Source organism: Pogona vitticeps, chromosome 6, assembly GCF_051106095.1.
Source record: "Pogona vitticeps strain Pit_001003342236 chromosome 6, PviZW2.1, whole genome shotgun sequence".
NCBI classification, from domain to species: Eukaryota; Metazoa; Chordata; class Lepidosauria; order Squamata; family Agamidae; genus Pogona; species Pogona vitticeps.
The window spans coordinates 67213871-67285772 of record NC_135788.1 but is presented as its reverse complement, the minus strand read 5'-3'; the positions used below and the strand labels follow the sequence as shown (position 1 = coordinate 67285772).

Below are 71902 nucleotides of genomic sequence, written 5' to 3'. Positions count from 1 at the left end.
CGTCGGGATGGGGATAAGAGAATCGGCCGAGAGCCATTCAGCCAGGAAGGGTTAAGCTGCCTGAGTGCTTCAGAGTAAGCGAGTTCTGGTTTTTAACATAAGCTCGCACGAAGAACTTCGATTTAAATTGGAGGACAAGATTTCCATCCAGCCTTTGTGGGACTTGCTGCTTCGGAAGAACCAGGCTTAGGATCGCTCCATGGACATATATTGGCTTCTTGGCGCTCAGCGAACCTTTGCGAGGAGACCTGAGGCAAGGCAACTGGACCGGGAGCGACAGAGAGCCGTCCGTGTCCAGTGGAAGTATCTGCGAACAGGCCCGCCTGTCTCTATAGGAAAGCTGAGTTTTCCCGCCGCCCAGTGAGCACCCCGTACCCAGGGACTGCGGGGATCAATTCACATCCCAGAGAAAGCAAATCTTCCTCTGGATGCAAATCGCCCTAATCCTTCGAAAGGAGCAAATTGCTTTCGAATCCGAGAAGTGCTCTTCACCGGGCCATTTTCGACACGCTGAATAATATGGGATCGCATCTGTTTTAACAGATGCTAAGGATACGTGACGGACGATGACTCTGGAGACCAAGGTTCAAATCCATGTTCAGCCATGGAAACTCACTGGGGGTGTGGCACTGGTAAAGCCACTCCTTAAATATCTCACTTTCGTTGAAAGCCCTACTAGGGTCTCTATAAATCGGTTCCAATTGACGGCACATAACTAACGAAGGATGCTAACCAAACAAATCGATGCTGGGACGACAAGGGCGTGGATCGGTGGCAAACGATTGTAAATAGAAAGTGACTGCACAAAGAGGCTGCAGGCTTCCCTGGTAGGTTCCCTATCCCTTTCTGAGTTTTCCCAAAACATAATTCTTTTTCCAGTCCTGCTAGGCGGGCCATGCCAATAATAGCTCAATCCTATGCATCTCTCTTCAGGCGTAAAGCAATGGGGCTTCATAACAAATGACCGCATATCGGATTGCAACCCGCCTTTATCTGAAGAAATACAACATTTAGCTTTTAAGGAAGATTTAATTCCCTTACAAGTTTTGTTTTACACGTTGATTTCGAAAAGTCAATTGTAAAATGATAGGTTTCCTTTGAACGTCACCGGCCATTTTTCCAGAAGTTTTCTGAAAGAAAGGTAAGCTTCGAGTGGGATCCGAAACCAGATCGGTGGAAGATATCCCTTTCCTCAAACGGCTTTTACCCGCAAATAAATGTGCTATCATAAAGGGGTGTTAACATGAGATTTCTAATGCGTTTTAAAAAGTTTTATCCCTCCTTACACTAAATAACGTTAATTCCTTGTGTGGTCAATCTAATGTCTGCTCCCACATAGACACAAGAACAAGATGTAAAAACCCCATCCTAAAACCGATGGGAACCAGAATACTCTGGTCCTGTACACGCTTGTTTAAAAGTTAGACACACTGAACTTCACAGGACTTCTTTCAGATATAATATACAGTAGTTTATGCTGTTACGTATATCGCAAAATCGCCTTATATAGTCTTCTGTTTTCAGTGAACAGAAGAAACGGCTGCAACGTCCGTGGTTGTTCGAAAGCGTCGTTAAAACGGACCGAAGGAACTCCCAAGCGTGGGTGGAACGCCGGAAGCGCCAGATTTACAGGCGCCCGAAATCAACTAGAATTAGGGGCTCCTATTTCGAGGGGCCTCTAAACAGCCACGTTTGCGTACAAATTCAACAGCTATTTGGTTATATACATTTTGTTTGCGCATGTGTATCTATAGGTTCTGGATACTGCGCCAAACACTGTACGTATAAGAGGCTCCTCAGCACTACTAAAAACTGTGCCCTTCTGATAAGGTGTGGCCATCTGTATCCATAGCTATAGCTGTGTAGTGTGTGCATATGTTGTGTGTGTATATGTATCAAATCTGTTGGAATGATATACAATTTTTGGTAACTCTATCGAGCCTCCTAATTGGACGTAGCACCCCGCCCTGATACTGAGCTCCTTACAACCCGGCTCGCTCACAAGTCCTCAGTTTTACCCAGGGGATTAACGAAAATTATAACTCGTTCAGGAATCCATTGCTTTTCGAAGAAAAGGGGAAAGCATCCCTCCAGATTCTCCCCCACCTCCGCCGCCCCTCTAAACCCAGTCCTTGCCCTTCCCGAATCGCGCGCCTTGGAATGTATCTGGAAAATGTGAGCTATTTTTTCTTGTCTTGGGAACTGGTGTGTGGTAGCTGCGGAATTTCCCGTTTACCGCTCCGATCCACTTCACCAGTTAAGCCGCACTGCATTTAAACGCATTAATGACTGAGCTTCTTCAGAATTCAGTCGGTTCAGCTCTTAACTTTGCCCAGTGGTTGATAAGCCCTGCTGGATTCAATGGGACTGACTTTGGAGTCCGCCTCTACAGGTTTGCCCCGTTTAAATCTGTTAACTGGGAGAGAAGTCGCACCGAGCTCAGCACGACTCAAGGCCAAGAAACGAAGCGCGGCTAGGAAGCTGGGATCCCTCCCTTTATGAGATGTTTGCGGCGACAGATACTGCTAATCATGACGAAGAGATCGCACGTGAGGAGCGAGCGAGCACAGGCAGCATTCATTCCCTATTAGCTTAGTCTCTCAGGATCGCAGCCTAGTTGAGCCAAGTGGGGGAGAGGATGAGGGCTCCGTTGAACATGTGCGGAGTGCCGATTACTGATCTCTCAGCAAACCGCGCCTTATTTCTCCCGCCGATCAACACGAGGCTGGCAGGCACCTCGCTTCTGTGGCGTTAGCCTCCCTTCTGGGGGGACCTCGCCGCCCCTTCTCTTCCTGCCTCCAGCAGAGAACTGGCCACCCACCGTGTTTACGGACCGTCAACCGAGGAGCGTCGCGATGAACGGCCCAGGCGCCGGAGGGCGCGGAGAGAGGCAAGGGATGGGGGGACGCTGGGCCACCTCCCCCCCTCCCGGTCCAGCCTTTGTGGATCTCGCCTTCCGAAGCGGCAGCGCTCCCATCCTAACCTCACATCCGCGAGGGTTTGCATCTAGGAAACACGGGGGTGTTTCCAAATCCTGCCCATAGAAACGCGTCGGTTCTTGGGGGGGGGGGGGAGACTGACCGACAAGTGGGGGGGGATGGCTGCTGACTCGGAAGGGGGTGCCTCTGAGTGAGCGAAGTTAGGGCGATTCAGGGGAAATGTTTCGCCCAGGGAAACTCAGGGCGAGTGGGTGGGCACCGGTAAAACCCTGCCTGAACTGTCTACCGCCACATGCCTCGGGATCCCTGCTAGGGCTGCCGTGCGTCTGAATCCACTTGCGGGCACAAGACATAACGGGCGCGCGAGCGCAGGCGAGTTAGAAGACGGGCCGCTTTGATGTTCCCGCGGGTGACGGTCACGTGGCCCTGGGGCGCCCGCCGGCCCGGCCTTTCTGGAGGGCTCGCGCGAAGTCCGTCTCTTCCGCTTCTTTCCCGCTGTTGCTGCTGCGCAGACTCGGAAGCCGAACCAATCCGGGAGCGCTTTCACCCCTTCCTCCGCCCAAGACCAGACACGCCCGGCTCCCCCGGTCGGGGAGGGGGAGGGGGGGAGGGAGAGGAGGGCACCTCCTCCGGCCTGCCTTTCGCTCTCGACGGGCGCTTCAGCCCTCGGAACGAGTCGACCAGGCAGAAGGGCTAGGCAGCGCCACAGTAGTTGCCGGATTGGGGCAGAATGGCTCAAGGAGGTTAAGCAGGTTGGTCAGATGCGAGGGATGGCAGAGCACCTCCTGCACCTTGAATGGCTCTGTCAGGAGCAGGAGTTTCAGCGGGTGGAGTTCCTGCGAGCTGCAAGCGGCAGCGTTTCTCCTCGACTGCGGAGAGCCTCCATTACGGACTCTCGAAAGGTCCCGTCATCAACAGACCTGCCCAGGTCCTGTAAACTTTAGGCTGTGGCATCCTTTAGTAGTGAGTCCACCCAGCTCACGACAGTACTTAGTTTTCCCACTGATTTCTTTTCTAAACAGTTACGATTTTGGATCCAACCCACCACTCCCTATATCTCTTCTTATCTATACTGTACTTTTCTCAACTCCAGCCCTCCCCAGCAGTGTGTGTGTGTGTGTGTGTGTGTGTCGGTGGGTGGGTGGGTGGGTGGGTGGGTGAAAAAGAAATGTCATTGCCTAAACATTATTAAGATCATGTTTATTACTCCGCCGTATTATTTATTCCCTCTGAGTTGCTTTGTGTCTGGCACTGCCTGTTATCTAGGAAAGTCAAAAAACGGGGTTAGCCTGAATCAATCCTTCTTTTTAGACCTTCCTTTTACTGTATTATCTGAATGTTCAGCTTAGGCACTTGAAAAACAATACATTTCTAAAAGCAGATTCCAATTACAGGTCTCATTTCTAAAGGCTTCAAATCAGTTGTGTTTATATAAAATAACAAGAACCCTGCCTATTTTAACCACCCCTTATACCCACCGAAGCTTCTAGTGCAGTTCTCAAAGTTCTGGAAAACAAAAGAAACCATGGGATCGAAGAGAAGAAAGAAATTTCGAGGCTGAATAATACCTTTATGTTTTGTACTGTAAAGTCATATATCTTGTAGGGACTCTAATAGGGTTGTCACAGTATGTGAGATATTTGTGGTTGTTATGTGCCATCAACTTGCCTCTGATTCGTGGTGACTCTATGATTGACTGGTCTCCAAAAGTTCCTGTCTTCAACTGCCCTGCTCAGATCTTCTAAATTCAAGCCCATGGCTTCCTTTGGAGAGCAAATCCATCTTATATTTGCACTTCCTCTTTTCCTGCTGCCTTCCACCTTCCCCAGCATTATTGTTTTTTCCAGAAAATCCTGCCTTCTCATGATGTGCCAAAAGTAGGACAGCCTCAGCATCAACCTTTTTTTGTCTCCAGAGATAGTTCAGGCTATCTAGAACCCACTTGTTCAACTTTCTGCCAGTCCATCCTCTCATCCAGCACCAGATTTCAAACAAATCATTGTTTTCTTCTGTCAGCTTTCTTTACTGTCCAACTTTCACACCTGCACATGGTGATTGGAAGTACAAGAGTGTGGATGATCTTGGCCTTGGTCTCCAGTGACACATCCTTAAACTTTTTTATTTTTTCTAATTCATTGCTACCCTTCCATGTCTTCTGATTTCTTGACTATAGTCTCTATTTGGATTTATGACTGAACCAAGATGTACAACATCTCTGACTATTTCAGATATTTCAGATATTTGTTTCAACATTGTGATATACACACCAGAGAGTCTCCATGTGGAGGGGAGAGAAGGGGGATTCGTAAGTACATCTCTTCTGTCCATTACACCACACTGCCTCTAATGTTTTTATTATAGGATTGTCAAAAAGTTTCAAACAAGTGAAACTAAGTGATCTTTTAAGTGGCACCATTGCATTCTGACACAGGAGCACAATCCTTCCAGTGCTGCACACTGAAATCTATAACAATAAAATAGCATGTTCAGGAGGGAACCTAGATTTTTTATTTTTGATGATATCTATGATAAATATGTCCCACTCTGGCTGGTTTTGTGGGAGATTTTCTTCGCTCTTCTCAACTAGGAAATGCCTTTGGGATTGCAGCCACAGCCTTAAAATCAGGACATGCACAAAAGGTTAGCATTTAGGTTTTGAGAAAGAATGTCCTTAGAATGTTTTTAGAAAGAATGAAACATCCCCTGGCCACAAATCCCCCAGAGCAACCAGGCCAGAACATAAAAGTATTTAAATCCAATCCATACATCAGCTGGGAAGAGTTAGGATCCAGGCAAAAGTCCTAAGGAAAAGATTAGAGAATGAGTCTAATGAAACTTAACTTCTGGGTTAATACACAAAGGGATCAGTGCTCCTATGTGTGTCTATTCAGAAATTATCCCCACTGAGTTCAAGAAGACTTACTTCCAGGAAAATGTAAATTGACTTGCAGTCTGGGAGTTCTTAGTTTATGAGAGTTTGGGAAAGCAGCTTTTCTGGACTGTAATTCCCAGAATTACCCACTGGCCATATTGACTAGGTACTCTAAGAGCAGAAGAAGGAGGGGAACCCATTTCTGCCTATTGTTCCCAAAAATAATTTGAGAACTGTAGGGTTAGTTTTGTGGATGGGGAGGGGAAGAAGGATCAGCTCCTTCACTGGGCAGAGTGAGGCTTTTGCCTCAAGTAGCAGAGGCTGAGAAGCAGCAGCAATTTGTTCAGAAAAGAACAGTGATCCACATAGCTGGCCCTGTGGATCCCTTAATGATTTGGCTATCTTCAATAACACTTGCCTTAAAGAAAAATTCAGCTGCCAGCCAGGTTCTGCACCTATTTTATTTCCATCAAGCAAACAAATTTTCAGTTCCCAACTGACTTAAATTGACAAGTGGATGAGCAGCTGAAATTGATTGTGGAGACCCTCCTTCTTCCACAAGGACCCTTGAAACCATTACCTCATTTGTTTTAGGTAATCTTCCTTTTTTAGGGATCCTTTTTCCCCCAGCACCCCAGAACTCTGAGGAATTGGGGGTACCTTTCCTTCTGCTTTTTACGCTGCTGTTGCCCTCTCCCCTGTGAAGAGAATAAAGAACATGGTGGAGATACCAACCCAATAAACCCAGACAACAAAATCTACAGGCCACCATTTACCCAGTGCTGAGCACTTTCAGTGTTTAAATGTTTCAAGAGCGCATTTTACCCCAGGTGTTCCTCTTTATCTTTTACATATACCTCTATTTCTATCTTTCTATCTTTCTATCTTTCTATCTTTCTATCTGTCTGTCTGTCTGTCTGTCTGTCTGTCTGTCTGTCTGTCTGTCTGTCTATCTATCTATCTATCTATCTATCTATCTATCTATCTATCTATCTATCTATCTATCTATCTATCTATCTATCTATCTATCTATCTATCTATCTATCTATCTATCTATCTAACCTTCCCCAGATCTGAAGGAGCAGGTGAGATGCAGCCAATCTCTTCCTTCCCTTCACAATTCTCTTCCTTCCAAGAGAAGGCAGCTCACCTTGGCCCAACAGGTTCAAGGTCAAATATGGGGCATTTGCCCACAGCCCTTGCTTTTTCTGCAGGAGCCCAGGAGGGCTCCCTCCATGGCTTGCAAGTGCCCTGGAGTGTCAAATCCCAGGCCAGGGGAACAGACAGTTCTCTGGCAACCCTGATTTCCACGGACAGAAGAAAGTCTCCCTCATCAGCAGGACACACTCTCAACCTGCATGCCTTTTCCTTCTTGTATTTCTGCCCCCGAATGCATATTACATCGAAACAAAACCCCATTGCATCAGTTCTTCAGTGCTACACATGACTAGAAATTGTCACATCCCCTAAAGCACTGGAGCTTAGATATTTTTACTTTTTTGGGAGGGGGAAGTAATTCCCAGAATTCTCTAGTCCCCATGCCGGCTGAAAGATTCTGGGACTTGTAGCCCTCAACATACAGGTATCCCAAGCTCTGGCAGGCGATGAGTGCCAAAAAAAATATAAAAAATAAAAAATAAAAAAATAAAAAAAGAGGCCCAGAGGGAGAATTAGGAGTGTGGCAGTAGCCACCGCAGGATTACCACAGATACCAAAGAGTTTGTCTTAAAAAAATAAAATAAAACCTAGAGGAGGTAAAATTCCGGCCACGCCCAAATAGACCAGTTGGGCTTCGGCCGGCTCAGTTGCTGAGAATGTTGGGTGTCAGTGGGAAAACGAGGGAGGGGAAAGGAAAGGGGAGGAAGGGAGGAGGGAATGGCCGGGAAGGGGTGGTGGAAGCTCTCAACGGGAGAACTGGACGGTTGATAAGCCCTCAGGTTCTGCCACATTCGGTTTCACATTTCGGGTCCCAGTTTCTGTACTGAGGGATCCTCTGGTCTGGAGGCATCCCGGGCAGTCCCAATCCACGCTGAGCGGAAAGACTGGGGTCTCGGTGGGGCTGCGGAAAGGCAAGCGCGGCCAAGGCTTCACCACAGCTGACCGAGCCAGTGGATCTGCAGCTGGACTTTTGCGGACATTTCGAGCGATCCACCAGGAAGTTCTCCGGCACCATCTCCGCTGCGAACGAGGAAACGGGCCCTTTTCAGAAGTCTTTTTGCGAAGACTATGGGACGGGCGCAGGAGAGACTCCCTCGCCTTGCCTCCTGCCTTCCCAGGGACTCTTGCCAGTCCCAGCCCTCCGATCCCCCACTCTGGCCTCGCCGTCCTGCAAGTCCCGCGCCCTCGACGACCCTCTCTCCCATTTTGCCACCCGCTTGCCTTCAAGGTCACCTCTATCTTGCTGCGCAAAGCGAGGCGTTTGTAAGCCCATTAGGCTTCCACCCGATGCAAATCCGAGGGTGGGAAGAGACAGAGAAGGGGGGAAAGAAGGCTGGATTAAGACCCGAGGGTTGACAATTAGATTATAGTCTTATTGCCAGCGGATAATGTGCTAAAAGCTTTCGCGCTCCGCGTAACTCTTTCCTGAAAATTAGTCACACTTTTGCCGGCGAGTGCGCGCTCCCTCAGGCAGGGCAGAGGAAGGTGAGGGAGGGACGCCTCGGTCCCTCTCGGCCACAGCCCGGATCTCGACGGAAGGGCAAAAGCGAGCCCGCGCGAAACGCGGAGAGGGCGGGGGGAGGCTGGACGTCTTGCCTGGAACACGAGGATGTGGGTGCAAAGCGGGGGGGGGGGTATGTGTCCTACAGAACTATCAGAGCCCAGTTCCTCCTCATCCCCCCTTCTTGTGCGAAACAGTGACCGTAGGGAGTGGAGGTGCAGGACTGCAATCCTAAAGATGGACTCGTTGGAGACCTTGACAGTTGTTTCTGAATAACTAAGCATAGGGTACCGCTGTGATAGTGACAGGAACCACACAATTCCAGTTCTCTCTTATCACTGGCCATGTTGGGTAGGAGGAACTGAAGTCCAGAACATCTAAGAGGGCAAAGGTACCCCCTCCATATACAGGGCTATTCAAAAGTAAGTCCTGTGGAGTTTACTCTTAGGTGCACAGCACTGCATTCCCAAGTAGATGAGGCTGAAGCTGCTTTCAGTCTACATACTCATCCTGGAATTTTTCGCACCCACTCATTGAAGTGTATTATTACTCCAAAGAATCCCCTGGGATGGACATTTTGGAGCCTTACAATGCTGCTGTTCGACTTTTATCATCTCCGTATGCAGTGCATAGTTGGCTAAATAGTTCAGTGCTAGCTGTGGAGCCAGAGATTAAGAGTTCAGTTCCCACTATGCATCTCAGAAGAGCCAGCCTGTGTGGCCTTTGGCAAGCTGCACAGCCCCAGGTTGTCCCCAGAAAGAGTGAAAGACTCAAAATATCTACTTCAAATGTGCATCCATCTTTGTCTATCATCCCAATCCTCTCAGACTAAAATCAAGGAAAGTTTTTTCCAGAACATCTGTGGCTCTCGAAGGAGCAGCAAAGAATGCCAGGACTATAGCATGGAAAGAAAGAACTACCGATTTCTTAAAATGGATGGAACACCAAGAAAGTCTAGCTCCCAGTCACATGGACAACTGGGTCACTTGGAAGTCACTTAATAGGCTAGTGAGTGGAGTTGGCATAGTCAGCATGAACCTATGAACATGGGGTTTTTGCACTGCTAACAATCATTTGTGAGTGTGGAAAAGAACTTCACTCCTATGTCATGCACTCCATGCCCCACAGCACGTACTATGGAAGACTTGATGTCTCCTGCCCTATATGCTCTTGACGTTGGCCATAATTGGGCAAAAACTATGAGATATATTTGCATTGTGGTGCTTCTGACACAAACAAAGAAGAGTATACATATAGACATTAAACAGCTATCAATGTCTAATTTCACTTCATTTTCCCTTGAACTGCTGGTATTGACACTAAAAAAGATACACAGACATGTCTGTACAATTTGTTTCCACAGCTATGAAGAAAATGTATTGAATATACAGCCAGGGCACAATTCAACCAAAGCAAAATACTGTACTTTCAACATGGAATACATCACATACGTATACTGTAACAAAAAGCAATCAGAAAACAAAACAAATTTGTAGCATCTTTAAGACAAATGAATGTCAGTGTGAGTCTTTGTTCTGTTCTGAAGCAGGCCAACAAAGCTAGGTCTTTGAAAACTATTGCATGACTATTCAGCATATGCCTTGGTTTTTCCCTTTGAGTATGATCTCTCTGAAGCATGTGAAGCTAAGCGATCTGGATGTGGTTGGGAGACCATGTGGGAGTGCCATGGACACGAAGTTGACTTAAATAATAGGAGGAAAATGAAATGTAGACGTACTGCACAAATAAAGCACATGGGACCTCAGGTTGCTTCTCAGTGTCTAAATCATGCCATAAATGCATCAATATCTATGCTTGCAGACGTGCCACTCAAGTCCTCCTTCCTCAAGTCATCACCCCAGGAAAAAAAGCATTAAGATCCTAGGAATATCATAATAAATATAAGGTGGAAGAAAAAGGGTGAGAGGGGGCAGTTCCAGCCAAAGGACTGAATTCAGTATAATTTGTTTTATTTGGGGGGGGGGCGGGTATTTGGGGGGAAGGCCAAAGCAAAAAAGATGGGGGCCATAGAAATAGCAAAAAGGTGGGGGACAATAGAAACATCAGCATTTCTTGACTTAATGCTTTCATTGCCAGGGACCAAAATGGTAGGAGAAGCATTCAAACAGTTTCAAATGGAGGGGTCACTCCACAAAAACGGAGGTAATGCATGGTTATTTGAGGAATCAGAAGCCCCAACCTGGAGTTACGAAGACCAGAGTTAGCTAGTCCATCACCTTTGAGGGGATCTTTAAGATATCTTAAAATAACAACAACAACAACAACAACACACGCATAACTTCATACTATAACTTACTGACGTTCTTTGCTATGTAACCAAAAAAAGCGCAAAATTTAAGAAACACCAAAGATACAGTAGTTCTTTACTGCTCCATCACGGAGAACACACACAACTGGGACAATTAATAGGACCAATCAAACGCCATAAACTGTGCTGTCTTTTGAGTTCTCAAACAGATTTTTAAGACACCATCATCGGTGCATTGCGCTACAAGTGACCTTTGTGCAAAATCTTCCTTGACTTGAGGGAAACCAGGCGTGAGGAAACATTTGTGATCGCCCACATTTTAGATTTTTATTTTTGGAACCATTTTTTTTTTGCATGGCTAATAATACGGGATTATGGGAGTTGTAATCCAAAGCACCTGAAGGGCCTAAGGGTTTTCCAAATCAAGATTCTTCCAAACACTGGCAAATTGGAAGACGAGGCAGAGGGGGGGGAACCCTCCTCCTTCTGCGTATTCCTTACAACAAACCCCCCCTCCTGCTCTTTCGACCCGTCCCTCAAACTGCCAAAGCCAAGCCTGAGACGCTGCTTTACATTCACGCCCCCCGCCCTCACGTCGTCGTCCGTGGGCCTTCCGCGGGAGACGGGCGCTTTCTGTTGGGCTTTGGAAGGATCCGCCGCAGCCAATCAGAGGAGGAGTGGCAGCCCCACCTCCTTCTGCGCAGGTGCGCGGGCTGGGCGGTGGTCTCCTGTTTCCTCTGTCTGGCTCTTAGATGGCGCTGGGGTGTTTTCAGGTGGAAAGGGCGCCGCTATTGCCAGCCCTCGCCTCTCTTCCTCTCTCTCTCCCCCCCCCCCCCATTTCCCGCTGACTGTGTTGTTTAATCAGTCCCATTATCAGGCCGGGCTTTGGGGGATGGCGCCAGAGGAGCTTTACTCCCATTAGCGAGACCGAACCCAGATCCTAAAGCTTCAGCAACAGGCAGACCTGCTTGCCCATCGCGACCCCTTCTAGCAAACTCCCCCCCCCCAAAAAAAATCTCCAGCGCCTGCTCGGGGCTGCCTTTTATTGCAGTTTGTAGTGTTTGCGAAGGCCTCGGTTGGTACGGTTCGGATCCATGAGACGTGCGCTCTGGCTTTGGCTTGTAAACAGCCCTCAAGGCTTTGTAAAGCGAGGTAGCTAGGTAACTTCTGTGAGGTCGGCCATAGGCAGGTTTGCTTCGTTATTGTGTTGGACTACAGTGCCCGTAATCCTCAGGTGGCCTGGTGGCTGGACGTTGCTCGCCTGAATTCCAGGCAGGAGTCTTTTCTGGGCCGGGCTCCCCAAGGCAGATATTGGGGTTTGAGCCTGGGGGCTTTTCTGCCGCTGAACTGCCTTTTGTGCCTTTTGTCCTTCCACATGCAAGGCCTTTAATATACCTTTCTGTGAGGGTGCAGTAGCCCAACACGTGCAAACGCCTAAAATGAACAGGCAACTACTGTTTGATTTGCTTGGGAGTGAATCGGGGCCATCTGACATGGGATTTGACATATTTCACACTAGATGTTTGTATATTGGATCCTTTTAAGGAGAAAGGCAGGGTAAAAATATTTTAAATAAATAAAATCAATTTAAATGAAGTTATTTTTAGGGTTATAGCCTACTTTTATTATTTTGGTAGATGTTTGCAAGCAGGCAATTGCTCAAAGTGAGCATTGCTATTATGTAGGTGGGCATAAGGATGGCCCAATCAGAAAAAGGTCTCTGCCTATTTTAAAGAATATACCATCATTGTGACCACAATCGGTGCCTTCTGAATAACAGTTTCCAGTGCACAAAAACTGGAAGATTTCCTTAGTGCTGGATATATAAACTACAGGGATTTCTTAAGTACTGTACATAGTGAAAAGCAAAGCTAACACTGGAAAAGCTAGTTAACAGTCTTCATCCCCAAATGGGAAGGTGAAGATCTAGTTTTACATTGGCTATTTTTTACCAAGACCGAAAGAAAGGGAACTGTGGTAATACACGTGCCAAATTTGACAATAGGTGTGCGTGTGAGAGACAAGAATGTCAGAGAAGTTGTTGAATTGCAACTTTGGCAAAGTTACTTAGTGTTAATTATGATGGAAGTTACAATCCAACAACATCTAAAGTGCCATTAGTTGCTCACTGTTCTTGAATGACCACCATGTCAATATCTCATATCCTAAACACCAAATAGTCTTGTGGCAAATGAAAATATAGCCACTTTTTCTATGATATAAATTTTTATTTATCAGAAACCATGACTTTGAGTACATAATGCATGTCTTCAATGAACAGGCATATCCTACACATTTTAGTGTAATTGCTTTTATGCCAAGTGGATACTTTGTATCCACAAGAGGGAAGTATCAGCAGGTTTTGAGAGCCTCCATATTTGTAAGAGCCCCCAAAGACACACGTACACCCAACTCACTAAGAACTATGCATGCTTACTTGTCATAGAACTCTGACTTTATTGTTGGGGAAAACCTGGTAAATCTGGACAAAGGTGGAATGCAAATATTGCAGAATTTTGCTGGAAAAGGTATGTACCACCTGCTGGCATCTTAAATGAAAGCACCTCACACTGCAAACACCATTGCAAGTCACATTTGTATCCTGTGAATACTGAAAGCAAAGGTGTCTATGGGTATAAGATATGAATATACTTACAGAGTGAGCTAGAAAAACAAAGCAGTGCAAGAGATTACTATATAGAGCAGAAATATAACCAAGAACAACTTAAGAAAGAGTAGAACAGGGAGGTTTTAGTCCAGTCCCGTGTTGCAGGATGAGTAGTGTGCCTAAATTCCTGAAAAAGAACAATTATTTTCTCTAGTGAACTTGCCACTCTACTTTTTCAGAGCCCAAATTTGATGTCAAGTTTATAAATGAATTCTAATTCAGCAGCTCAGTAAATAGGTTTTAGTGAGTGGAGCAGAAATAAAATAAACCAGACCCCAAATACATTTTGCAACAGCACTAACAAGTTGTGTCTGCCATAGAACCCAGGATCATTAAAATCAGAACTTCTAAGGAACCCTACATACCAGAAGTTAGTGGTGGGTGCAAATAGGCTCTACAGTCCATGAATAACTACAGGCCAGCATAATAGTGATTTACAGATTCAAGCCCTCTTTCAGCCATGAAACATTTTGGGACACACATGTATACTGCCCTGAACTACTCTGCAGGTTGAAATTTTAGCATATAAAAAAATGTCCCAGTGGTATAGTACAGTATATTGATAGTACTGTATTAGCTTGATGGATATGAGGAAGTACCTCATTTTGGAATTCTGCTGCCCCAATGCAATGAGATGTATTGTCCAGGAGAATTTCCTTAGATGACAAAGTCTCAAAATGTTTTCGACAAAAGGCCAGTGTCTCCCCAAACCACAACAACTTTGAGATAAAGCTTCCTTAACAACACTTTAAAGCCCAGATCCAGAACAGCTGCAGAGATAATAATAACACAGACACCTACATTTTCAGCAAATTCACTAGGACCATATCAGGAGAATCCCATTCTGTACTGATCTTCCAGAGATTTTTCTATTGGAACAATTCTAATAGACATTTATTTGATCTGTTGATATCTGATCAAGCAGAAAACTGTTAGATTCCACACAACCCAATACCATCAAGATATTTAAGGTTTTTTTTTAAAAAATTGTGAGTGGATTGCATCTAAGCTTAATTTTGCTTAGAGTAGATGTATTTAAATCACCAGGCCTTAACTTAGTTGTGACTAACTTATTTCATTGATGTCAGAGGGCCTCCTCTAAGCACATCTGGATTTAACTCACTATTTTTCTGCTGTTTGATACTTTTATCCACTGGAAAGATTTTCAGTTTAGTTAAGACGTTCTATGTAGACCAAGGTCAACATGAACATCTGCTCAGATGTGGCAACTGCCACTACAGCACAAATGATTCATGTGCTGAAGCAGAACTTGGAAATATTGGTGGAATGACTAACATGTTAATTCCTTTAAACTTTTATAATATATTAATGCTAGCAGTAATGGGGATGTGTTTGACATTTTTCTAACCTATTAGTGATATGTGATGTTTTATTAATTTTTTAAAAAAAGGTTTTTTAAAAAACAGAAAAATGGTCATCCTGCCCCAAATGGCCTTTAAAAATCAGCAATTTTGAAATAACAAGTAGACATTGCTACCCATTTTATAGATAAGCAATGTGTCAAATTTCAGGTGATTTTTCTCTTGAATACTGAAGACTTTAAAGTCTTTTGCTCTAATGTGTTACATTCTGTTAAAAAAAACTACCCCGTTCTTGTGATGAATAGCCAATTGTATGTTTTCTCTTCTGGGGTAGCAACAACTACACTGAGTAATTTTAAAATTGGAAACAAATAATCTTCATTATTCACATGCTTTTTACGTTCATGAATAGAAAACTCACCCACACTTGCAAGGCAAATCAACTTGTCACTGTATCCATGTGCTATCCCTGAGTTTGCCTCAGCAGTAAATATCACCATTGATCATTCTTTCCTGGACTCGAAACAGTTATCTTCTTTTCTCTGACAGTCACCCTGCAAGGGAATGCAGATTGCATTGTTTGGTACAATTTTCCTTCAGCTGTCAACACAATATTTTTTTCTTCTTCATTTAATTGCCTGGCTTACCTGTTTAGTAAGTGGTTCCCAACCTTGGGTCCCCAGATATTCTTGGACTACAGCTCCCAGAAGCCTTCACCACTAGCTGTGCTGGTCAGGATTTCTGGGAGTCATTGTCTAATAACATCTGGAGACCCAAGGTTAGTAACCATTGTGTTACGTAATCACTATGATGATCCCCGGTGGGCATTTTTGCCTGTGTTTGTATTTGTGGAGTGTGGTAGAGCTGAAGCAAGATATACCTCATCCTGGCAATTACACTAACTTCCAAAAGTGTATAGTTTGTAATTAGGACTGATATATAGCAAAAGTTTACTGCACACAATACTTATCAGTACAATGCATACGATATACCTTGTGTTAAAAAGCAGCGTAGTCAGTGATGTGGCTGAACAGCCGTCAGCATTAGGCATGCTGTTATGGGCCACAGAGGATGCAACTGGCAAAAGTGCTGCTACCTTACCTCATGGATGTCCATAGGCTCCTCCACTCCTGGAATACCAAACCTGCTATGTTTTAAAACCTGCAGAAGTCAAAATTGCAGTCAGGTCAGCAATACATAGGTATTTCTGTGGATGCCCTTGATAAACCATGAGAGGTGGTAGCCCTTATAAGCAGATGCTGTCGACCAATGGCAAAGTGTTGAAAGGTAGAACTGTGTTAACCTACGTACGTTCTGTGTATAATTTAGCCCACTGCCCTCTCACCAGCACTGCACTAATATTCAGCTGCACACCCGTGTGATGTGGGAGGACGCCATCCTACCATGGGTTGAAATCTCAGCACAACCAAGGAGGAGCTCAGGTGACCTTGGGCAAGCCACTTTCTTCTCATGTAATCTAACTCACTGAGTTGTTGTGGAGTGATCTAGAGTAGACTTATGTGAGCTACCACTCAGTTGAGTAACAAACTGATTCGGAAGAACCAGGGATGTGTTTAGGATCCCTGGCCCAGGTTCGTGTCTTTACTAACCAGGTGCAAGCCCCACTGAGTCATGGAACTCATTGGGTGGGACAACAGTTAGCCCCTGTCTCAGCCTTGTCTTCTACCAGCCATAAGCCATGTACATGGTCCCAAGTTCCTTGGAGGAAGGGCAGGATAGAAACACAAGTACTAATTAATTCACAATAAACATGTTACAACATGTCACTGAAATAAATGACATGTTCTAGGAGGCAGCACACACTTGATCTTTGACTTTCCAGCGAGGCTGTTTTGCTGGGCTTTCAGCCAGAAGAATGGAGTGCTAACTTCTACAATGTGACATATGAACACAAAGCTGAAAATGAATGGTCCAACGGTTTTCAGCGAACAAAGAGGTGTTAGTTACTCCTTTTGTCATGCTCTTTGTTTTTGTCTTTCTAAAAAAGAGAAATATGCAAGCTTTCTGAACTGAGATGGAGATAATTAGACTTGGCAAAGGTTTCGTATCCAACATTTTGGCCTACTTTTTAAAATGTCAGTTGATACAAAGAAAGTGGCTGTTGAGATGATCTGGTGGTGTGGTGGTGCTTCCCCCCCACCCCTATATTTGGCAGTTTTAGCTGCCCTCTTCAGTGGTTGTCTACTTCATTTGCAAAACATTTCCAAGGGAATGCACCAGAAGCCAGTAAAATCATACAGAATTGGGTGCTAGGCAAAGGTTTAATTAAATTCTTCAGCTGGTGTTACCTGTTCTCAACCTCTTTTCAACCTCATGTTGGAAAGAGCCGCCTCTTCTGTATCAGATCTGACAGGCATGTGCTCCTTGAGGAAGTGGAGGGGAAGCCCTCCGTTCATATGACTAATTAGACAGACTTCATGCTGGGTTGCTCTTTTTTGATGCTGATCCTTGTGCTAATTGTCAGTTGTGTTCCTCAGGGAAGCAAGGTTGAGTTCAAATCTTGTAGCGCCTTGTTCCCTATTAGCTTTCTTGACCTTAAACTGATGTGAATTGACAAGGAGCAGACTGAGAGAGAAAGAGAGAGGGAGCAGAGAAGTTCAATCTACTTAGCTAGTTCATATTTGGAAGTTCCTTCATGGAAAGAAAAAGAGGGGGAAAAACCCCAGCAAAACAATTGAAACATTTTCATTTATCACTCCCAAATGAAATTGCTCAACTATATAGCCCAGTAAAAATTGGGAGAGGGATTCTACATAAAAGGGATTGAATGTAACGATGAACATAAACAGCGGAGTGTTAACTTCAAAACTAATGAAACTTGTAGAAGAAAAGTCATAAAACGTAAGTAATGTCCTGCTAGCCAAAGGCCTATCCAAAACAGCCAACCAGATGCTTCTGGGAGCCCACAAGTAGCATAGGATGGCAACATTCCAATAATGACCAGGGATACAGTGGGTGCGGGCTTTGCAATATCGAAGCACTGAGGCCTTCACCAACCTGGATGATAACTTCATCTACCACCCACCCCTGGCTGCCCTATATTTTAGCTGCAATTCTCACAGTAGCTCGGATAGAGAATGTTTTCTTCTAGCAAAAACAAACTGAGACAAGCTCCTTCTGGTGGCATTGCAAAGTATTTGTGCATGGGTGTGTGTGAAGAAGATAGCTTAATCTTCATATAGCAATTATGACCCGTTAGATGCATAAAATAGTGGCTAGAACTGGTTTGTTGGTATGGAGCAATATACCTGTCTGCAGTTTTTGTGACAAAATCTGGCGTTTACCTTTGTTGGATTGCTAAAATGTTGGAAATAAGATGAGTTGTTCTCTGCAACTCTTCATGGATGGTGTAAAGCTTGGGGTTCATAACTCCTCCATGAGTACTGAATCATTCTTTACAGTCACCTAGCTAGCAGCCATGTTTTAGTGGACCCATAATGTGCAATTCTGGCCCTACCGGCAGACTGAGGGAGTGGGGACACCATGAAAGAGCAAGTTGTAGTTATTTTGTATATAATATATATAACGCACTAACTACAGCTTGTGGAATTTTGTGGAATTTTCTGAGCAGACCATTTTTCCTGGTCTACCACACTTAGAGGGGAGTGTGCTGGACTTGCATTCTACATCCTCAGTTCTGTTGGCCTTGGAGGGCAAAAGGTCTGAAGAGGGAGAGCTCTGAGATTCTGAAAGGCTCTCCACAAGAGTAGGAATTAGTGGTGTTTGAATACTGAATCTAATCCAATTTGTATGCAAATATCTGGTATCCAAAGTACCCTGCCCTGAGCTAATCTGGACATGGCATAGACTGAATGTTCTTGCATTTACTGAAAATATTTGTAGATATGTTTAAGTTTCTTTAATGAAAGAAAAAAAATGCACACCTGAAAATGTGGAAAATGATTATCTATGACCTGGGACGAGGGTGTGTGGTGCAGTGCCATCACCTTTGGGAGTATTGTAGGCAAAACTGCTTCTAGTCAGTCTTTCTGTCCACACCTTGGAGCTGTGCTCAGGGAACAGGTGTGTTGCAGGTGTGGCAGATGTGCCCTTAGTCTGGCTTTCTCAAGTGTGCCCACTTACTATCTAAGTTTAGCACCTACCCACTCTGGAACAGATACAATCACTTACAGCAAGAAATAAAAGATCTTTGTGTTTTTTAAGTGGTAAATAATAGTACATAAGACTTAAGCCACAGCTGATGATGTTTGTTAGTTACAGGTTTCCAGTAAAGCACTTATTTCTTGATCTAGATATAGCAAATGTAAATTGAGGAAGGTTACAGAACGGAAATGGAAGTTTATTTTCAGAATTCTTAATGAGAGATGAAGCTTGATGGTGAATCCACTAAAAGCACAGTACTATATTATCATATGTGTCTTGACTAGTTGATCAATGTGCCATCAACAACCCAACAGATTACTAAAGGCTACTCCCATCTAGAAAGGTTATTTGTCTTTGTATGTTAGAGACACTTTGTCTGAGTTTTCATCACCCCTTTTAGAATCTGCAAATAATTTAAACTGCTCTAGTTTCTTCTGCTTCGCTCTGGAATTGAATCTGCTTCAATCCAGAGAGTTTTTTAAAAACGTTTTCAAGGCAGTATTGGAACAGACTATTGCTAGTTCACTTAGAAAAAGAGTTAGGGATTGCCAATTAGCCTGCTAGCACCTTAAAACAGTTTCTGCAGTCGAAGCTCCATGCAAATTAAGATCTCTGCCTCTGCCCTGTTGTCTCCTGCCAATTGTCATCTAGACAGCTATGGCAATTTCACCTGGAGAAACCCAGTCTGATATTCTGCAAACCACAGTGGATCATACGATATTCTGACATGACTACTTGCTACATAGATGATCTGTCCATCACAGGTGCCCCTGCCTGTAACACATTTGAAAGCTGAATGGGTTGTTGAATAGTACTATAATGTAGATGCCAGAACAATGTCTTCCTCCATACAGTGGAATAACTAGCAATTTAGGGGTGTGAGACAGGCTTTGTTACACACATTGCTGTGCCTTCCATTTGCTGGGTGTTGAAACAGGAGGGGATTGTTGTTGTTTTCCCCAGACTTGTTACCAGAACCAGTCACTTCAGTCTGTCTCATGAGAGAGTGAGCCTTGTGTCTTCAATGGGCATCTTGAGGCCATTCTGGAAACTATCAGGGACTGTCCAGTGGTTGCATACAGAGGAGGGTATGCTGATGTTCCCCCAGATAGGTTTACCTGTTATTGAGAAATGGTGTTTTCTCAGCAATCAAGCCGCAAAATAGAGTTGCTGTGGAAATAATCCTTTTTTCATTCGAACTTGGAGAAATCACTTCTTTACACCATGGCTCCCAGAATCCCCAGTCAATATGGCCAATTGCTAAGCTGGCCAGGGAAATCTGGAATATGTGGTCCAATAAGGTAATATTCCTACAACTGGGAAAGAGTGAGACCTCACTCTTTACTAGAAATATTCTTCTAGGCCTAATGTTGATACGTTGTTGTTCATACTGGGGTTGTAGGGGTGAGGGAACAGACCTTGTATGAATTTTAGAAGGTACAAATCCTGATGGGTGTGGACATGTCACTTCTTAAGATTACCCTGCTTGAATTGTTTGTATATGTGACGCATCAGGAACATAGGTTGCATCCAAATGTTTTACACATCTGTCTTACCCCACTGGGAAACTCCAGTTGTTTATGGGCATTGTGGTATATATCAACTGGCTAGCCCTAGGTCCCACACCTCTGATTTCAGTACAGTCGTACCATCCTACGCTCAGTTCCTACCAAGACTGAACAGGGAAAATTCTGTTTACTCTGTTCAGTCTTCGTGCAAATTGAGCAGAGCAATGGCAAAGCTTTTCTGTGGGCTAAATGACAGTCATCCCATGCAAAAGCAGTTGTGTACATCAAGGGACCCTGTCTTCAGGATTGTTAAGGGACAGGCAAAAACAGCCTTGGTTTCCCTGCAGTGTCATCACTTTCCTCCCAAGAACATCACTGCCTTCATTTCCATGGAATACATTTGCCATCTCTTTGAAGCAGAAATACATTTGTGGTTGAGAATGGGCAAAGGTTGTTGTCTTTCAGCTAATCGTGAGTCCTCATCCTGCCCTAATTTCATGGATCAATAACAGACCTGTGTCCAGAAAATCGAATCAGGGCCTCATTGGAATGCACAGACATAAAGGATTTCATCAGTACAGCTGTACAAGCAGTTTAACATAATCCCAGCAGAAATGCAATACAAGGCACACACTATCTTTTATGTGCTGAAAATAATTTCATGGAAATCTCCCGAAATAGGTCATCTTGATGTTGGAAATAGCATGCATACTTACTCATATTTATTTCTTTAATTTCTACACCACCTTTCACCAGGTGAGGAGACCCAAGACAGCTCACAGTGATTGAAATAACAAACATGCAGCAAACATTTAATAGTCACTTTTGTTATAGCTGGCAGGTGATGCCATACTCAAGTTGGGCAAAGGAAGATAAGTAATAGTATTCAGGTGCAATTTAAATAATCTAGCTAAACAAAGTAAAAGTTACATTTAAACTTGTGTATATTTACTTTTAAAATAATTTAAAATCATATTTTCATACATCAAAGTATAAGAAAGGACAAAATAAATCTTGCTGAAAAAGTATAAAGATTCAACAACAATGTATCCTTATGCAAGGTCCTATATATCTAAAAATATAATTATACAAAATGGTTATCTATTATATGTTTTGTGTCTGTATGTTGACAGAATTGGAAGGTGTTTGGTCTATTGAATGGCAGGAGGTAAGCATTTATTTTAGCTACAGTAAGGGCACAGAGGATTCAGTTTTGCTGGTGTTTAACCAATAGATAATTTTAAAGCACACATGTATTGACCAAAATCAGATCTGGCACAAAATTAATATGAACAATAACAAAAAATTATGACTAAACATAACCAGAGCATATGCTTAACACACATGAATTGTGTCAGGTAAGTTACCACACCAGCAGTTAGATATCGTACTCAGACCTTTACTAAGAAGATGTCACAGTACTCAGTGTTTTCTAAACATGAATATTTTGCTGAAAAAGTTACAGCTTATGATTCATGGCTACAGCAGCTAAGGCAAAATGTGTGATGTGTGTTGGAGTCACATGCGACTTACAGCAGTCCTAATAGGGTTTTCAAGTTATGTAATATATTTACAAAGTGATTTTACGAGTGCCACCCCCAATTTGTTTGCATGGCTAAGTGTGGATATGAGCCCTGGTCTCCTGAACCCTATTCTGTCATACTCTCTACTACATCACACTGGATCTCAAAACTAAATGCTTCTCAGAAGTGGGATTTGAACCCGCACCTCCAGAGGAAACTACAACCTAACCTTAGATTGCTCAGCCATCATGACAAAATAGGGTAATTCAATTCCATGTTTAATTCTTTCTTGAAACCTTGCATATGATATTTTTAAACTGAGAATAAATATTTGTAAACAGTATCATGGTTGTTGTTTTTCCTGTATTCTTTCTGTGAGTGTTTTTAAGAGTGAGGAAAACTCTGAGGCACTTAGTGCTGCAGGACCATGTTAGTAATAATTGTGTGCCATGGAGTCAGTTCTGATTTACAGCAACACTTTGCAGGGGTTTCTAGGCAGAGGACTCAGAAGTGGTTTACCATTCCCCATCTTCTGGGACCTCCCTGGGACTCTGCAGACCACCCAAAGCTACACTGGCTGGCTTTATCCCCATGAGGCACAATGGGAAATAAAACTCCCAATTGCAGACTCTGTAGGCAAATACCTAGTTAGATATGAGCAACTGCTGCAATTATAAATATTGCCATTCCCCCCAACGCTGGCACATCATATCTAATATTGAGTCAATGAAATGCCAGAAACTCATAATCATAACCAGTTGGTCCAAAGTAATAATTGTTTTATCAGCCCAATTCTTTCATATAAGAAGTTTCTTCCCAGTTTTTTACATCTTGATTGCCCCGTAATGTTCATTTGGCATGTGAAAAATGGGTCCAATTGAAACCATCATGCCATTATGTTCAATAATTCTCTTAACTACAAACATTGTTGGGGGAACAAAATCTGTCTTAACAAGCGCAGACTTCAATGCTATTCATTTAGAAACAGGATCAGAGCAGAGGTTTTCAAAGGGCCCAAGATGGATAACACAACCAAGAGACATAATCCCAGTAATTTGCAAAGGTTAGCAGATAGGCCTGATGATATAAACTAGGACCAGGAAAGCCAAGTCGATCTTCACGAAATTTGACTTTCATTTTCTTCAAAGAAATTTAGGATTAATTACATGGAGCTTCACATGAATTTTCAAAGCAGTGTGTTAAATTTATAGGACGGTGTGCAAGGTACACAAGGAGTGCTTATATGGACATCATACGCAATCCAAGGAAAAAAACACTCTTTTTGAGCGTATTTACTTTGCCTAAAGGGACAAGTTTAAGGAAGTTGAATGTTAATCCATGTCAAAAATTAATGGGGAAAACAAATTTAGGAAGGTTAGCAAATATAAATTGCCAATATATTATGTCCAATGATTTTTCAGTGTTAAATACTGTGTAAGAATAGCAATCTGTCCAGACCTCTCAGAACAATAAAATCAACAATCAGTCTGAGGTGATGAGAACTCTGCCTTCCTTTTATGAATCTTCCTGGTCTGGGTGGATCAAGATTGCAAAGACCTTTTAAAGTCTATTAGCAGAAAATAAATTAATATCCTAGCAACAGCGTACACGAGATGAATGGGTTTAAAGTTTGTACATTACATATTGTCTTTGCGAGTTTAGGAATTACAGTAATGCAGTATATGGATCATAGAGTTAAGATGAGAGCCAGTGTTGTATAATGGTTAGAGTGTTGGACTAGAATTCAGGATACCTGAGTTCAAGTTTCCGTTTCCTATGAAAATTAATTGGGTGTGTGTGGAAACTCTGCAAGGATCACCATAAACCATAGGTGACTTGATGGCACAGAAAAAAAACACAATAAAAATTGAAGCTGGCAGGAAATCTTTCTTCAAAATCTTGTTATACAAGTGATATTGTTTTGGAAGTCAGAGAGAGGCCTCAGAAGGCTTTATATCATTCAGTGGGGAACTCATACAGCCTTGGAGAGCTGCTGTTTATATTCATGATCAGTGCCTCAATTTCAGTTTCATCCCTACGCAAAAATGCAGGAAGAAAGTGATGCTGTACGAAGTCTAGACAGGGAAGATCAAGGTGAAGAAAGAATATATCTGACTCTTGTTCTGAAGGTCTCAGCCTCTACAATAGAATTCTAAAAACTTAATAAATTGTAAATTTGTTACAGTTCAGGCAGCATACTATGTATGCTTTGATCAAAAGGATATCATTCTTGCTCTTTGCTGCCTAAGGTGTGTGCCAGGATTTTACCAGGTTCTCATCCTTGTATATTTAAATACAATATTTTGTTCAGCTTTGACATCTGAGCTTTAGATTAGAGACAAAGAAGAAGTTTTTCTTTTCCTTTTCCATTTTTTCCAGAATAGCAAGAACATTGTGGCCACTTTGAATGTCAAAGGTAGTAGAAGCAAAACAATGTTTTCAAACTCAGAATTTATAACTTTCATGAATTCTGCAGCCCCTGTGGTTTTCAATGAAAATAGAGCGGAAATGAATTTTTCAAGTTCATGGAAGAGAATAATGGGCATTAGTTGGGGATTTCAAGTAGGATGGATTGCTTTTTTTACAGGCCAGTAACAGGAATAAATAACTATGAAGTACTGCATTTTGTAGACCTATCAGATATCTGACTCAAGTTACATTGGATCAAGAACAAAGTAGTGAAAGATGCAACAGATCCAGGAGAGCAGAATAGAAACTTTGAGAAGAAAGCACTTTCAGATTAGCAGTTCTTAAATTGCTTAGCATGTCACTCCCTTTTGATTTCTCAGAAGCCCTGACATATCTCCACCTCTCCTTTAGCATCAACATACCACCTTTTAATGAAACAAAGCAAAATTTAAAAATCATAATTTAAAATTAAACAAAATTAATAAAAAACATTTAAAAATTAAAAATAAGCACAGTTTATCTGGCCACAAAAGTAATAAAAATGTAATTTTCCTTAAGAAATAGCAAAAAGAATGCAAATTTAATGTGAAGGATGGAGCTGCATCTTACAGTCTCATTCTTCCTCATGAAAAAGGAACCAACACTATTCAGGAAATATATTCTTGTTCAATGCAATTCATTATCCCTTATGTTCGCTGATTTCAATAAGTTTAAACACACTATTTTTTGTTCAGCTGGAAAACTCCATTTCTCAAATGTAGTGTCTTGTTGGATCCTTTTGGCAGTCATTGAAATAAAGGCTAAAGAACCAATCATGGAATTGGAGGAGGGAATGACTGCATCCATTTCTGAATGCAGGTTGTGCCTCTCCATGAAGACACATCTTCATAATCTTTATATCTTCTTTTAAAATGACTTAAAAAGTTATGGGTTTTTGTGGACAAGGAAAGTCCTTGTGTCCTTATAAGTGGGTTAGACAAATTCCTGGGGCATAAAGTTGTTAGTGACTACCAGGCATGATGGCTAAATGGATCAGGTATTAGAGACAATACGTCTCTTAGTACCAGTTTGTAAGGGAAGCAAACAGTAAGTTGTATTGTCCTTTTATCTTCCTTGTGGACTTCCCAGTTGGCCATTTTGGGAATAAAATCCTGGGCTAGATAAAAGTAAAGGTAAAGGTTCCCCTTGACAATTTTTGTCCAGTCGTGTCCGACTCTAGGGGGCGGCGCTCATCCCGCTCTTCAAGCCATAGAGCCAGCGTTTGTCCGAAGACAATCTTTCCGTGGTCACATGGCCAGTGTGATTTAGACACGGAACGCTGTTTACCTTCCCACCGAGATGGTACCTATTTATCTACTTGCATTTGCATGGTTTCGAACCGCTAGGTTGGCAGGAGCTGGGACAGGCAACGGGCGCTCACTCCATCGCGTGGATTAGATCTTACGACTGCTTGGTCTTCTGACCCTGCAGCACAGGTTTCTGCGGTTTAGCCTACAGCGCCACCACGTCCCTCCTGGGCTAGATAAGTCTTTGGTTTAATTCAGTAGCGCTCTTCATGAATTCTTAGCCCTTTGTGTAGATCACAGATGGCATGGCTGGGAACTGCAGTTGGATCTTTGGATGGTGTACAAGAAAGCAGGAAGGATTTCTGATTCCCAGCTGTTCAACAGCAGTAGAACAAGTTGAGAAATTCTCTTGCCACGATACTAAATGATACTATTGAAATGAAGAAAGGAAACGTGGGAAAATCAGGAGTAGATTTTTGTGTGGATAAGCTGTGAGCTCTGTTTAGTCCTCGTACTTGAAGGAAACCACTGGGCTTTCTTCCTCCCCACTTTATTCTTGTGAAGTAGGTCAGGCTGAATGAGAACCACTGGTCCAAAATGACCCCATCAAGTCCATGGCTTGGTACATACGTGACCTGCCAAATGGTGGCAGCTGCTGTGAGCCACCATGGTGGTATGGTTAGAATATTAAACTAGGGCTTGAGTGACTTGGCTTTAAATCCAGGCACAGCTGTGAAGCTTACTTTGAAATCCTTGGGCCAGTCACCTCACCTATTTCAGAGGATTGTAGCCCTGAAGGTCAAATCTCAAAAAAAATCTCTTGAGCTACATGTGGCTCATCAGATTTTTTTTTGAGATTTGACCTTCAGGGATATATATATATATAGGGTTTTACTGCATGCAAATTATGATAACATACAACTCTGCAAATTTGCACCTCCATGGAGAAATTTGTTGACATTCTTGTACAATGCCTTGAAGTTTGAGAAGGTTGTGAGATATAGAACATACAGAATACTAACAGCTTTTACTGCATGGGGGTGAACACACAAATGCACATTCTCTAACCTGCATGAACATAATGTTGTAAAACTGCATTATTTTGGATGGATTTTCTTATGTGAAGTGTTTTACAGATGTCCTCACTTTTTCCCAAGCAATACTTTTAAGATGGAGTCAGCTACCCCCACATTGTGTCGCTCAAAAAAAAATCTCTTGAGCTACATGTGGCTCATCAGATAGCCAGCAACCACTTGTTTCTGATATTCTGGCCAGATTGAAGGAAGAAGAGATTTATGGTGCCCAGTGTGGGCCATCATACAGTACATATACAGTAGGCTGCGTTGGGTTTGATAAAGGTAGGTCTGATGGCAAGGCAAGACCTACCATTAGCAAGAGTGATGCAGCCACCTCAAATCTAGCCATCATGAAAGAATAGCAAATTCTTAGATACTTAATTTGTAATTATTGTGTTTCTACTGCCAGGAAAATAGAGAAAAGTACTTAGGGTATTGGTTTACTTGATGGGCCTGGGAAGTTATTGACCTGGGGAAGTAGGTGTTACATACAGCACTGATGTTACCTGTCTGTCATGGGTTTGGAGGGAAAGTTCCATCCTATGGGGAGTGGAAGGCGGGACATCAGGAGGAGGGGCTGTACTGTATAAATATGTGATGCCTGTGTGGTGAGGAAGAGATGCTGAGAGACACTGGGTGGTGACGAAGCAGCAGCTGGGAAGAAGAAGCTGTTGTGGGAGTCTGTGTGTCAGACAGGGTACTTCTGTGTGTCAGAGTACCAACCTGATAGGTTCAGGTGTCTGTTGGTTAGCCAGAACTGATAGGTTCAGGGTCTGTGCTTCAAGTTAAGGGTTCTGTGTGAACCAAACTGTATGCTTGTATGAGTGAGAATAAGCCACGTTACTTTATCTTATTTACCTGATTGTTTATTTTTCCCTGTGTGTATTTAAAATAAACCTTATTCTTTTTATTGTTTAAAAATCCATCCCTGGTCTGTGTGACTTCTTATAGGGAATGGTTGGTGGCAGCTTAGTGTAACTGTGTGACATATCCCAGTAGGTCTGGGTTTGTCACATTGATTGGTGTCCAGCGTGTGGGATACGACTGGTCCAGTTGTCCAGTGGTCCAGCAAAGCCTTGGCAAGTGTGCCCAGAGCAAGGGGGGTCTAGTCAGGGACAGTCTGAGGCGCGTAGGTAATCTTCTAGGTGTACCTCACGGGGAGGTGCGCTAGTAGAAGAACGTGCCAACTGGGGAGACTTAGATTAAGGTGCTCTGAGGCAGCCTAGTTTTGGCGGGAAAAAGCTGAGGCAAAACTGCGTAGCAACAGCGAGCTAGCTTGCCAGCTGAGAGGCCCAGCAGAGGGGGGTAGGCTCTGACTCGATACTGTTGCAAGTTAGTGCTGAAGAACAGCAGCAATCTCTATAGGGAAAGCTGGTTCTGAGGCAAGAAGGAAAAAAGTGGTCGTTTTATTTTGAGGCTTGACTTTTTAAAGCAGCCTGTTCTGAGGGGGGATTATGCCCTTGACTCGAAGCCAGATGGCAGAAATGAGTGATGTGAAAGACCCCCAGATTGACCAAGGTTCTGAGGATGAATTTGGCTCAGTGCAGGGTGACAGCACAGGAGAGCAGAACCCAGAACTTAGAAAATTGCTCATAGCCCAACAGCATGAACTGAGGATGAGGCAATTTGAAGTGGAGGAAAGGTTAGAGAGAGAAAAAATGGAGGAAAGGGAAAGAGAGAAACAGAGACAATTTGAATTGGCATTAGAGAGAGAGAAAATTGCTCTGGAAAAAGAAAGGATGGCGTATGAGTTAAGAAAACTGGAAATGATGAACCAGAACAATAATAACAATAGGGATACTGAGGGAGGCCAACTGTCTAAAGCTGACCTGAAGAAATTCCCTGTGTACCACAAGGGAGATTGTCCTGAGGTGTTCTTTTCCTTAGTGGAAAGAGCGTTTGTGGACTTCTCAGTGAGGGAAACTGAGAAGATGACCATCATGCGGTCTTTAATCAGTGGTAGCCTGGCTGAGGTTTATGCCGAGATGCCTGAGGAACTGATGAAAGATTTTGCAGAGTTTAAAAAACTGGTGTTTGCCAGACATGGGATAAATGCAGAGCAGCTGAGACAAAGATTCAGGTCCCTCACCAAGAAGCCAGAGCAGACTTTTACCCAAGTGGGGGCCCAATTGGTGAGGCTGCTTGAGAAATGGCTATCGCAGGAGGGGATAGAGACCTATGAGCAGCTGAAAGATTTGATAGCCCTGGAACAGTTCTATTCAGTCCTGCATGGGGAATTGAAATTCCAGGTGAGGGAAAGGAAACCGAAATCTGTGGCAGCAGCCGCAGAGATCGCAGATTTTATTTCCCAAATAAGAAAGCCCTTGGGTGAGGGGAAATCTGTAGGTAAACCCAAAGAAACCTACAGCAAGTACTCTCAGGGACCAGGGAAAAGCCAGCAAGGGGGAGGGGCCCATGGTGAAGGGAAGCCCTCAGACATGAAACCAAGACCTCAGAATTTGGAGGGAAAACCAAAACAAGATGAGAGAGAATCAAAATACACCAGAAAATGTTATTTCTGTCAGGGAAAGGGTCATCTAATCTCAGAGTGTGAGAAATTGAAGCAGCTAAAAGGAATGGTGCCTCAGGAGTCTAGTGGAACCAAGCCAAAAGCTGTGTTCTGTGTCCAGAAAGAGCAAGGCTCAGTGTCACAGAGGGAGCCTGTTGCCATGACTACTCAGTCTGGAACAGCTACCTCTGCTGATCAGGCTGAGGAAAATGGTCCTCTTATAGAGGTAAAGCGCTGCTTGCTGATAAAAACAGATTCTCAGTTGTTTGAGACAGCAGGGGTGGACGTAGGAATACTTGACCGTCAGTATAGGGGGCTGCGGGACACTTGTTCCCAGGTAACCCTGTGCCATCCAGATATTATTCCTCGGGAGTTTATAATCCCAAATGAGAGCATGAAGGTGGCAGGGATTGAGGGGCAGATAATCTCTCTGCCAGTAGCAGAGGTACCTGTCAACTTTCAAGGCTGGAGGGGAGCTTGGAGGCTAGCGATTTCATCGACTCTGCCAGCAGCCGTGCTCGTGGGAAATGACCTGGCTGAACATGTGAAACGGGTGCTAGTGATTACACGCTCACAAGCCACCACAGGGACAGTTCAGGGGGGTAATGATGAGCCAGAGACGGAAGCAGAGGGGAGTTCAGAAGCTGTGGTGGAAACCTTAACCACAGACAGCAGATTTGGACAGGAGCAAAAGGCAGACGCCACTCTCCAAAAGTGTTTTGAACAGGTGACTGACGCCCAGCTAACACCTGAAACCCCAGTGAGATTTCTGGAGAAAAAGGGGATTTTATATAGAGAGACCCTGAGGAATATCTCAAAAGGGGGAGATGGGATCAGAAGTCAGCTGGTGGTACCTGAAAAGTATCGCCCCATGATCTTACAAAGGGGTCACTCTGACATGTTTGCTGCACACTTAGGGGTGAAAGGGCCCCTTGATTTGATCAAACAAAATTGGGAGCAGATCACCCAGGATGACCCACAAGACGTTGTGACATACATAGACACCTTGATGAATGACCTAAGGAGAAATCTAGAGCTGGCAGCAGAAAACCTGCAAGCTCAGAAGGTCAGACAGAAAACATGGTATGACCACAAAGCTAGAGAGAGGCACTTTGACCCAGGGGAGGAAGTGCTTTGGCTTAGGCCCTGCAGAGAGAATAAACTGCAGCTCAAATGGGCAGGACCATATAGGGTCATTTCCAAGATGTCAGACCTGAACTACCTAATAGAGCAGGAGGAGAACCAAGCAAGGAGGGTGGTTCATGTGAATGCCCTAAAACCCTACTACAGAGGGGAACAGAGGGTTTTATTCGCGATAAAAGCAGCTGAGAGTGAGGAAGCGGAATTACCCTTCTGGGAGGGTAGAGGGGAAGTAAAATACAACCCAGAGGAGGTAAAGATCAGTCCTGCACTCACCCAAGACCAGCAGCAAGAACTAAAAATGCTGCTTAGTAAATATCAACAGGTGTTTTCCAACAAGCCGGGGATAGTGAAGGGAGTGATGCATCGGATCCACACAGGGGATGCACCCCCGCAGGCAGTATCCCCATACCGAGTAACGGGACCCTATAGGGACAAGGTGCGGAAGGAGCTGGACGAGATGCTTAGGGAGAACATAATCGTCCCCTCGTCTAGTCCTTGGTCCTCTCCAATAGTCCTTGTGGACAAGCCTGATGGGAGCATTAGGTTTTGTGTCGATTACAGGAAATTAAACCGTGTAACCACTCCTGATGCCTACCCAATGCCCAGGCTAGACAACCTGATTGAAACCATAGGGGGTTGTCGGTTCATCTCATCATTGGACCTGGTAAAGGGATATTGGCAATTAAGAATTGATCCCAGGGATCAAGAAAAGACTGCCTTTTGCAGCCCTTTTGGTCTCTATGAGTTTCGAGTCCTGAGCTTTGGTCTCAGAAATGCACCAGCCACATTCCAAAGGCTGATGGACCAGACCTTGGCAGGGCTCAGTGACTTTACAGTGGCCTACATTGACGACATAGGGATCTTCAGTAATACCTGGGAAGATCACCTGTTACACCTGGAGTTAGTGCTGCAGAGGTTAAGTGCAGCAGGGCTAACAGTAAAGGCCAGCAAGTGTCAGCTGGGTAGCCCAGAAATAAAATACTTGGGTCACATGGTAGGGGGAGGAATGATAAAACCCCTGGAGGCCAAAATAGAAGCTGTTCGTGATTGGCCTAGACCCAACACCAAGAAAAAGGTCAAATCATTTCTTGGGTTGGTGGGCTACTACAGAAAGTTCATCCCGAGGTTTAGCGAGATCGCGGCTCCGCTGACCGATCTGACGAGGAAGAAGGCTGATGACCGCATCCCGTGGACCAGCGACTGTGAGGCGGCGTTCCAGAGGTTGAAGGAGGCGTTAATCAACTATCCTGTCCTGCGTGCTCCAGACTTCGACCGGGAGTTTATCATCTACACCGATGCGTCTAACAGCGGGGTAGGAGCAGTTCTGTGCCAGGAGGATGAGAATGGTGACCAGCATCCAGTGTCCTACCTGAGTAGGAAACTTCAAAAAGGTGAGAGACATTTGGCAACCGTGGAGAAGGAGTGTTTGGCCATAGTCTACGTGATCCAGAAGGCCAAGCCTTACATCTGGGGAAGACATTTTATTCTGTGTACTGACCATTCACCACTGCAATGGTTAAAGACAATGAAAACCCACAATAGCAAACTTATGAGGTGGGCTTTAAACCTACAGGACTATGACTTTGAAGTGAAGGTGGTCAGAGGGTCAGTGAACTGTGTTGCTGACGCCTTATCAAGAAGACCTGAAGAATGAAGACGGCGAAAGAACATGGACTATGTGTATATAATGATGACAAAAGTTAAATGTACCTGGTTTTGAATTTGGTTTGTATGAATAAAGGTAAATTGATGTAATGTATATGGTAAATGTTAAAATGCATAATTGCTATGGTTAACTTAGAATGTAAGTATGAGTAAGTATAATATGGTATGTATAACTGTTGTTGTGTGTTTTATACAGGTTGTTTTTTGGTGAAAAGCACCTTAGCTTTCCCCCTACAAAACAACTTATAAAGAGGGGAGGTGTTACATACAGCACTGATGTTACCTGTCTGTCATGGGTTTGGAGGGAAAGTTCCATCCTATGGGGAGTGGAAGGCGGGACATCAGGAGGAGGGGCTGTACTGTATAAATATGTGATGCCTGTGTGGTGAGGAAGAGATGCTGAGAGACACTGGGTGGTGACGAAGCAGCAGCTGGGAAGAAGAAGCTGTTGTGGGAGTCTGTGTGTCAGACAGGGTACTTCTGTGTGTCAGAGTACCAACCTGATAGGTTCAGGTGTCTGTTGGTTAGCCAGAACTGATAGGTTCAGGGTCTGTGCTTCAAGTTAAGGGTTCTGTGTGAACCAAACTGTATGCTTGTATGAGTGAGAATAAGCCACGTTACTTTATCTTATTTACCTGATTGTTTATTTTTCCCTGTGTGTATTTAAAATAAACCTTATTCTTTTTATTGTTTAAAAATCCATCCCTGGTCTGTGTGACTTCTTATAGGGAATGGTTGGTGGCAGCTTAGTGTAACTGTGTGACATATCCCAGTAGGTCTGGGTTTGTCACAGTAGGATCATGTGCCCTAGGCAGCAAAATTCTTGGGCTAGTCCTGCCTCATGGAAATTGTTATTATTATTCATCAGTCTTTCATAGTATTTGTTCCAGATCTTTCCTCCTACTCCTTGTTTCAAATTAATGCTTGGAAAAATATAAATTGTTCCAGATAAGTAACATTTTTATTATAAATTACTTGACTGAGAGTTTGTTAATCACCTTCTATCGGAGTTCGATTGAGAGCATATTATCCTACTGTCTCTGTGTATGGTTCACGAGCTGCACAGTGGCAGAGAAAAGGGCAATTCAAAGGGTGATCAAGACGGCCCAAAACATCATTGGCTGTTCACTCCCCTCTTTGGAAGAATTGTATAAGAACAGATGTAAGAGGAAGATATCTAACATACTGAAAGACTCCTCTCATCCAGGATATCAGCTCTTTAAACTATTACCATCAGGAAGGAGATTCAGGGTATTGAAAGCAAGGACAAGCAGATTCAAGAACAGTTTTTACCCAAGTGCAGTATTGAGTTTAAATGCGGGGCCATAGGTTTTTGGTGGAATTTTAATTGCTGAGAGAAAACGGGGTATCTATATTTGGATGGTGAAAGTTGTGTATATTTTAACTTTTTTTTGTAGTGTTGTCCAGTTTTACCTTGGGGAAGAGCACCTCATTTCGTTGCACCCACTTGTGAGCTCAATGACAAATAAATTTCTTATGTCTTTTAAATTAAATTAATGAGCAAAGTGAGTTTTAAAGTATTTCATCATTGCTTTAGAATGCAGACACCTAAGCAAGAGTGAAAGATATGTGGACAGCACAGGATTTCACCAGGCTGAATGCTGGTATTTCAGAGCACCATAAAATGGAACTTCACTTTTCACAGAAAGTTCTTATCTGAAATAAAAAGCGAAAGAGGTCCAATGAGGATGAAGCTCTGAGGAATTTTTGTTTTTCCAGTCATATCTATTTCTCCCTCCCTGTGGTACCCCCATTTTCCTGCCTGGGCCACCATTACAGTAATTTTTGAAAAGTTATCAGTAATAAACATGCTCCTGATAGGAAGCTAAGAGCCAGGAGGAAGTTAAAGTCATTTCTCTTAATTTGTAGTCCTGTATGCAGCCGAAGTAAAACAAATCAACAAGCACATTACTCTTCATTAGCTGCGACTCTTTCCTCCAAGTCTTTACTTCTCATGTATGTCCCCCCCCCCCTCCTTCGTCTGCATCCCAGGCTTTTATCACCAGGACACTTTGATAAAAGTCCTGTTTAGTTGTGTGACATTGCAAAAAGGGTTTCAACACACAAGAACATTCTCACCCTCTCCATAGTATTCAGTTTTTGTCTCACTTCTACTAAAGAATTCCTATCCCAGGGGCATTTTTATTTTATTTTTTTTAACTCCAGTTGAATGTTGTAAGTCTACATTAATACATTTATCCCAACTAAATTTTTAATAAACACTGAACCAGTTTAGACATCACCTAGTCTTTCCTTCCCACCCCTTCCCTAGGATTAGGGCTGGGTGAAGTACAGGATTAAGGAAAAGGACATGGTTCAGAAGAAAATGATGTTCTTATTGATCAACATCTTGCTGCAATAGGCATGTTTGTTCGATACATGGATACAGTTCTGAGTATCTGAAATAAACATAGAGCACGGTTACACATACTCCCCCCCCCCGATTTTGAATGGAGTTTAGAATGTTTACCATTGATCTACGTGATGCACAGGGAACTACATGTGTTGTCCTTTAGGAAATATATCTTTTGGTCAGAAAGTGAAGTATTTTTACTGGGTAGCAAGAGGATCATTTATTTTAACATGCTTGTAAAATCAGTCTATTTTGAATGGTTTTGGCATAAAAACCATTGTTGTTATAAATGGTGTCGGTGGAGTTTGTCAAGTAATGGATGCCAGGATCACTGGTTTCAGACTGGAAGAAAAAATTACAGTCTAATCTCTTCTTTTCTGTCTGTAATGCTGGTATAGCTATATGCCAGTTTGAAAGAAATTTTTAAAAAACCCTGGAAGCCAGTGTGAAGAGGAAAATACTCCCACCCTTGCAAGCCTCCCATCTGTTCATTGGCTTCCTCACTCAGAAGTTTTCAGGCATAGAGCCTCTGTCTGATATAGTGATATGCCAGTCTGAAAGAAAGAAAATCCACCCAGCACTAGGGGGGAGGTGCTCCCTCCTTCACAAACCTAGAAGCTAATGGGCTTTGTCACTGTCTCTGGTTAATTTCTCTTGCCTTCCCTCTTAATAATGCTGGCTGTCACTTCATTGTTCCTCCCTCCTCCCGCCTATCCTCACTCAGAATTTTTAAGGCAAGGAGCCTCTATCTGACAGAGTGATATGCCAGTTTGAAAGAAATAAAAAATGTAAAATTAGAACATTAAAAATAACATCACAGCAGCAGGGGTGGGTAGACAGCGCAAGTGTGGGCGGGTGCCCCATCAACTGATACAGAACACCGCATAAAAACATATTGAAAGTTTTCCCAAGAGGACAACACACTGACTCAAATAACGTGTGACTACCACATGACTATAACTCAATTTCAAAAATCTCAATCCAGTAATTGGTCACTCATTTTCATAGTGTAATCTTGCTCATAGATGTTGATTTTGAAAATGCTAGCATGTAGTGCCTCTGGCTCCAACTCCTGTCCACAGAGAAGCAGGTGGACTTACAAAGTGTTCATGTATTGTAGCCCTAACATTCTTTGGAGAAAGGGCCCACGCAGGTTGCATTGCTGAAGAGAGGAGCCATATCAAACTTTGATACACATTTCTACCTTAATATGATTATTAGATGTTAAAATCTATTAACATTCACAATTGAAAGCTGAAATGTTGAATATAAATGCCTCAGGACGGCTTTCCTAGAAATAACTGGAAACATGATGTTTCTTACAACTAACAGTTACGAAACATGCCTCTTAACAGATGCCAGTATTGTAACGCAGAGCAAGCAACAGGACACAAGAGCATCTCATTACTTTGAGCAGTGCTTATAAATGAAAAATTAGTGTGAGGCCGTGTGACTGCGAGCCTTGCATTCAGCATCCTGACTTCTTCTGAGATGTAATGGACACCCATGCCTTGACACTGAGGGAGACACATGATTCTATCCAGGACCACAAATCCTAAGGAACAACCACAGGCAGAGTTGAAAGGGATAAAGTCGTGGGTTAGTCACATGTGTACAGCAACAGCATGAGGAACATGCATTTTAACTATGATTAAAGATATATATATACATACTGTGAATTCTGGATAATGGGTGATACGGTGCCTGCCTCTTCCTTGATAGCAATCAAGACATGTCTTCTTTTCTGGCCATCATGAGTATTTCATTCAAAAACTAACACTTTTCCAGAAAAATTGAGGTGCCAGAACTGCTGCTTTCTTAGGGACAGTGACTAGAGGGCCACCTTCCTCTTAAATTAGCAGATCGGCACTGACTTCAGCCAAGGCTTTTCTCAGCTGTGTGCTCACTGAGGCCAGATGATTCTGTGGAAGCCGCTTAGAGATTGAAGGTGCTGATGTGGTGGGCAGGGAGAACTCTTTGATTCAAGCATTCCAGCCTTCTTCTTCTCGTCAGTGTTTACATAAACCTGAGAAAAACTGCCACTGCTGCGCATCTCTCCCATTTTTCAACCTTAATGATAATTACATTCTACGCATGACAGGAGATTTAGCATTGCATCCAAGACTGGGAGTCTGTAATATTAGCTTTGACATGCCACTGCCATGCATTAGGTCACCATTATTTCATAGGCTGGGCCTGCTGGTCTTGGAACTCACCAAGCCAAATGCGGCCCAACAGCCATGTATGGAAGCCCGCTGGCTCAAAACAACAGCCCTCATATTTTGGCTAACAGTGTGGCAGAATCCCATAACCGGCAGGTCTATAATATGAATTTTGCATACTAATAACTCCTAGACGTATAATGATCCTGTAATTTTTCATATTTGTAATTAAAAGCAAGTGGTCATTCCAGATGTAATCTTTTTTAAAGGGACTGATATTAACATTAATAATAATAATAATAGAACTGCAGAGCTGGAAGGGACCCTGTGGATCATAAAGTCCAACCCTTGTCAAGGAGGCATAGTGGGGAATTGAACTTCCAACCTCTGCCTCCATACCCAGAAAAAAAAGTAGGGGTGCGAGTAATCACCCTTGTTTTACCCCTTTGTTAGTATGAATTTCCTCTGTCAGCCTTCCATCTGTGCTAATCCTTACCCTCAACGTTGTGTTGGAGTATAGTTCTTGTATTAGGGTTAGGAGTCTCTTATCGATGTTGGTCTCTGTGAGCTTATCCCACAGGGGGTTTCTGGTGATTGTGTCAAATGCAGAGGAAAAGTCAATAAAAGCTGTGAACAGCCATTTGAACGGTCTGGTGGTATATTTGCATACAAGATGATGTAGCACGTAGATTTGATCTACTGTGCTATGGCCCTTCCTAAAACCTGTTTGTTCCCAGTGAAGGGTGTTATTTTCTTCCATCCATTTAGCCAACTTCTGAAAAAGAAGGCAGGCCATACCCAGAAAACTAAACCACTGAATGACAATAATTATTTAACAGGAGTGATTGGCATTATTGGGAGTTAAGACCAGGTAAAGTTCTGCTAAATCTAAACACTTATCAGCTTTGAGATGCTCGAAATTCTTTTTTGATTTCTGTCCCACTGGTGTAACTTTTTGATTGTCATTCTGGCTGTGTCCATGCGCTAGAAGAGGACTGCCCCTGACATCACATTGTTCTTCTCTCACTGAACTCCTTCTTCACCCCTCTTCTGACTGTCCTGCTGGCAGACGTCTGATATTAGCCAGTAGAAGAAAATAACAGGATGACCGCCAAACAGATTTATTTCAGTGTGATCTTTTATGGATTATAATCCACTTTGTCACAAAGGTGGGGTGAAATATTTAGCCACAGATTTATATACATTGTGGGGTTGGGGATGTAGTGAAGATGCATAATGACACAAATAATGAACTCTGAGAGGGTTGATTTCACATTGCATGTTCAAATAAGGTAAGCAATATGCTGAAATTCCAGAATGTGCCAACATATATTATTAAGTACTGTATGTTTCTTTACAGCCTTGTGTAAAGGCTGTAAAGAAAAAAAAGTTAGTGCTCTAGACTCAAAAAACCAGAAACTGATCCAGAAAAATACCATCTGTTTCCTTACTCATCATCTTTGCTCTTCAAAGAACATCCTGTATTACCTGATAGACAGATAATCACTCTAGCAATGATGAGGATGTTTATGTAATCATAATCAACATTCTAGGAGATAATTAATTGTGTTAATAATGGTATTGTGGCAGCCATAACCAAGGATGTGGAATTAAGACCAGAAAACACAATATAATAATGTCAGGACATAAGTAAATTGATAATATCAAAGGCTTGAAAAGTTACCCTTCAGGGCTGTTGACTCTTCGAATTTCTCAGTCAACGTGGTCACTGCACAATAAAAAGACAAAAGAATTTAAAAAGTGTTGCTGAATTTTGGGTAGATTTCGCAAGCAGCGAAGCAGAAGTGCAGGGATTCATGGAGCAGAATAACTTCAAGTTCCTCAATTTAGTGCATCTGCTTTTTCTCATCAACTGGCACTTATAGTCTCAATAACTCACTCTGAGACATTACTAGGAGAAAGAATAAAAGATTTCACTTACAGTTGAACAGATCAAACTGCAAACTAAGAACAATATGACTGTGTGCTTTTCAGCAACAGGCCTCAACTGACTTGCTATTTCCAACAGACCCCAGAGATGGAAAGAGCTAGAACAGTGAGGCAGGGCTTGTAGCCCACTGTAAGACTCTCTCTGTGTGTGTGTGTGTGTGTGCGTGTGTGTGCGTGCATCAGAGTGAGTGAGCGAGAGAACCTGTGAATGTCCCAGAGTAAGTTGTGCACCATACATATAGATAACATCACTCTGAGCCAGTAGGCACTGATGCCTGTTGGTAAATGAGTGGAAGAAATGGGTACCCAGGCCTTATAGTAACGGTGCACAATGAAATCCAATGTTCTCCTCCAATGCTGTTTGCTTGAAATTTGCCTGACTGCAGGCCCAAAGAGATTTCAGATGACCTAGACAAACTCCCTCCCCTGCCCCACATCTCTCTTCTGGCTTCCATCCCTCAGGGTCTGATACCAAAGGAGATTGCTGCACTTTGCCTAATGGGTAGGGCTGTCCCTGTAAAATGGACAGTGTGCATCATACAGAACTGATTACTCTTTTTTAACAACATTGACCATTCTAATAAAACCCAGAACAATAAAATCCTTTATTTTAAAATGAATATCTGGTTCTGATCTGATCCAGATAGTTTTCTCTGCCTTCTGGCTTTGTTAGGTTTATTTGCAAACCATATACAAATATTAGTGCTTACAGACAGGAAGGAGAAAGCCATAATTTTGGTAGATAGAGGTCCTTCTTTGCATTTGAGTAAAAAGAAATCCAACCTAAGGCTTGCCCAAGCCATTTTGTTGCCTGGAGTGAAGAACAAGATAGATTCTCCTGCAATTCTTTATACAAAGGTCAACAACTGGTAATTAAATCATTCTTTATACTCACTGCACCTGAAGGTAGCAGATTGGTTTAGAGTAGTGGTTCCCAATAATTCCTGGTCTACAATTTCTGAATTACACTTCCCAGAAATTCTGGCCAGCACATCTAGCGTTGAAGGCTTCTGGGAGTTTTTGTCTAAGAACATCTGGGAACCCAAGGTTGGCAACCACTGAAAGGTGCTTTTGCTATTGCGTTTTAGGACTCACATGAAGCAACAGGGTGTTGGCCTAACCTGAATACCACCAGAAAAAAACCACCTCATGTAGATTAATCCAAAGCATTGTTTTTAATTCTCAAAGTTTTAACCAGCTTGATGTCAGGAAGTCAGAAAAACTGCCCCTTTCCAGATGTGACTACCAAGAACTGGGGTTCTTCAGCAGAGGCCCTGTTGCAGATCCTACCACCTCAAAAGGCACAGGTCTTTCTTTATAGCCACACCTTGATTATGGAAATCTCTTCTGAGGGAAGTTGGGCTGGCTTTGGTCTGCAACTTCTCCTGTAGCTCCACTCCTGTCGAACTGCCAGCAGGCAATGAAAATCGTATAGTTCCAAAATGCCTTTGTTCTTTGAGACTGGTTTTTAAATTGATTTAAACATCAAACCTGTTAGTTAAAATAACGTTTTGCATCTGTTTTAGTAATTGTACTGTAATCTATTGTATATGACTTTCAGAGCTTTGCTGAGCAAAAAAAAAATCATATACATAAATACTTTTAATAAATGAAAAAAATAATAGTAAAAGGGCTGGGGCTGGCCCTGCTTCAATGATGATTTCAGTACACAAGTGAAAATCTATGAATATTCAACAAAGGACAGAGATGATCGTATCCTACACCTCTTACACTGAAAGGATGCCAATAGGATCCCATCTCCAAATCAAAGTATTTTTTATTTTCTTTTTGTCTTTAATTTAAGGGAATCTCCTTAAAAGAAATGCAGACCCAGTGCATATATACTGAAGTGACATCAAAGTTTTAATGGAAATGTACAGTACACAAATTACATTAGTTTCATTTGTAAAATTACAAATTTGATTTTAAAATTCCATGTTGCTTCCAAATATCCTTTTAACTACTTTCTGTTTCGTTTCAGGGGGTTTTAGTTTTAAGACTTTAGTTTTTCAATGGGCCTTTTTATAAAAAAGGGAGAAGAGAGAAGAAAGGAACATTAAAGGGGAAAATATTGATCGGTTCCTGTAATGGAAATGGAATCTCTGCTCATCCTAATTACTGTGAGCATTATTACTCTTGTCATCAGTGCTGTCATAATGCCATAAAGTTTTTTTTTATTCCCCTAGCACAAGAGGACGGTCCAGGAGCAGAAAGAACAGTGTCTGTTTTCACTGTATTTTCAATGGGATCCTTAAGTAGCTCCCCCGTTCCAGTCAACAAAATTGCAGTTCCATAAACCTGAAATTCCCTGTGTGTGATAAAACCCCAGTGTGTCCGGGTAATGGTCAAGGGTTGGGTGCTTCTCACCTGCACTTTATCCCAGGCTTCCTCAAGAGAACTCTTGCTACCTTGGCTGTGATGTCCAGATACTTTTGTCACCAAATGACACCTGTTAGTCTGCAGGTGAAACTGAAGGTGGAAGAAGGGCCAGAGACAGGGTAGGAAGGCAGTCCTAGGTTGGATCCATAGCTTGCAATGTGACAGAAATACTGCATGTTGGGAAAAAAAAGCATGAACATAGTTCTTAGAGATGTGATTATTTTTTAAAATAATATAAATTCACTTCTCCCTTGAATTGCACAGATCTGAGCAGCACAGTTTTATACACAGCTCCCCCAAACAAGCAAGCAAGCAAACAAACAAAGTGCTGTTCTTCCTCTCCATGAAGTGACCTGAGAAAGTTGTGTCTTGGGCTTACCTAGGGTCCTGTTGTTGGCAGTGCAGCAGCCCCCGGTCTGATTCTGCAGTTGAGCTGGCCCCCAATGCTATCATGGTAATTCCATGTGGCAGCTGGGGAAGGTACTGGGGCATTCTGGGTGGCTGATGTGGATTGGGGGAAAGGTGTGTGTGTCTGTTAATCAACTGTTTATAGTTTGTAGTTACATTTGGGGTGTATAAGAGTTATACACAGATTTTGGACTACATGGGGGTGGGAGAAGTCCAGTGCCCCTAACTCCAGTGTTGTTAAACGGAGACGTGTACTCTCTAGGAAACATGACTGAAAGAGGAAGTAAAATACTTGAAGAGAGACGTCCCCAGGCCTACAATAATGCCTTGGTACAGCCATTTATCTTGAGAAAAGCCACAACGTTCAGCTTATCCTCCCTCTGAAAATTGTCCAGTGATCCAAAAGTCACTTTTCTCCCTTTCCCTTGTCACTCACCAAATTAGCACCCCACTTCCACACCTGCCCCCTCAGTTGGTTGCTCAACTTTAGATTAGTGTGCCTTTCATGTTAAGGGCTGAAGAGGATTTCCCCCTCTTTGGTAATAAAAACATAATAACAGAGCAGCTGCGTAACAAGTTGTTGCCCTTTCATCAGTTCCAAAATGCAATATATTGCCTGAGGTGGATGCTTCATTCTGTTTAATGTTACTCCACAAGCACTGATGAGCTCCTGGAAATTTCAGGTAAGTTTCCATCCAGGAGAAATTAAAATGCCAAATTCTCTCTCTCTCTCTCTCTCTCTCTCTCTCTCTCACACACACACACACACACACACACACACACACTTTTCTGTGGGGACGGGGAAATGAAATGCCTTTCTTTGCAGGCAGAATGAGTTGACCTGGTGATTGTTGGCACTCTGTTTTTCAATCTTCAGGCAGAAAGAAAGACTTAGCCAATCAGAAAGATTAAGAGTGATGAGGTTGAGGTTCAGCTCTGATATGAAGCGATTTAACACTTGGCTGTGCAAAACATTTAGCGGGCAGAGGGCTTCCTTGTGCCTTCATTGAAGCAGAAAATCAGGCTGAAATTATCTAAAATAATGGCACCCTTTAGGAGCTTTCATGCCATAAAGTTTCATTAAGCTGACACTACCTTCGTTTGGCACTTTGAACTTTATACAGAGGGATGTGGCCTTCCAAATACAATCTAAATTAAGAGGAGCTGTTTTCACTCCAAGTAGGTAAAACAGCAACATGTATGACCAAACTGTATGCCAGACCTGAAAAGTGAAGCTAGTCTGTGTGTAAGCTCACCAAATCCTGTAAGTGCTACTCTTTTGGAAAGCAGGCCAGAGAGACAAAAGACTCCTTTAAAAGTCTCCTAAATGCAAGGATGCTGCTAATTTTTGCAGGGCTGCTGCATAGAGGGGAGAATGTTTAACCCTTTCCCTATTCTCTGTTTTTCCAATCTAAATTATTGCCTTTTCCATTTCTTATTTGCTGTCTGAGGGAAAGTTTAGGCATGATCAGAGATACAGAAAGTTCTTTTCAGGACTACAGCCACTGGCCACGCAGGTTGGAATATTCTGGGGGCTGGGGGCCAAAAAATTAAATTCCCCAATTTCTGGTCATGATGCCATCATTGTCGTTGTCATCATCATCAACAACATGTGCCATCAAGCAAATTCTGACTTACAGATGGCTGTATTGTTCAATATTGCAAAGCAATTTGCAGGTAATAATTAGGGATCAGTTATTTGTAACTTTTTACTTTCCACTTCTGTTGAGAACCAACATTCAAAAGCAGGAGGCAGAATTGTGAAACAAACTGAAAGTGAAGACTGAAGGCTTGCCACAGGATACAGATATACCCCGAAGACAACCAAAGCACCCTGGAATAGGAAGTCACCTTGTAGTCCTTTCTCTTTAGGAAGATCCATTTACCATATGGGACGGATAGGTAAGCAGAATTAATTCAGTCCCTGGAGATACTAAATTATCTAAACTGAGGCTGAAACATGTGTTTCAGCTGCAACTGCACATAGAAGAAAGGATCCTGGAGCTCTATTAGTGTCTATATTTACCCCACTGCTGGATTGTTGACCATACTGAGGCCTTGACATGAGTGTTCAAAAACTGAACAGAGTGCACCATCTTGCATTCTGTTTATCCGCAAAGAAGATGAACATTTTTCTTCTGTCTGAGAGTACTTAGCACCTTTTAAGTGGGATTCGGCATTATTTCCAAGGGGAAGCTCATGTCCTTTCCCCTAAAAGCAGCAGACTACTGTTGCTGCCATTTCCCCCCAATATTTGTTGTACACGATGCCTTGCTGCCGTCATCAGCTTGCTCTTGGAAATCATTTTGTTCAACGGTCCTACAGCACTGACCTCTCGGAACTGGGTTACAAAGCTAACAATAGTGTCACTTCCATCAGTTAGAGCAGTGGTTCCCAAGCTTGGGTAACCCAGATGTTCTTGGACTGCAACTTCCACTAGCTCTGCTGGCTGGGATTTCTGGGAGCTGCAGTCCAAGAATACCTGGGTTACCCAAGCTTGGGAATGACTGCATTAGAGGACAGCAGTAGACACTCAGCCACCTCAGTGCAAACAGGGATTATGATTAACTAATATCTATTGGGAATAAAGAGCCATTTATTATAATATAGCGGGACTTGGACTATCACAGGCCAAATATTTGGTTTTGTTGTCCTGTGTAACGCTGCAGAGGCTATTCTTCCACACCTCAGTTTATTAGTGCTAGCAGCATTCACAGTACGTACGGCACAACAAAAGCAGGTGGAATGCCAGAAGTCTTCCAAATTTAAACAAAGAAGAAAAGAAGAAACAAGCAAGCATACAAGTAAGTACTGTAAGTAAGTAAGTAAAAGTGTTCTTAAAGCTTTGTTTGAAAGTGTTTACTGAAAGGTAGCTGGTTCAGAAGTACTTTCTGAAAAGGAATGGTTTGATTGCTTTGAATCCATTCAGACTTGTTAGATAGATTCTGCAGTTTAAATTCTGGTTCTAGGTGGGCATGGGTTTTAACAGTATCTGACTGCTCCTGTTTCTTCTGATTGGTCAAAACTAGTTCAGTACAAACTAAAAGTTGCCATAGAAAAGAGGCACTATAATATAGAGATTATTTTGTACAGTCAGCACATTTTGAAGACTGTGCAATAATTTTATACTAACAGTATTAATTAGAGTTTTCAGTAATGACGCTGCAAAATTGAGTGCACCTAAGCTGGGAAGGGAAACTTGTGCCTTTTTCTGTTACTGCTGGATGGCAAGTGCCATCATCCCTTACTACTGGATAGGAATCATGGGAGTTGTTGTCCAGCAGCTTCAGGAGAGCCACACATTCCTCAAGTTAAACCAACCGAATAAACTCAATTGCACGTAACTGCACAGGATGAGGCCGTGATGCAAGCCAAATAGTACACAAGGGTTCTCTCTGCAACTGAAGGTTAACTTTGGGCAGGGGGGGGAGTCACCTCAACATTCAGAGGAAGAAATGAAGGCCAACTGACAGTTTTTTCCAGCCCCTGACAGCTTACAATAAATATCTAGATGATGGTAGGTTGATTCGTATTAATATATGGCATAACACACAGATTCTCCCACCGCCATAAAATGTTCACATCTGGACCTGGAAACAACCTGTCACTGTACAGCCTGGTAGCAGAATGCCTCGGAGTGGGGTAAGGGAAAATATTCTTGTGTCTTGTCCCCTGGCCGACCTGCTCCCCTGCTAAATCCTACTTGAGAAAAAAGAGAACAGGAATCCTGTGCCTTTCATAGTTGTGTAGCAGCAGGAATCTCAGCAGGTATAACTTGTCACGCAAGCTCCACTTGCTGACATCTTTTCTTCCATTCAACTATTAAAGGTATGGGAGCTCCAATTCACATGCTGTTCCCCCAATTCTGAGACTCTTGTCCTGGAATGTCAAAAGGGCTCCTGATCCATTTAGGAGATGAAGATACAGAGCCCTGTAGTAAGCGACTGTAGTGCCCATTGGTTTTGCTGCCCATTGGTTGGGTCACAGGGGACTGGCATATCTGGGGAGGAGAAGATACTGCTGGCCATATTCCTTCCTTGCCAAGGAATGTTTCCTCTAATTTTCTGAAGTATTGGGCAGGAACCCCCCCCCATGGAGTTCCAGCTGCAACTGGGAGCAAATGGGCGGTGACACTGGCTCAGCTGTATGACCTTGATGCAGCCCTGTGCGCCCACTTGGCTTAGAGGGAATGCTGCTGCCAAGTCTGCCTTCTGTATGTTTCCCTCTGCTCAGGGAGGAGTAACTGAAGGGCTATGTGTGTGCTTGGAGTGGGCAAATTCATATTCCTTATGCAGCAATGATTAATGCCCTCTAAATTTCATTGCACTGGATCAAAGCCCTGGTTTTTCTGCCATAGTTAGAGCTCTGGGGATTCACTACATCTTTACCTGAGGTCCTATTTGTACAATAGTGGCCTGGTGGTTTGAAATGATGCTTGAGCACTGAAGTGTATCACACGGTGTTACTCCTGCAAATCCATCCTTAAGAAGAAGCCCCACAGATGTCAGTGGGATTTACTTCAAAGTAAAAAAGGTATCAGTTTGGACTGTACAGCTTCATGTCTTCATGGCTATAAACAGTTAATTACACTATATGGTACTGCTAATTTGAAAACTGGGAAAGAATATATATATATTTGGAACTAAACTTAGTCCTAGCCATTGAAATCAATGAGTTTTGCCACACTTATAATTGATGGAAGTCCTGTCGATTTGGGATATGAAAATCTGTTGGTTTCATTTTTGTTGGGTTCCCCCAAATCCCCACCAGTTCTTTATCAATTTAGAAGACTCTTTCCCTCATTCCTGAAATTTGTGTGGTAGGCATTTTTCTTGTATGTTTCTGTTAATTTGTAAACATTCACTTCACTACACCACTTCTGACATTCATTTCCCCCATTGACTGAAGTGTGTTTCTGTGCATTTTTAAAATATGCACTTCCCAAATGTGCACATGCTCTTGTGCACAATTTTTCTTTTATGAAATCCAGGACAAAACTCGGAAATGTATAGATTTCCTGAGACAACATGCACTTTTGCCTGTTGCCAGTCTCATGAGGAGTGAATTGAAAAAGCTCCTAGGAAAATGCACACCTAATGACTTTTTTAAACACACTAATTTCATGGGTTTGCCCTAAATGCCTGCTAGAATGATCAAGATGACTTTCACTGTAGATAAAACTTGGCATTCATTGGAGCTTCACTGCAGCTGTGCCCCCTTTCTAAAAATCCACCTAAAAGGGACTCTCACATCCTCTCTTCTGTTGTCTTTTTGAGTCATGGAAACTTTTCCAACTGAAGAGTGCAGCCTCAATGTTTGCAATAAATAAAGCAAGCAAAACTTTATTTAAAAACAAAAACTTGGATCAGTGTTAAGTAACATTGTAACTGACAAGCCTATTGCAACATTAGTGGATATTTAAATACTAATTAGCTAAGCCACTGCTAATCTGCCTTGAACAGAGCTGGTGATCCCAACTGTCAATTTAGCAGGCCCTCATTCCCAAAGGAAGGCAAGGTCAGAGGGGAGTGCTCAGTCAGCTGTAAGATCACATTAATGCAGACTGAGAAGCAATCATCTCAACAGAAAAAACACAAAACTTTCTTTTACCTATTTAAGGTAATTATGCTAAAGAAAGGTGTGGAGGGATAGGCGCCCTAACAAAGGAAGCAAGCAATTGCAAATCGCTTAGCAACCTACAGTAAATCCTGTTAATCTGTTGTTGTCACCAGTCCTCCCCAGCCTGGTTGGGCTACAATCCCCATCATCCCCAATATTATGGGTTTTGTAAACCAACAAATCTGGAGAGCAGCAGACTGGAAAAGGCAAGAAATAGGTATTCTTAGGGTGAAAATGAGAAATATTTTTGGAGCAGTGAGAACACATCAGGAGAGAATCTCACTATCATCAGTCCAGAGATATTCCTTTCCTCACTGGCCATGCTGATCCAAAACATTTGCTGACTGGGGTGAGCAGCGCATGTCCAAGTGCATACTATCCAAACTATCCAATCAATTCAGTACCTAACCAGAAAATCATACAAATAACTTTTCCACTGTCTGGTTGCAAAAGTGCTGCAACGAAAGCAACAATAATAACCCAGAAACTTAGCAAATTGTTGCCCTTTCATGACACCCAAAACCAACTGCCTGTGCAATCTTTCCCCCTTCAATCTCTCTCATCATGAGTGTGGACCAAGGTTGAGATTTGAAAGAAAAATGGTTCTGAAACTTTGAAGCAGGACCTGCCAAAGTTACCCACCCATGATGTAAAATCACAACACTCCTCAGTCGAGTAGGCCCTTTGTGAGAGAAGTTGTTTGTCCAGATGAGCCAGACCCTCTGAAAGGAGAGTATGAAGTACATGAGGTCACTTAGGTGTGCTGCCAAGGAGTTATGAGCATGGAGAAACTCAGCCATTTCATAAAGAAAGGAATACTTTTTCATTTTGGTATTTTCTCTTCTTTTTCTTGTGGTCACTTGCCAGATGACATACCACTGTACACTCTCTCCCGATATGCACATAATTAAACAGAATATAGCTCCACTGATAAAAAGAAAAAGCCTTATCAATCATTTGGAACACACCCACCTACACATATGAGCATGACGAATGATTCCTGACCTTGAGATCACTTTTAAGAAGTATATAACACTAACTTCTCTTCCCTTTTCCTTTTTAAACTCCAGACTTTTGACCTGAGAATTAAGCGGCTTTCCAGAACTGTAGATAACTGGTTCTGTTTTGCTTACATTTCTAGCAATTTACAACTGTTCTAAAGTGGGGCTTAGGTTGATGTAAGTGTGATGGGCGCTTGAGAATTCTGTACCCCATAGTTGATATCTTGTTTAAAAATCAGAGACATCAGAATGTTTTAGACCAATAAGACCTAAGATCAATAAATGATTTCTTTGTATACCAAGCCATTTGAAAACTTAGAATTATTTTTACTTTTTGTATTTGAATGGCAAGAGGGTCCAGCTCATAGCTTTTTTGTGATAGGTTGCAAGCTAGAGACAGTAATTTGGGAGTAAATCTGAATAAACTCAATAACTTGATCCAATTGTTAGTCACAACTAGAATAGACACATTCAATAAATTCAATTTATATAAACTTTGACATCTCAAATTCCCATTGAATCAATGAGCCAGCTCTAGTTAAGGAATCACAATGGGATTTTGACCAGTAAGACCTACTTAGATATTTATTTATTTATTCTATTCCCCATCTTTCTCCCTAAGCTAGGATTCAAAATGGCTCACAAAATATTTTTAAAGAAGATAGACAAAAAAATTTTTTTTAAAGTCACAATTAAATAAACAGTATTTTAAAATACATTTTATTAAAATAAAAATACAAACAACAAAAAAGAAACATACCTTTAAAAATGCAATAACACAAAACCATATAAACAATACAATAATGCCTTATGTGCTCCCCCACCAAAAAAATCTGGGACCATTTGGAGATATCACCAGTTTTCCTTGCATTTATGGAGTCTCAGTCCCTTCAAAAACTGCATTGACTCTTGGTGTACAACCCTCCCCCTTTATTAATACAACATTGATAAATTTTCCCCAGATATTAATAAAAATAATTTTATTTATCAAACCCTCTTTAGTTTAATGTTACATGTTAACTTATCTTTAATAGGTATATTTCAAACTTGTTTATACCATTCATTTAATTATAAGCATGCCTTGCTTTCCAGGTCCTTGCTACCATTAATTTTGCCACTGTCAATAAATTTGAAATTAATTCTTTCATTGCCCAACTCCGTTGCTTCTTGTCAAATATTGATGAAAGAGCTATTTTAAGTCAAACCTCTATATTTAACTTAATTATTCCATTTAATTCCTTGAAAACCAACTGCCAAAATTTGAATATATTCTTACATTCTCACCACATGTGAAAATAAGTACCTATTTTCTGACTTTCTCTCCAACACAGCTTAGAATAATTAGTATCTATTTGATTTAATTTCACCAGAGTTTAATAACACAACAAGTTATAATATTAAATCACAATTAAAGAAACAGTAACAGGTCTATCTGAAGGCCTTTTTCTGCCTGAGGCAAAAGAGAAGACAATCCCGGCTCCTTCTAGTTCCACGTGAAAAGCTAACTACTCCAGACACAACCTTGTCATTCAAAAGATGGAGTGGCCAAAGGTTTTAGAATAACATCTGGGGACTAACCTTGCTGCTCCCTAGCATCTGCCTCACTCTGCCTAATAGCAGAGCCAGCCCTAGGACAGCTCACTATCCACTTGAACATTGTTTAAATGGTGGGATAGTTTAATATATATTTGGCCATCTTGTACAGTTGTCACAGAAAAGCTTGTTTTCCACTGTATATCTTCTTCAGGCAGCATAAAAGAATAGCTTTTTGGTGGAATATCTTAAGAGCAGCTTGATTTCTCAAGAGCATTCCCTCCTCCCCTCAGACAACCAGCTATTTCATCAGCTTGAGTAAAGCTGCTGTCATTTACCTCTCATGCCTTTCCAGGGAGGGGTGATGAAGAGGTGATGTCCCACAAGAGTCCTTTGTTAATGTTCTATTACTAGCTAGACTTTTGAGGTGATTTCTCTGCCGCTGACTAAGCTCCTTCCCTATCTGCATATCACCAGCTCATACTTGTCAGAGGGGATTTATCCCAGGGCCTCATAAAAATAGTTTGGAAGAGCCAAAAGTTTTGCCTTTGGAATGCATAAAATTCCACCAAGAGAAAAAGTGTTTTTTTTTTAAAAGGATGAAATCTTAAGGTGCCTGCTGCTAGCTACTATGTATGCATAGTTTTTAATATTCATTTTAGATAGTCTACTTTTGAACTTTCTTCAGCCTTCTCTTTGTTAGGGAGACGTGTCTTGTTATTGTTATGTGTTGTCAAGTTACTTCTAACTTATGGTGACCCTAACAGTGTTTTCAAGGTTTGAGAGGTAGTCAAGGAGTGGTTTCCCTTTGTTACCCCTCCCCCCCCGTGAATTTCCATGTCCAAGCAGAGACTGGAACCCAGGTCTTCTGAGTTCTAGTCTGACACTCTGTTCGCTACACCAAATTGGTTCATGTAATAATTATTATGTGCCATCAAATCAATTCCAACTTATGGTGACTCTCCTCCAGGTTATCTAGGTATATTCAGATGTGTTTTACCATTCCGTTCTTTGAGAGGTGTCCTGGGACAGTGCAATCTGCCTACGGCTACATAGCTTGGTTGTCCTCCTGGGAGACACAGTGGGGAATTGAACTTCCAAATTCTGACTCCATAGCCAGATGCCAAGCTCACTGAGCTATCAACCCATGATGGGAAATAAATGGCTAAATCAAACATCTTCTTGTCATTTTTGGACATTGGACCACATGACAAAGGCAAGTGACACAGAGCTCCCATTGCTTGCTTTAGGAGGAAAAGATCTGAAAGGGGCACCTATTTATTTAGTTAAAATATTTTTACCCCGCCTTTCTCCTTGAAAGGACCCAAGATGGCTTACATCATTAAAAAGATGTTGTTTCACTTCTGGAGCAGGAGACAGGAGAGCACCACTGCCAGCACCTCTTGATAATGGCCATGTCTGAGACACGGGACTGCATTTTCATTAAAATCTCTTAGCAAAATGGGAGGTGAGATGGGTGTCTGATAAGACTAATGGAGAGTCTTCTCCTTAATTATGCGTTATCACGGTTTATTGTACATTTTTCATCCAGCCAAGTCCATGAGCTAGGGCAATAATATTTCTATTTCAATATATTGGTGTTTCCCAGGACAGTTGAGTAAATTCGATTGTATTTATGATATTTTCAAGGATTATCTATCTTCTTGAATTGAAGCCCATAGCCATAAGTCAATAGTATTTTACCATATTTAATATTTTCATAAAGCATCTTGTATGCATACATCTTGCACACAAAGCCTTAAATTGTTTGGGACTAGGATATTTGAAAGAGGGCCTCTCCCCATATACCATATTTTTCGCACTATAAGACGCACTTTTCCCCCACAAAACAGGGGGGGTGGAAAGTCTGTGCGTCTTATGGAGTGAAGAAAACAGATTATTTTTTCCTGTTTTCTTCTCCTAAAAATTTGGTGCGTCTTATGGAGAGGTGCGTCTTATGGAGCGAAAAATACGGTAAATCTGCCCAAACACTAAGTCTTCCTCCGTGGTCCATTGAGAGCAGTTCTTTATGTGAGACATGTGGCAGGGCTTTCATAGCCGTAGCACCGCAATTGTGGAATGCTTTCCTCTTGGAGGCTAGGTTGGTGACGACACTGGCATCATTTGAGCACCAGGTCAAAGCATACTTATTTGTTAAAGCATTGGGGACTGAGGATTGTGGCCTATGCAGGTTTTAATGCTATGGTCTTAATGTTTTAAATTTGTATTTGATTTTAAATTATTTTAAGGATCTTGTGTTTCTAAGTTGTTATATATGGCTCTGTAACTCACCCTGAGATCTTGTAATATAGAGCAGGCTATGAATGTTTCAAATAAATAAATAAAGACATGAAATGTAAAAGGCAGTGTAAAAAACAAGTATGGTTTCCTGCTGCTCTCATTCTTGTATTCATAATTTTTAAATAATTCTTCCCTAGGGCACAAGGTTGATTTTACCACACACATTTCATTTTCAAAAGTGTGCTGATTTGCAGTGGGCTTGACATTCTGATCTATTTGAATCCATCCCATCTTTTGAACATGACGTTTTTGGTGAATACGCCCAGTTCAGCTCTTGTTAACAATATCACACATTGTCGGAGAAAATGGATTGCCTTTTCAGTGGTTACTGAGTCTGAAGCTTTGTCTCCTACCACCTTCTCATCCATCAGCCCTCATTGTGAAATAGGTGTTGATGTGCAAATGGGGATACACGAGTTCCCACAGTCAGCAGCTTTTGTTGCCATGTCAGTAAAAGCTCAGAGAAGCTTTTGTGTCTTTCAGGTAGAAATGGTAAAGTAATTTATTGGATTCACAATTCTGTATAGAAATACCCATTTCTTCATCTTTTGATACTACCAACAGAATTGAATGTAACTGTCTTCAGATAATGGTACCTTTCAAAGGCTTGTGACTCATTCCAGAGATAAAATTGCACATAGTGGCCAGAATCTTAATACATTTTTCCATAGGGATGGAAAGCAAACATTGTTCACCTTTTCATTACTATTTCAACTCAGCAAAAGTGACCTCCATTTGCTTTTAATCTGTAAAGATGGGGGGGGGGGAGCTATGAGGCTGTCACAGAAACTTCAACAGGTCCCGACATGGCAGCCAGACTATTGAGTAGAGTGAATAAATATCATATCACCCCAATTCTGGTCATCTTACCCTGGTTACCTGTCCGTTTCCATGCCAGTTTCAAGGTGACGTTTCTAACCTATAAAGCCCTAAATGAGGATGCTAACCCCGAGAGAGGCTTGGAGGGACCAGATGAGAAAATGGGCCTTCTTGGTGGTTGCTCCTTGGCTGTGGAATTAACCACCTCCTGCTATTCATTTGGCACCTTTGCTAGCAATATTTAAAAAGTTATTAAAACCTGGCTATTTAGGCAGGTGTTTGAAAATGTTATACCTGCAAACTCAGCTGAATCTAACTAGCCTATCTGACCAGTCTACTATCTTAAATGCTTTAAATGTTTTTAAATATCTTGAATGTTGTTAAATGTATTTTTATGCTTTGAGTTACTGCTCATTTGTATTTTAATATTTCTGTTCTTTGTTATGTATTTTGATTGTTGTATTTATGTGTTGTAAACTGCCAAGAGTGGCCTCATCCAGATAAGCAGTATAACAAACAAACTTAACTTTAGAGTTCTTTTCTTAAAGCAGAAATCCTCAGAAATTACAAGAACAATACTTAGTGGCTGAGAAAAAACACTGGATTGGTTCTCTGTAACCTGCAAACTGCTTTTCTGGCCCTGGAGACAAGACTTGTAAGTGTTGGACTAGAGAAAGGAGCTGGGATTGTCTGTTCTGAATAGCTGTTTTGCCTGATAATCATGTATCTTTCCATTTACTTCTCTCTCCCAGCAGAATGGAGGCAGTTAGCATGCATATAGAAGGTCGCGAGCACTTTTCTTACATGTTCAGAGGAACTCTGACAATCTTTTTAGCATTGGCTAGAGCATGTAGAAATACGGTTTGAGGATTCTTCCATATTTAGGAAGTTTAATTGTAAAGATATAATACGAAGTTATATGGTCAAGGCTCAAAAAATAGCTAATAACTGCTATTTTTTAAAAATCCAGTTTTTTTTTTTTAAAAAATAATGTTTTTACTTTTCAGTTACCTTTTCAAAAAGACTGAATATTACAAACTTCTGTCTGGAATACAAAGCAAGCTGTCCGCTTCATCATTGCCAAACAAAGGAAGAGGCAGCAGAAAGCCAACATCTGATCTGTATGATAGTTTTCCTCCAACATTTTATGAGGCCACAAGCTAAGTAGTTACCACACAAAAGGAATAAAGTTATCCTTCACCAAGTTACAATCATCATGTGAGCTATACATTAGTTACTGGGAAAGGCAGCAAAATAGAAGGAAATTACAAGTTACCTGTAACTAGTTGTATTAAAGATCAGTTCCAGATGAGCAATCTTTCTCTCTCAACTCACCAACTCTTACAGGACTGTGTTATCGCTTATTCATCCTCCTCTTGTCTTCTCCCAGTCCCCCCCCTTTTTTTTTACACAAACCAGTTAAAGAGAAAGAGATAGAAGAGCTGCAGTGTCCTTTCCATTGGTAATGCTGGAAGCCCAATGTCTCGAAGTAACATTCGTTCTTGCTCCATAGATCAGGTCTGTACAAAGATGAAGCAAAGTGGACTGAAATCACTATGGCTGTTGTCTTTTGACCATCCTGACATTTGGCATAGTTTTCCATTTTACTCATATGCTAAGATCATGCGACTCCAAGTAATGGCTATGCCTGATTGTAGCAGGACAGAGAAACACACAATCACATAAAGAAATATACTATATACTCTCAAAGTTCAACTGAGAAATATTACCTTAGTCATTTTTCCTTAGGAAAGTATAAAAAGCACAAATTATGTCTCTCTTTTTAAAGTGCAATTATTTACACTTAATTTACATAAATCATCCTAAAGATGAAAAACAATGACAAAAATATATAACCGTTCAGTTTTCCTGTATTATCAAAATATTGCTGCTAGACCTTTGGAATTAGACTTAGCAAAAATATACTACATTTTACATATTTCTAATTCTAGAAAAAACTTCTAGAAAACCGCCAGTTTTTCCTCAAGACATTTTAAGGAAAATGTTGACTACAATCAATCAAAGATATTTCCCAATCCTTTGGAAACCATAGCGCAGCAGTAATCTGGCCTTCTCAGGGCTTCAAAATTGCCATCATCTTCGCCTTTACACTGACAGAGCAGATTGTCCTGCTGTATAAATCCACTGTCTATTTCAGCACGCCGGCAAAATTAAAAGGAGGGAGCGAGAAAAAAACATGGACAAAATATTGTGTCGTAAAAACTAACACATTTGTTTCAATGTGAGCTTTTGTACATTAAAATCCATTTCTTCAGACAGATCACAATTTTGTTGCACAAAAGCTCACACTGAAACAAATTAGCCTTTGGCAGGGACTTGTACATGTTTGGAAATAAGCAGTGGGTTATGTGCAAACAGGAGTGAAACTGCTCCAAATTCAGGCCTTGTTTCGGCTGCCCTCATTCGTCTGCAGGGCTCACTTGGCCTGCAGGCAGCTAGACTGTGCTGGCCAGGGAAGGCATTGATGGCAGCAGTGGAGGTCTTCCTGGCTGTTGAAGATGTCATCTCTCCCCCAATGCCACCACACTTCTCAGCAGCCACCTGAAGCCCTGCTATACTTTCAAATCGTGGGCATTGTACTGTTCACTATTCACTTTGCATTCAACTCAGTTTTTACTGGGCGTGTAGTTGTGGCCCTTACAGTGCTCCAATACTTTGATTTTTCTCCTCTCTCCCTTCCTCTGCTTTAAAATTGGCAACATGCTGAGGCAGACTAAGGGGGCACCGGGGTTATTTTCAGTTGAGTACATGATGTACAAATCGATGCAAATCAGTCCGGAGTCCCCCTTCCCAGAAAACCTGTACTTTTGCCTCTGCTATTGGTGCTTCTAACATTTTTTTTCTAATCAAATGCATTTGCATTGGGTCGGGCAGTGTGAGTGCTTGAGTTGATGCAGCTTCAAGACAGAATGAGTAACTAAAAGCTGGCTCTCTTAGCTTCCTAGTTTGAGGTAGGAAGAATGGAAGCAAAGGGGCACTCACAAGGGTATCTTTCCCACACCAGAGCACCTGTTGACTCCAAACCATTTATTTGTTTTGTTCTTTAAAGGACTTAGTGCAAACTCAGATTTGTTAGGGCAATTGGGGATCAATTTCCTCCACTCTCCCTGCTAAAGCAAATTTACCCAGGGAAACCAGATGGATAAATTAATGGGGTTTTTTTCCTGCTGTATAGTTGCACTGTAAGACAGAAACCTCTTTGGAACCTGTCTGATAAATGTTGGTGCAGGGCTTTCTTAATGGCCATTTTCAAACTCTGGAATTATCTGCTGAGGGAGGCTAGGTTAACTTCTATTAGTGGTAGTTACCCAAAGGATCCTTTTTTGGGATGAGATATAAATGAGATAAGTCAATAGGCATCCTGACACCTTTTTTCCAGCAATCTTGCTCACTTAAACCATTTTTTAATTTTTTTTTTAGTAATACTACATGTGATTTCATAAAAACTGGGTCCTCCATAAGTTTATTAAACATTTGTTTTTTAATTTGTTTGAAAATGGTTAAATAACTTTGTTATTTAGCATGTGAGAGGAAAATCTACATTTGCGTATCCGGGGCTTTTCTATCCATCATAGTGGATGCTTTGGCTTCTTGGATCAGAAAACAATTCCTTACCTTCCTGCAGTGGCGTTTAGTTGACATCTGGCTATCTGCCAGAGATAGGTTGGGAAGACTCCAGACCAAATCAGAGAACAGTATCCATTCATTGGACAAGGAATTGTTTTTTTTTTAAACAAGCTGTCATCTAGATAATAACTACTTTATCAGGAATTTATTTTACTGAGCCATTTTAAATCATGGCGCTGGCACCTTTCTTCATAATGATGTGTGTCTGAACCAATGCAGTTGAATAGAGATGAATACAGCCTTCCTTGGTCTGCAACCTATTTGCTTTCCAGGCCTTAAGAGATTTTGGAGGTGGTGCTTTTATGCACTGAGCACAATACAAATATATATATATGGGTGTCTAGCAAAGCAAAATAGTCATTTCCACATGGAGACTGCACATATTGTATGGCCAGCTACTGCAGGGGTGGGGAACCATGGTGAGGTGAGAGGGCAGTATCCCCTCCCCCAACATGGGACTGATGACGTCAGGGTGTGACTACATCTCCTGATGTTGCAGTGTCAGGTAAAACAGTTCCATTCTGTGCTTTGGCTCAGAATCTGGCTCTGTTCTCCTGCTCCTCTCTGAATGAAGAACAGAGAGAGAGAGAGCAAAGTGTTAGCAGAACAGAATGAAAATGCTTTGTTCATGGTTATTTAGTTTGAAAATCCAATCCATTTACATGAAAAATGTGTAAGGGGACTCCATCCCTAACCCTAATACTCCTCAACATATTGGAGCTCTTCAAAATGGGAGAGGCCGTGATGCACCACTTGCCTCCAGGCTGAACGGTCAGATGTCAAGGTTTCCCATCTGTTGAGGTCCATTCCTAAGGCCTTCAGATCCTGCTTGCAGATATCCTTTTATCACAGCTGTGGTCTCCCTCTGGGGCGATTTCCCTGCACTAATTCTCCATACAGGAGATCTTTTCGAGTCTGACTATTAGCCATTCTCACAACATGCCCGAGCCAACGTAGACATTGCTCAGGAATGTATACATGCTAAAAATTCCAGCTCGTTCTAGGACTGCTCTATTTGGAACTTTGTCCTGCCAGGTGACAACACATATGGAATGTGTTCAGCTTCCTCTCCTGCCATGCACAAAGGGTCCAGGACTCACTGCAGTACAGGAGTGTACTCAGGACACAGGCTCTATAGACCTGGATCCTGGTATATGCCATCAACTTCTTATTAAGCCATACTCTCTTTGTGAGTCCAGAGAACATGGTAGCTGCTTTGCCAATGTGTTTATCCAGCTCGATGTCTAGGGAGAGGGTGATTTGTGTTTTCATCAGGCTGATTGTTAATCCAAAGTCTTGGCAGGCCTTGCTGAAACGATTCATGAGTTGTTGGAGATCTTCAGCAGAGTGGGCAACAATGGCTGCATCATCGGCAAAGAGGAAGTCCTGCATGCATTTCAGCTGGACTTTGGTCTTTACTCTCAATCTAGAGAGATTAAAGAACTTTCCATCTGATCTAGTCCGGAGAGAGACACCTTCTGGTGCGGTTCCAAAAGTGTGCTTCAGCATGACAGCAAAAAGATCCCAAACAGGGTCGGTGCGAGGACACAGCCCTGTTTCACTCTGCTTCAGATGTCAAAGGGATCTGATGTTGAGCCATCAAAAACTACAGTGCCCTTCATTTCCTTATGAAAGGACCTGATGATGTTAAGGAGTCGAAGTGGACATCCAGTCTTGGGAAGTATTTTAAAAAGGTCATCCCTGCTAACCAAATCAAAGGCCTTTGTTAGATCTATGAAGGCCCCAAAAAGTGACTGTTGTTGTTCCCTACATTTCTTCTGCAGCTATCAGAGGGAGAATACCATGTCAGTGGTGGACCTGTTAGTTTGAAATCCACACTGTGATTCTGGATAGACTGTCTGAAAGCACCTGGAGTCTTTCCAGCACAACACAGGCATGCAGCTTCCCTACAACGCTGAGAAGAGAGATGCCACTGTAATTATTGCAGTTGCCCCATCTCCTTTGTTCTTATACAGTGTGACAATGTTTGCATCCTTCATGTCTTGTGGTACTTTACCTTCCCTCCAGCAAAGACAAAAGATTTCATACAGCTCATTGGTGATTATCTCTTTACAGCACTTCAGCAGGGATGTTATCCTTCCCAGGTGCCTTGTCGGAGGTGAGGGAATCCAAGGCTGCTTTTATTTCTGCTAAAGTTGGTTCACTTTCCATCTGCTTTGCTTGGTCCTGGATGATCACGCCTGTAGCAAACTTCAAGGGAGCAGATTTCTTCTGTATTGGACCTAAAGCCTGCTTTATACCATCATACATTCCCTTGATGTTACCTGTGTCCGCTGCTATCTGTATCTGAGAGCAGAGCTGAAGCCAATAATTGTTGCAACATCTCCTGGCAGCCTGTTGGACATTGCTATGAGCAAGTCTAAGAGCCTGCAAGTTGTACTCAATAGGATAGGCTTTGTATGCTGCTAGAGCTCTCTTCTTATCCTCAATGGCTGGCATCAGCTCCTCTGAATGGGCTTCAAACCAGTCTGCCATCTTTTTGGTCTTCTTGCCAAATGTGGACAGGGTGGTGTTATACACAGTGTTCTTGAAATGTTCCCATTGTTCATGTGCCTTTGCATCAGCCAGGCCTGGAAGGGTTTCCTCAAGCACTTGGGTGAATTGCTCCACTTTTCTTTGATCACGAGTCTTGCTGATGTCAATATGTGTTCTTCCTTCCTTTTTCATGTGATACAATCTCTTTGTTCGCAGTTTTACTCTACTACACACCAGGGAGTGATCAGTATCGCAATCAGCAATCTGGTAACTGCGTGTGATAGTAATACTAGGAAGGCTAGAATGTCTAGTGAGGATCAAATCGAGCTGATGCTAATGCTTTGATCTTGGATGTCTCCAGGAAACTTTGTGTTGAAGCTTCGTATTAAAGAATATTGAGGCCTTATTGCCAAAGTAAAGTAACTAACTGCAGGTAATTACATTGCTTTACAGTATTTCATTACTTATAGTCTCTAGGAAGAGATGTGAGAATTGGAATTTGCTCAGCCAGCTTTCCCCTGATTGGAATTTAGCCAGTGTTTTTAAAGCTGGCTGAACCTTCTCCAGCTTCTTTCCCCCTCATATTTTCCCTCAGTTTTCCACACTGAGTGTGATGGTGGACCACCACCGATCACACCTAGAAGTGGTCACACATTGCTTAGCTGACATCCAGCACTTACCATCAGTGGTGATTTTGGACAGAATGAATAGTCACTCAATTCCATGTTCTCATTTGTGTAAGTTGACTCAACATGAGATTCCTTGATGAGACATTTAACACCGTGCAGGGTTCCTTAGTTCTAGTCAAGGGTGAGGTGAAGAATTCTTATTTTCCCCTCAAAACCCCTATACTTTGTGAAGAACATCACTACTGTCTTCTATCCTTGACAGCAAAGCACACATAAAAACAGAGTAAATGTTCCAGAATGACTGGAAGATTTTGTAGGAATTCAGCAAGGACGATTTGGTGCTTTAAATTCATTCATTCATTCATTCATTCATTCATTCATTCATTCATTCATTCATTCATTCATTCATTCATTCATTCTTTTTCTTTCTTTCTTTCTTTCTTTCTTTCTTTCTTTCTTTCTTTCTTTCTTACTTACTTACTTACTTACTTACTTACTTACTTACTTACTTACTTACTTACTTACTTACTTACTTACTTACTTACTTACTTACTTACTTACTTACTTACTTACTTACAAGGAAAAGCAAAGCACACAGGTAGAGAAAAGAATATGTCCAAATGGAAATCTAAAACCAAATTACCCAGATTTTTAAAAAGGAATCAGAAAGGCTAGAAATTCAAGAACAATAACAACAATTTCATTTTTAGAAAATCCTTTCTGGAAGGTATAATCTTGATGCCCAAGAGGATCTATAGATGGCACCTCCCAAAGAACTGTGACTTCTAAGAAGCACTGCTGTTGCTGCTCCTCCTCCTCCTCCTTTTTCTTCCAAATCAACAACAGGAAGCAACGGGAAATAGGGAAGCTGGAGGAACAGAGGGTGCCACCAAATCACTCGAAATCCCTTCTTTGGAGAGAGGAAGTCCACTGATTTGGGTTTCCAGGATGTTGCTCTAGTCACGAAAGCACACAACTCTATATGTATTGATGAGCAGTCCTCAGTCCATTGATAAACAGAAAGTGGGTATTCGTTCTTCCAGTTTTGCCATACCGATCATTTAGAAATGAAAATCCATTTCCTTTCATTATTGATTAACTTCCATGAGACAAATGCTTTAACAAAATATGTATATCTTCAAAATTCAAAGATTATTCCTATGCTTCAAATTATTTTTAAAAAGCACCAGTCAGTTTAGTTTTGGTCTATTCTTGCAATCTGTACAATTACAAAAGAGCTACATTTTGTGCAAAATTTAACATTATTACCTACTGGATGGTTCAATGAGTTGGTGTAGCAGCCTGTAGAGCCAGAGGTTCGGAATTTGATTTCCCACTGTGCTGCTCAGGAGAAGAGCTATCCTATGTAGCCTTGGCCCACAAGGAGGAATCAACATGATGGGCACATAATTATTAATTATTACCTACTAGGGCAGTTTTTACACATAGCATCATTTTGCCAATAAATTTTATTAAGAATGACAGGAAATTCCTCACTATTCTCACCAGCAAGGAGAAAAATGGCCCCTGCTACAGCAAGGGTGAGGAAACGTGGTGTGGCGGGGCAGGAAAAGACAAGCGAGAATTTACTATAAGCAGAGCCAGCCTATGTGGCCTTGGGTAAACAGCACAATCCCAGGGTGCCTCCAGAAGAAGAGAATGGTAAACCACTTCTGGGTATTCCCTACCTGGAAAACTGTGAAAAGGGTCACCATAAGTCAGAACTGACTTGGTGGCACATGGTTATTATTATTAGTGCTAATGAACAAATGGTGCCAGTCCTCTACTCACTGGTGATAGCAAAATATACCAATTCCTATATCTGCACAAGAAGCACTTCAGATTGGTGTGCATAAAGGAGCATCTCGTGGTCATAACATTTGACCCGCTTTCTGAAGGACTGTCTGTCTCATGCATAAAACAGTAAAATAAAATAAAATAAATCATGGCCTTTAATGTCGTCACAATCCTGCATCCTTCCATATCCCATTTCAGCACTAACTTTTCCAGTAGGTAACTATTAACCTGAATCATCATCAAGCAGCTTCCTGACAGTCAAGGGCAGAGTGGCGAGACAAATGGCAATGAATCCAAGTATGAGATTTCATTCCGAGTCTTGTGCAGTAGCTGAGCATTAGGAAATGAAGGTCACATTGCATCCAGTATCTGATTACCTGGGTGTCTCTTTACTTGACCACCACTTTCAAAGATATTATAACCTGAAGGCCTTTTGGATGTATGGTGATAGGTCTATTTGCTCAGTTCTAAGCCTCGTATAATTGATTCAATTGAATTGTTGTTGTTCAGTCGTTTAGTCATGTCTGACTCTTCATGACCCCATGGACTAGAGCACACCAGGCCATTCTGTCTTCCACTGCCTCCCGGAGTTGGTCAAATTCATGTTGGTAGCTTCGATGACAGTGTCCAACCATCTTGTCCTCTGTCATCCCCTTCCCCTCTTGCTTTCACACTTTCCTAACATCAGGGTCTTTTCCAGGGAGTCTTCTATGCAAAGCGTGTGAAATGAGTGAAAGTTTGTTGTTTTGTATGCTTTTTAACCTCTTAAGGGGATTGTGTCCTAAACCCTGGGGCATGCTTTTCAAGATCTTTTGTTCTACATCATTTTTATGAAATGGCTGAAAAATATGTGGATAACTTCCGAACCCCTGTCTTGAAGGACAGAGAGCTAGAAAGAGGATGAGAGAGGAGGACAGATAAACATTGCTCCGATAAATTTTGGATCACCTTGATGTGAAGATGACCACAATATTCGTTTCCACTTGAAAATGAGCATCACAATTAAAGAGCTGAAGATATGTTAAAAGTTGGACGAGATGGAGCATTTGTCAACCTCATCAGGGAAGGCAACCTTTAGCCCTCCTCCAGACATTTTGCCAGCAACCCTACCAGCAGGTCTCAGCAGCAGAGTCCAGACTTGCACACTGCTTCCAATATGGCTGCTGCCTCTTAAGTAGGACTGGCTGTTTAGATGAGAGAGTGCATGTATTACATCCCTCCAAGTCTTTTCATGGTCACATGTGGCAAGGAAGCAAGAACATCATTTCTTTCTGGAAGACATTGGCTCTGTATCTCACATGGTTTCAGTACTCTGATGTTTGCTATGTGTCCATTCATAATAAATGTCAGCCTCAAAGAACACTGCAAAATTTATCCACAGATAGGTTAAATACACACACAGGAATCCAATTCTGGAAGCACTTGACCTTATTTTGGTGAGTTGCTCAGAGGTGGAGTGTGCTAGAGCTTTCTGGCTGAGATTCCCAGGTACCTCTCTGCAGTACAGATGCCACAACTCCATAGGATGGAACTCTTGACATAAAAATGGGACCGGACTGCTGTCATTGCTGCACATTGGTCATATCCGTCACCGATATGACCAATGTGAAGCAATGGCAACAGCACTGAGAGATCAGTGAAGTAAATCCAAAATAATTCAGGAAGGTAGGCATGTAGAATTTTACTTTTCTTAGTCTCTCTCTTTGTTGAGGCCCTGATACCTCTGGTCTTGGATAAGTGAGTTGTCATTGTGCTCAGGCCCTTAATGGCATGCTAATCATGTTTTGAGCAACCAAGGAGGATATTAGACTCCTTCTTTATCAACCAAAGAATTATCATCCTTCCCTACATGGGTTTCAGCAATTCCCTTCAGAGTGCTAGCATTCAATAGATAGGGGCTTGCCAGCGATGCTGATCCCACACAGAATTTTACAGTGATAGGGCTGCAGCCCGGTTCCCCTTAGACAGAAACACAACTGTCAGTTAATAAAAAAGCATAACAGATCCCTGTAGCACCTTTGAGCCTCAGGTGATTGTGCTGTTGTAGAATACACGTAATCTCATCAGATGCCCAAAGTGTTATCCTGAGTCCTACATAAGTCCTGCAAACTATGAGTTCAAAGGAAACTGACATAGTGATTATCACTGTCACAGAGCATTGCTGCTTTTGGTACAGAAATGCAAGACAAATGACACGGGCCACCCATGTTACTAAGTTACAGCCCACATTTGTTATTCCTTCAGAGCAGCAATGCAATTCAGTCATGTACATTGGCTAATGTTTTTAGGTTTTACATTTTTTCAGTTTTGCCTTTCCTCAGATGAATTCATGGCCCCACCTAAAATTTTCTCATGTAGAAGAGGAAGAATAATAATAATAATAGCGATGGGCCTAATGCACACCTAAAAAACATCTTAACTTCCTTTAATTTGAACACAGGACTTTTTGGTGATTGTCTAACACTTTGATCATGTAACCACTTTGTTAAGTACTGCATCAGCTTTCCTCAACTTGGTCCCTCTTAAATATGAGCTACTGTGGTAGCTAAACCATATTGTGCCAAGTCTAAGACCAACCATAAGATCACACAATAACATTACAGCCAAAGGTGTTTTTTTTTTTTTTGTCTTCTAACAAGGTTATCCTTCCAGCTAACATAGCCCTTTCAGGGTGTCCCTGTGACATCAGACATGATTTATTATTTATTTATTTATTTAAAATATTCCCATTCCACCTTTCTTCTTAAAAAAGGACTCAAGGTGACATGAGAAGGAAGCCTTGCTGTCTTCCAAATGAGTTAGATTAGATTAGGCATCCTTCAGTCTCGAGAGACTATGGTAACATGCTCTGTATGGAGGACTTGGAACAGCATCTAATGCAGATGAGAAGGCCAATTTGAGAGTGGCAATCCCTTCCACACTGAAGACAAATACAATCTGTCCTCTGTCCAGCTCCCTGATTTTTCTGGTTTCGGGACTGCCTCTTTGCCTCAGCCTGCTGGACAAGTGCCTCTTAAAAACGGGAGATGCCAAGATACATTGCCTGCCTCCAGGCTGAATGCTCAGATGTCAAGGTTTACCATCTGTTGAGGTCCAAATGAGTTACAAGACTAGTTTGCCAAAAAGCAGATTGAGGCAGGTTTTGGTTTGCCTAAATGGGCAATGTTTTCCTCTTGTTGTTTAGCCGTTAAGTCGTGTCCAACTCTTCGTGACCTCATGGACCAGAGCATGCCAGGCCCTCTTGCCTTCCACTGCCTCTCAGAGTTGGGTCAAATGCATGTTGGTAGTGTCGATGACACTGTCCAGCCACCTCATCCTCTGTCGTCCCCTTCCCCTCTTCCCTTCACACTTTCCCAACATCAGGTCTTTTCCAGGGAGTCTTCTCTTCTCATGAGATGGCCAAAGTATTGGAGCCTCAGCTTCAGGATCTGTCCTTCCAGTGAACACTCAGGGTTGATTTCCTTTAGAATTGATAGGTTTGATCTCCTTGCAGACCAGGGGACTCTCAAAAGTCTCCTCCAGCACCACAATTCAAGAGCATCAATTCTACGGTGGTCAGCCTTCTTTATGGTCCAGCTCTCACTTCCATACAACACTACTGAAAAAACCACAGCTTTGACAATGCAGACCTCTGTCGGCAAGGTGATGTCTCTGCTTTTTAAGATGCTGTCAAGGTTTGTCATTGCTTTCCTCCCAATAGGCAGGTGCCTTTTAATTTCGTGGCTGCTGTCACCATCTGCAGTGATCATGGAGCCAAAGAAAGGAAAAATCTGTCGTTCCTTCCATACCTTCCCCTTCTATTTGCCAGGAGGTGATGGGACCAGTGGCCATGATCTTAGTTTTTTTGATGTTGAGCTTCAGACCATATTTTGTGCTCTCCTCTTTCACCCTCATTATGAGGTTCTTTAATTCCTCTTCACTTTCTGCCATCAGAGTGGTATCATCTGCATATCGGAGGTTGTTGATATTTCTTCCAGCAGTCTTAATTCCGGTTTAGGATTCATCCAGTCCTGCCTTTCACATGATGTATTCTGCATATGTTAAATAAGCAGGGAGACAATATACAGCCTTGTTGTACTCCTTTCCCAATTTTAAACCAATCAGTTCTTCCATATCCAGTTCTAATTGTTGCTTCCTGTCCCACATATAGATTTCTCAGGAGATAGATAAGGTGGACAAGCACTCCCATTTCTTTAAGAACTTGCCATAGCTGGCTGTGGTCCATACAGGCTTTTGCCTAGTCAATGAAGCAGAAGTAGATGTTTTTCTGGAACTCTCTGGCTTTCTCCATAAACCAGTGCATGTTAGCAATTTGGTCTCAAGTTCCTCTGCCTCTTCGAAATCCAGCTTGTACTTCTGGGAGTTCTCGCTCCACATACTGCTGAAGCCTACCTTGTAAGATTTTGAACATAACCTTGCTAGCGTGTGAAATGAGTGCAATTGTACAGTAGTTGGAGCATTCTTTGGCACTGCCCCCCTTTGGTATTGGGATGTAGACTGATCTTTTTCAATCCTCCGGCCACTGCTGAGTTTTCCAAACTTGCTGGCATACTGAGTGTAGCACTTTAACAGATTTAAGATTTTAAATAGTTCAACTGGAATGCCATCACCTCCACAGGCCTTGTTGTTAGCCAGGCTTTCTGAGGCCCACTTGACTTCACTCTCCAGGATATTTGCCTCAATGTTAGCAATCACACTATCTGGGTTGTCCGGACATCCAGATCTTTCTAGTATAATTCCTCTGTGTATTCTTGCCACTTTTTCTTGATGTGTTCGGCTTCTGTGAGGTCCCCACCATTTTTGTCCTTTATCATGTCCATCTTTGCACAAAATCTTCCTTTAACATATCCAGTTTTCTTGAACAGATCTCTGGTTTTTCCCTTTCTATTATTTTCCTCTATTTCTTTGCACTGTTCATTAAAGAAGGCCCTCTTGTCTCTCCTTGCTATTCTCTGGAAGTCTGCATTCAATTTTCTGTAACTTTCCTTATCTCCCTTACATTATGTTTCCCTTGTCTTCTCTGCTACAGCCACTTTGCTTTCTTGCATTTTCTTTTCTTCAGGATGTTTTTTTGTTTTGTTGCTGCCTCCTGTACACTGTTACGAGCCTCCATCCATAGTTCTTCAGGCACTCTGTCCACCAAATCTAGTTCCTTCAATCTGTTCTTCATTTCCACTGTGTATTCATATGGGATCTCTTGTCTACCCAACTGGGTTTGTGCCAACAGATTTTTGGCTACTTCAGAGGCTCTGACATTAGTGCCCTTCCAAGTGGAGTGCCTTGTTATTGTTATTAGTGGTGCTGCGGGCTAAACTGCAGAAGTCTCTGTGCTGCAGGGTCAGAAGACCAGCAGTCGTAAGATCAAATCCACACAACGGTGTGAGCTCCCATCGCTTTCTCCCAGCTCCTTGCCAACCTAGCAATTCGAAAGCATGCAAATGTAAGTAGATAAATAGGTACCATCTCGGTGGGAGGTAAAACGGCGTTCCCTAGTCACGCTGACCACGTGACAATGGAAACTGTCTTCGGACAAGCGCTGGCTCTACGGCTTGAAAATGGGATGAGCACCGTCCCCTAGAATCGGACACAACTGGACTAAAAAAAATGTCAAGGGGAACCTTTACTTTGTACCAGACTAGCCCAGTGGTTTTTCCTACTTTCTTCAGTTTAATCTTGAGTTTTGCTACAAGAAGCTTATGGTCATAGCCACAATCAGCTCCAGGTCTTGTTTTTGCTGACTGTATAGAGCTTCTCCATCTTTGGCTGCAGAGAACATAATCAGTCTGATTTTGGTATTGCCCATCTGGTGATATCCATGTCTCTTGTGTTGTTGGAAAAGAGTGTTTGTGATGACCAGCTTGTTCTCTTGACAAAATTCAATTAGCCTTTGCCCTGCTTTGTTTTGAACTCCAAGGCCAAACTTCCCTGTTGTTCCTTTTATCTATTGACTCCTTACTTTAGTATTCCAGTCCCCTAAAATGAGAAGAACGTCTTTCTTTGGTGTCAGTTCTAGAAGGTGTTGTAAATCTTCATAGAATTGGTCGATTTCAGCCTCTTCAGCATCAATGGTTGGTGCATAAACTTGGATTACTGTGATGTTGAAAGGTCTGCCTTTGATTCGTATTGAAATCATTCTATCATTTTTGAGATTTATCCCAGTACAGCTTTTCCCAGTCTTTTGTTAACTGTGAGGGCTACTCCATTTCTTCTACGGGATTCTTGTCCAAAATAGTCGATACAATAATTGTCTGAACTGAATTCAACCATTCCCATCCATTTTAGTTCACTGACACCCAGGATGTCAATGTTTCTTCTTGCCATCTCCTGTTTGACCACATCCAGCTGACCAAGGTTCATAAATCTTACATTCCAGGTTCCTATGCAGTATTTTTCTTTGCAGCATCGGACTTTCCTTTCAGTTTCACTTCCAGGCATATCCACAGCTGAGTGTCCTTTCAGCTTTGGCCCAACCACTTCATTAACTCTGGAGCTACTTGTACTTGTCCTCCGCTCTTCCTCAGTAGCATGTTGGGTTCATTTTCCAGCGTCATATCTTTTAACATTTTGTTTCTGTTCATGGGGTTTTCTTGGCAAAGATACTGAAGTGGCTTGCCAGTTCCTGCTCCAGGTGGATTGCATTTAGTCAGAAATCTCCACTATGACCTGTCTTTCTTGGGTGTCTCTGCACGGCATAGCCCATAACTTCTCTGAATTACTCAAGCCCCTTTGCCACAACAAGGCAGCAATCCGTGAAGTAGTTTTCCTCTTAAAGGTGCATTAATACTAGATACAGAAAAACATGTAATCTAGAGAAATGTTGAGTTCTAAATACAGTGGTGCCTTGACTTAGTTCTGTTTAAAAGGTGCTTGTTTTCAAAGGTGTTCTGTTTAGAAGGTGTTCCCTCCCCCCTCCCTCATTTCCTGCCCCTTTTTTTGACCTAAGTTCATCTTAGGTTAAAAGAAAAAAATTCTCCCCCTAGTGGTAGAGAACGGATTAACCAGCTTTACATTAGTTGCTATGGGAACGAATGCTTTGACGTATGGACCATGCCTTGACATAAGGACAAAAACAGCTGGAACGGATTAATCGGTTTTCAATGCATTCCTATAGGAAATGGTGCTTTGACTTACGAACGTTTTGATTTACGGCCACCATTCCAATACTGATTAAGTTCGTAAGTCAAGGCACCACTGTAGTGGCTTCTATTTCTCCATTCAGTTCAGGCATCAGGACTGGTCACAGATACTTTGCTGTCTGATATTTGGACCCATGTTACTTGTCAAACCGTCTCTCTCCAATGTCAACTGTCTGATCCACCAGATCATGGCAGACAAGGCTCCTCTGGGGAGCCACCCTGAGGGAGGCCCATAAATCTTCTATGAGAGGCAGGATCTTCTTTGTGATGGCTCCATCTTTGTGGAACCAGTTCCTGGAGGAGTTCTGCTCATCCCTCTCCCCTCTCGACATTCAAGAGGCAGTTGAAGACCTGGCTCTTCAGGGAGGCTTTCCACTCCGACCCTAGGTGAGTTGAGGTGATCTTACATTTCTGTCCAGTTGCTGTTATTTTTATTTTCATGATTTATCTTTCACTTAGTTTTATCATTGCTCTGGTGCCTTCTGTCTTCATGTGGTTAGATTGTTATATGGTTTATATTATATTATATTACAATTGTGTATTTTAATGTGAACTGCCCCGAGTAGTGCTGTGGGCCTCATCAACCACTGATGAGATCCCCTGTGCATTTGCAGACTCTTCAGTATATAGATTAAAGCAATAGATAAAGAAATTATTCAGAGTAGCAAATTTTGCCCTCACATATACACCCACCCACCTCAAATCAGGGTGCACAGTACACAAAATCAGCCACTGAAATATAGGAAAACATACTTTTCCCATAAACTCCCAGTATATCCCAACGGCATGGATATTAGCTGAAGTATTTTTAGAGAGTGCCTCCCCCCACAAAAACTTTTCCAGCTTCTGTTTGTGATCTTTTGTGTGTCTGCATGCACGCACACATCCGCGCACTTCAAAGCTGCCCTATATGTCCCAGAATCTCCCAGCCAGCATGGCCAAAAGACACAGGCACACACACTGTCTGCCCTGCAATAGCTTCCATGGCATTTGAAAGGATAATAAGCCCAGAAGAGTCTGCAGATTCACAGGGGATCTTATCAGTGCTTGATGAGGCCCTGTTCAGTCTTACAGACAGCCTGTTTCCTCCTGCACGAGGACACTGGCCTGTTGTGGAGCCAGCAAAAAGGTGATAAGCTGTAGAGAAGACTTTTTTTCGGAGTCTCGCCTATCTTTCACACCAAGTGGCCAGGGCACATTTTCCACAGTTGCCGCTTTAGAGATAGGCTGGCTGCTTTTGGATAAGGCTGGGAAAGCAATGAGCAAAGAGAACAAATGGGTTCCAGTTGGTTTCCTTTCAGAGTCCCATAGGAATCTGCAGAGCTGGGGCTAGACTTTTGGTGTTTTTTTTAACGAGAATTTTATATTTATACAGTATGTCTCTCACTGCTTGTAAGTGCAGGCAGGCAAGGTAACTACAGGGTGTCTCTCTGCAAGAGACGGGTCAGACTAGTTATCTATCTATAACCCACTCATGTCTGCAACTGCCAGCCAGGAAGAAGGTTGCAGAAATTCTGCCATTTGATAAGGGGGGAATTCTGTCTGTGCTGAGTGGCAAAACACCACAGACTCGTTGTACAGGAAACAGAGATGCAAAACTGACCTTTAACCAGATAGCCAATGAGGTCAAATCAAAGAAAAAGCTAAAACAAAATAAAAGGGAAGATTTATAGGGATGGCCCAATGAATTTTGGTGCCTGAGGAAAACAAGTAAATGGTGTTTCTCTTTTTGTACGCACAGAAATAAATTTGACAAATAAATCCAGCTTCAGTACTAGCAATGGGGCAATGTACCCACTGAGGGCAGTGAGCTAATTTAAGTCAAGGTATTCCCAACAGGTTGTAGGAAATTCACAGCTCTGCTCTTCAACACAGGAAAATATGCAGGGTCCCCCATTTTTCCCCTCAGCATCTATTCCTTAAGGCAATGGCATCATATTTAGGTTGCCGGGTCAGGAACATCCCATTCTGCATCTGAGCAATAAGCTTTCCCTGCATAGAGAAAACCCTTTATAGCATATAAAAACTATCCTTGATCCTAAGGCCATTTTTAGAGTCTGTTCTCCAGATGGTAAATGTAAGTGACAACAAGACAGGCGGAGTCTTATCAACCATGGCACCCTGTTTCCAGAGTTCATTCCCAAAGAAGGGCCATCTGGCACCTTTAGTGTTGTTATTGTCTGGAAACTGATAAAAGGTTTTTTAAAAAGCATACTTTTATTTATTACATTTTATTCTTTCATTTTATCTTGTATTTGTAAACAACCTTGGAAGCTTTCCTGTAAAGCAATATAAAAATCATACACTGCATAGGGCAAACTGCTCATCTTCTATTCAACGGAGAATAAATGGACGCATATCCAAAAATAAAAAATAAAAAAAGACTCCAACATTCTGACACCAGTGGGAGGACACTTAAGTCTTCCAGGACACACTTTGGCTGACCTCAAAGTCACCAGAGACTTCAATAAAATGTCTTCAGAGGGAGTCTCTACTGTGACACTGCTGGACTGTGATGCATTAGCGGCTTTGATTTCATGGTCTTCCAAGGGAATCATTTTGGGGAGAACCTTTTTCACTGCATCAAATAATTGTTCCTTTCTTTTAGCTAGGAGAGCTAGCAAAATCTGTGTGATGAGTAAAAACTGAATGGGTTGCTATATTTTGTTACTCCTTCTTTTCTTCCTCATTCTCTTTGCTTTGGGGATTTTATGGCTGATGTGCCAAACTAACTTTGCTACTGTTAAGTACTATACACCTTGCTTTTAGTGGATGTGTGTATTGCTTCTCTACCTCAGGCAGCAAAAAGTCTTGGACCAATTCTGAAGCTCTGACAGGCGGATACCAAACGGACAATCTGGCAACACTGCGAGACTAACAGAAAACTTCACAGCACAATCCCAGAGATTCAGATGAAAATTAGATCCAGTGGTGGCTGAGACATGGAACACAATCTTTTATGAAAGTTTTGAGAGCTGCCAGTGCTTCTGATTAACATGAGATCTCTTGAAAACTTGGTGCGTTTCTGAGCAAAGAGAGGCTGGTCTTCGCCTTTTGACACTGATAGGTTTTCTGATCATTGTCGTCGGTTAGGGCTCCAAGCCTGAAAGACTAGAGTCTGAAGCCATCAGGTTTTCCACAGTAATGAGGCAGGGAGCAAGAATGAAGAGAAGCCATTAGATAAGAGAGGCCAAGAGGGGAATGTTTTGCTGACAGAAAAGAAATATACTTGGGACAGACTTCTAGTGCCAGTGATATTTTAATCTCATTGGTGGAGAATGGCTCTTTCAGGCAGGCAAAATTAAATTTATTGTGTCCCCTGTCTCCTCCTCCCTTCTTCCACAGCATATTTGCAGTCTGACTGTAAGCAATATTCTCCCTCTCAGCAGTGCGAGCTATAATACAAAATTCGCTCTAATAACCGAACATGAGGAAATGAAACCAGGTGGAACAACCATAAAATTTACAAAACCAAAAAAAAAAAGCACAGCTGAAAGAAGATTACTGAATTCAATATCATGATGTGTGAATTCAGAATATTTGGAAAATCAGAATTTTTGCAACTCTTTTGTAGGAAGGAATCTGCTTTCAGTGTTTTGGTTTGTTTTTTAAACATGTCATAGTTTGCTGCTAACTCTGTTCTGTCTTTTGTTCCTTTCTAAGATGCTGTACCTGCT

At 42.2% G+C, this 71902-nt stretch overlaps 1 long non-coding RNA gene across 1 annotated transcript; it reads right to left on the bottom strand.

The window, feature by feature from the left end:
- Positions 1-33321: 33321 nt before the first annotated feature.
- LOC144583549 (uncharacterized) lies at positions 33322-53859 on the bottom strand. Its single transcript, XR_013537375.1, has 2 exons — positions 53796-53859; positions 33322-41008 (listed from the first exon to the last, which is right to left on the bottom strand). It is a non-coding gene; the product is annotated as an uncharacterized LOC144583549 (long non-coding RNA).
- Positions 53860-71902: the final 18043 nt, after the last annotated feature.